This window comes from Vigna angularis, chromosome 1 (assembly GCF_016808095.1).
Source record: "Vigna angularis cultivar LongXiaoDou No.4 chromosome 1, ASM1680809v1, whole genome shotgun sequence".
In the NCBI taxonomy this organism is placed as follows: domain Eukaryota; kingdom Viridiplantae; phylum Streptophyta; class Magnoliopsida; order Fabales; family Fabaceae; genus Vigna; species Vigna angularis.
Genome location: NC_068970.1, coordinates 11,503,270 through 11,574,294, shown reverse-complemented (window position 1 = coordinate 11,574,294; position 71,025 = coordinate 11,503,270). Strand labels below are relative to the sequence as shown.

The window sequence follows — 71,025 nt, the reverse complement described above, 5'->3', positions numbered from 1 at the left end:
AAGTCAAGATATTTTATGTGTTTTGCCAGCCATGTATAAAATTGGATCAATAGACCACAACCTGTCAGAAAAACTATTTCTAATTATCTATAGAGGAGCAATTGTCCTTAAATAGAATACAAAGACTTCATAACCCAAAATCCCAATTTATGATAAATATGATTTATTCCTACAATTCAGGACCAATGATCCTGTACAATAAATATAAAATATATTGTCAGCCTATTAATCATAATTATAGACTGTAATTAAATATCTTAATTATGTAATAAAAATTGTACAAGGAAATATTTGCAGTATAAATTAGAGGATTCTGACACTTTCCCTCAAATTGGTGAGTGAATGTCATTTTATTAATACATTTACAAGTTGATTGCCAGAAGATAAGTGGATTGGGGCCATTATCCAATTTCTCCTTTGCAAAGTGTTTGTCTAATTCAAAATGTTTGGTTTTATCATGTTAATCTTGATTATGCCCAACACAGCTGTCGTTGCAATACAATGGGGAGACCAGACTAAGTGATGGTGAAAAAAATGGCTGGAAAAAACAACTACGAACAATGTCGGAAATAACAAAGTTTTTGGAAAAAAAAAAATAGCACCAGCGGACAGTGGATTCACTGGAGAGGCAAGGATTAACCTTAGATCTAAATACCATGTTGAAATAAAAAGAAGAGTGATGCTCCCTCCACCACCTCATCTTCTCCCTACACCTACCCAATTTTTTTAAATTCCAAATTTACCTTTTTTTACTTTTTACTTTTACCAATTTTATTTTTTATTTTTTAAAACCCTAATCTCTCTCTTTCACTTGGTGTCTTTCCTGTATAACATTTTTCAGAAATAAGCAGTTATCTTTAACCGAAAAAACTTCCCCAAACATCCAAATTATTAATGCTAGCATCAATTTTATATATTCCACACATTTTTGTTTCATTAGGGGGATCTGGAGGGAATGGAAGGTGGTTTATAATTTTTGGATTGCACAAACTAAGTTGTCCAAAGATTTTATTTTATCTTTCATCCAAAAACAATAAATTTTGGCTACTCTACCTAATGAACCAAACAAAGTGACATTTTCCACTCCACCCCTTAAACCATAGAAAACAAGCGGACCTCTCTTCCTCTCCCACCCCTTCCCTCCTTAAAATCATATGCAAAGACCTCAGATTGAAGTCATCACAAGCTGTCCCTCCATAACTAAAGGACAAGTTTCCACAAGGGTAGGCTTTTGTGAGTGTAACTTCCACTCACTTCTAAACAGTTAATTAGTTGTTTCAGTTTGGTTTCTCACTGGCGTGTCTGTTACAAGCCAAGGGATGGGAAGAACCGTGTAGATGAATAAATTTTGTATCAATTTTGAATATCTTAGAAGGAGATAATGAAACCCAGGAGATAATGAAACTCAGGATATCTTATACAATATTAAAGATAACTTCACATTTTAGGGATCTTATCTGTTTAGGAACCTTATCTTATTAACATTTCTAGTAAGTTGTTTGTTTGTTCTTTATTTGATTAGAGGTAGGAGCCTAATGCTCAGTTTAATTTCTGTGCTCTATATTTTGCATCACAGGACACCATAATACATCATATCAATTCAATTTTAAAAATCTATTCTCTATTTTCCTCCTTTTTTACCAAAATCCTGTAATTTAACAATATTGAAAGGTAATTAAGACTAGCAAATATTTGGGCTCTTATTGACACTATTTTTTTAAATTAAAAATTGTCATATTACCTTTTCCGACAACAGGGGATGCGGTCATGCCAAATATACGAGGAACCTTTGAAGAATTACTATTGTAGAAAATCTGACAGATTGTCAAACTAAATATTGTCAAAAGAAATATTACGGAAATGGAGAGATTTTATGGAGAAAATTGTGTAGCTCCATTTTGAATATTGAGTTGTGCATAAGTACAGCATACTTTCATGATTACTGCATAAGCATGGTTGCTTTTGACTTGAGCATGATGACATTCATCAAATATCAAAAGTGCAATCATTTCCATCATGATGAAACAATGAGATAAGTTGTGCACTAATATTTGTGGGGTCATAACAAGAACCTGAAGGGGAAAAAAAAACATGAGGTGCAATTTTAAAAACTAGAAACTCCACTAGATTAAAATTAAACCAGACAGATTTTAAGATTCTAACACAGCAAGAGAAATTTTGAATATTTTGTCTGAAAAAAATTGTAGGATGCACAATAAAATCATTTTGAGAGAAACAGGAGTTGATTTAACTAGCATTGTCACCTCATATTGTCCAATCTCCTGTTCCCAGTCTTGATGCCGTTTCAAGCGCTTGGAACTTCCACAGAAAATTCCAACCTTAAAATCAGTAGAGTCTGCTATAACCTTTGCTTGCTATACATAAACAAAAAATAGACTTCAGAATCCACATGATGTGGAATTGACCAACATAATAAAACTAAAATTTGGTGAAAGATTAACACAAGAACAAATCAATTCGTCCAATAATTATATTTATCTAATAGAATAAGAATAGCAGCTCACCTGATGAACTAAAGCAACAGTAGGGGCAAGAAAGACACATATGTTCTTCTGCGGTTTACGAATCAAATGGCCCATTTCATGCATAAGAAGCACAGCAATATGAGTTTTCCCACACCCTGTCCCTAAATATACAATTATATTTTCCTCCATAGCTTTTTTGCACAACTCCAACTGATACCTTCCAAAAGAAAAAGTATTCATAAGACTCTTGGAGTCTCAGAAGCAAGTGACAAGCACAGTCAAAACCACTCTTCAGACATTGATCATCATGCATTAACTTAATAGTCCAAGAGAACAATTACTTTTCAAAATAAAATGCTCGGATGAAAAGTTCACAGAAACAAGAAGTTACACTGCATAAACAATAAAACTTACTGACTCAATTAAATAGTCACAGAAACAAGAAGTTACACATTTCTTTACTCTACTCTATTTCTCATCATCCAAACAAAAATAACCAACTCACCACAACAGTAAACACCGCCATGCAATAACGATCAACCCCACATAATCTAAAGAACTAAACCCCACTAACCCACTTGAAGAATAAACATGTCCTGGCGAAGAAGATAATCAAAAGAAAAAAGGGGTGGCGAAAGATACTTACTTTCTTGCAATTTTTCGGGGATCTTTCTTGACTGTGTCATCGTCAAGTTCAACTTGGGAAAGACCGAGGAACAGTTGTTGATTGGAGAGACTTAAAGAAGGGTCCATGGAGGGTTGGTCGCCCACCACAGCCGAGGACTCTCCGTCAGGCATTACTCGATTATGATGGGAGGGCTCAAGGGATCAAAAATCTGAAGAGAGAGACTTTTGAGACTTTCAATTCCCAAAACTTTTTTCTTAAGGAGTAAGCAGAGAACTACCTTGGTAAGCACGGTCACTGACTCTTGTGTGACCCAACATTGATTCTCTTTCTTATAAAGTCTCTCTTCTTTCTTTTGTTTCCAAGACGCGCATGAGATGACACACGCATGAGATGACGCATGATTTTTTACATTTATTTAATATTATTTTTTATTTATATTTTTAAAAATATAAAAATTTATTTTTTATAATTATTCTATCTTTATAATACATTTGAAATAAATATAAATTTGTATTATTCTATCATGGATTGAATATTATTCTCATAACTTACACAACTAATTGTTTATAAAATTAAGTTTGATTTCATCTGTTACATTTTGTTTTATCAATTCATCTTTACATTGATTTTCATTTTTAGTTTATTTATTGAACAAATTTGCACCAAACTTATAGTTGATAATTACTTTTTTATTATAAAATAAATATCTCTATGACAAAAATAAATTCATTGAAATTTCGCTTTTATATTTATTGACAGAGAAATATCATCAAGTTATTAAACTAGAGAAATTACATAAACTTCTTGATTGACTCGAGCTACTGTAAAGTCGATCTATAAATTTATAAGAATTTACTTTAAATAAAAAGTTATTAAAATATTTAAATAATATAATGTTGTTGTATAAGATGTTATAAATATTTTTTTAAAATTTTATTAAAATATTATTATTATTATTATTAATTGATCATATTATATATTTTAAAATATTTTTATATTTTCCTAACTATTATTATTTTTTATAATATATCATATTTAATATAACAGACACCAGGTGTCTGAAATTTGAAAGCGAAAGACCTAGACCCAAATGAGAAACCCTTCACTTAAGTTTCACCTTCTATAACTAGAGCATCACGAAGGTCGATAGAGCAAAGAAGGAGAACTACAACTAACGCCACCAAGACCAGGCTGCTAATGCGACCACTCACGAACGCGACCACCTAATACAACCCGACCAGCAACCTGCGAACCCTAACAAGAGTAGAAACGGGGTCGTTTTTGGTCTAAGGAAGAAATCCTCTTGACTCATCAACTCGGTTGCAGACTCGCGAGTTCACCGAGTTCGTCTACCGAGTTCAGAGCAAGTCTACCGAGTTTTCTCAAAAAGAGTTTGTTTCCGAGTCTAACTCGTCCAGGGTGAGTGTAAAAGGTAACTAGGATGAGTTATCTCGCGAGCTAGATAACATGCATGTTACTCTATGACTAGTTTGAAAATTGAACAGCTCCAATATGTCCAACTAGATCTGATTCTTACACTTTTATTTGTGTGTCCGTTCAGATAAGTAGAAAAGTAGATGATGAGTGTAAAAGGTGACTAGGGCTGAGTTAACTCGCGGGCTTGATAACATGCATGTTACTTTTGGACTAGTTTGAAAAATGATCAGCTCCAAATATGTCGAACTAGACCTGATTCTTACACTTTTATTTGTGTCCGTTCAGATAAAGTAGAAAAGTAGATGGTGGGTGAAACGGGAAAGTTGTTTGGTTTGGGATGTGATCCAGTAGTGGGATCACTGACTTCTTCAAAGAAGAAGGAATACAGGGTTACAAATCGTCTCCAGGAGGGAAAGCGTCCTCTATATGCTGTTGTTTTCAACTTCATAGACTCCCGCTATTTCAATGTCTTTGCCACTGTTGGTGGCAATAGGGTACCTCTATTCTCTCTTTTCTTTCATCTCCCTTTTATATTTTCATCCCCAACTATTAACCTTTAACACTTTTTCTTGTTAATTCTTCAGGTTACAATTTATCAATGTCTTGAAGGAGGAGTTATTGCTGTTTTGCAATCTTATGTAGACGAAGATGTAAGTCAACTGACTAACACTACTCTTCTCTCTAGTTAGCTCTTCATTTCTCTAGGTATGCATATATATATATATATACTTCAACTTCTATATGTTTTGATATAGAACAGAAGGATGAGTCTTTTTACACAGTGAGTTGGGCATGCAATGTTGATGGAACTCCATTTGCTGTGGCTGGAGGAATTAACGGGGTTATCCGAGTCATTGATGCTGGCAATGAGAAGATACACAAGGTATTATTATTACAGTAGTGAAGTGATCATTAAATTTTTCTTTTTTTATTTTTCCACTCTTAAAAAGTAATATACAAATAGTTTTGTACATATTTTTGAATGCATTTTATTACCAATATTTCTTTATTTATAAAATGATGAGTACATATAATTTATTGCTATATAAACTAGAAATTGTATGTAATTACCTTCTTTAAATATTACTTTATTTACAAAAAAAAAAAAGTAAAGATTATTTAATGAAATTATATAAAATCACTGTTGTTAATATATTAAAATAAAAAATAAAAAATAAGTAATTACCTTATTTATTAGAGTAGAACATAGGTTTGATTGGATAACAACTGGCTTGTCCCCATTTTGATTATTTCTTACAGTAAGAAAGTTACCCGTTAACACAGTTAAGAAAAACAGTTGTCATACTAAAAAACAAAACAAATTGCCCCTATAAACGGTTTTCGCCCAATCATTCCACTTGTATCCTCAGTCTTACCTAGCTCAATCATTCTTACATCCTCTTTCTTACCTAGCCAATGCATATTCCTTGATATCATCATTGCTTCTTCTCCGGGAAAAGAAGTTCCTGACACCTATACCTTCTACCTTCATGCGACATTGCTTTATCAGGCTTTTATCCATTGCGGGAAATTCTCCACTGTTGCCGTCTATAGGAGTTTGGGCGTGTCTCAATCCCATTATGGCTAATCATTCTCTCGGACCAGCTACTGATCATCACCTTGGTCGGCTTTTATCTCACCAACTAGCTAATCAGACACGAGCCCCTCTTTGGGCGGATTCCTCCTTTTGCTCCTCAGCTTACAGGGTATTAGCAGCCAAATCCAGTTGTTATTCCCCTCCCATGGGTAGGTTCTTACGCGTTAATCACTCGTTTCTAGTTGTTATTCCCCTCCCAAGAGTAGGTTCTTATGCGTTACTCACCCGTCCACCACTGGAAACACCACTTCCCATCCGACTTGCATGTGTAAGGCATGCCGACAACTTTTATCCTGAACCAGGATCGAACTCTCCATGAGAAATTAGCCCTCCATAGGTTATGTAAATGTGAAAGTGCTCTTCAAATAGTTTAGAAAGAAAATAACACACAAATAGATGACATGGTAATTTCATAATGACGGAAGAATATAGGAACACAGTAAGGAATTGAAGAACATGGGAACAATTAGAGTTAATAAGGAAAACTAAATAAATGGAAAGGAAGACTTATTGGAAGATGTAGTTCAGATGCAACCACCCCCACTTTGGAGATCTCAAGATGAGTAATAGAAGTAATAGACTTAGGAGATCTCAAGATAAGACTCAATAACAAATAACTCCTCTCTCGAATTTGATATAGTAATTCAATGTGTCAAATACAAAGGAGGGGTGACCTATTTATAACATAGAGTCCTCTCTAGTTTCCAAGGGGGAGGGAGATTCAAAATTCAAAATGTGGTGCCTGTAGTGGATGTAGCTAATGTCATGGTTTCCACATTTGCACATATGAGAAATATGTGTTGAGCTCTCTTTAGCCAAGCCAAATATGCAGGGTAGACATCTAGGGTTTTTGATTTTGCTTTATGTGAGCCCAATTTATTACAAAAAAAAGAAAAAAGAGATTTATCTACCTCTAGTTTTATTATGCAAGCCCATAGAAGACAACCTGGAAGAGAGACAACATAGTGAGAACAACTGATGTATGTGCAATGCTCCTAGTGGCTACTGATTCTTTTGGAAATGGTTAGACCTGGGTCCTAAGCTGACTGATCCTGAGTCATGCTCGTGATAACAGTCCTGCTGAGGGATCTCTACTACTCATGGCTTCATCAAAATGTGTACACCAAAAAGCAGTTGTGAAAGTGCATTGTTATTATTAATTGTTATATTATATAAAATCATAAATACTATACTGAAAGAAATTGAGAACCTGAAACGAACCTAATTATCTTAATTTTCAATATTCTTTATTACCTTAGCCTTTTGATAATTTTTTTAGGTTTTTATGGCTAAACTAACTATAGTTAATGGTAATAAATAAAAAGTAACACTAAGAACAGGGATCTAAAAATAACAAAAAAATATTGCAAGAACTAAAAACAAATATAATCCTATTTTCAGGAACATAATAAAACACATTTAAGTCAATTTTTTATTCAATAATGTTGATAATATATTGTGTACTAATCCCTACTTCTACCTTACATGATGTCATCTCGTAGCAGAGTTTTGTTGGCCATGGAGACTCTGTAAATGAAATCAGGACTCAAACATTAAGGCCATCGCTTGTGATATCTGCAAGCAAAGTAAATTTCTTCTCGATATTTTCACTATTCAAGGAATCCCTTGTTTTTCAGTCAGTGACATGACATCTATGATTGACCAGGATGAATCTGTCCGCTTGTGGAATGTTCATACTGGCATATGCATTTTGATATTTGCTGGAGCTGGAGGACATCGTAATGAAGTTTTAAGTGTTGTAAGTGTATTCTTCATCTAATATTTCTCTCCCTTTTCTTGCTTAGTTACCTATTCTTGTTGATAATATAAGATTTGGATTTTGGAGATTAGCACAACTAATTTTCTCTTTATTACTATAGGATTTTCATCCATCAGATATATATCGCATTGCTAGTTGTGGCATGGATAACACTGTAAAAATATGGTCTATGAAAGGTAATATATATTAGTTTTATGTTTGCTGCAGTGCTGCTATTAGTTGAGAGAAATAACTTACTACTAAGAAGTACTCTCAAGATCGGTTTTAACTTTTGAGAGAAATATTTTGAATTGAAATGGTTCAGAAATTGATATGTTATAATTCAATTCCACTTTCCAGTCAACTGGACAGATTCTAAAAGTTGTTTATTGGAATGATAATCCAGATAAGGATATTGCATAACCTCTTGGTGTTTGCATTTTTGTGCAACTTTTTCACTTTTTACTGATACTGCAATTTATTGATACTTGTCCATGATACAAATTATTACTGATTATGTATTTCTTTTCTAACTTTATCCAGCTAGAATGATATCCTATCCAGTAACAAAAATAATGGCATTCTAAGTAATGGAGATAATAACAAGAACATAAATGTAACTATGTTGGTACTAGCTTGTTTCATCAGTTATAATCTTAAGTAAAGGATTAGAAGAAAGGTGTTTTCCCATAAATAGGGTCGGCTACATGGATCAAATGACACCATTGTATCATTTGTTTCAGAGAGGCTATTAATCTCCCTTAACCCCTGTTTATCCATCTATCATGTCCTACTTGTAATCAACTCTTGTTAATGGATTTGACAAGTTGTTTTTTTGTATCTTTGATATTTGTTACATGATAACATGGAAGCTGCAAGTAATAATTATTTTTGTTAAATGTTGAAAAAATCTTGTGTGGAAAATGATGCCTCTGTCTGTTTATGCACTGAGTCAACTAAAATAAGTAGTTTGGTTGAAGATTTCATAGTTGGGTCCCACTACCATGCAGCAGTGTCCTGTGCACAAACCAAATTATATTCCATTTATGGTTGTGAAATTTTTAGTAAACCTACCAGTTGTATTGTCTATTTCATTTTAATCTATCATCTTCAATATTTTACTGCAGAGTTCTGGACATACGTAGAAAAATCATTCACTTGGACAGATCTTCCTTCTAAGTTTCCCACAAAATATGTCCAGTTTCCGGTAAACAACAGTTTGCTTCTGGTACATAGCCCATAGTTTCAATTTTTTTCTTATTTCTACTAATACTAGCTGTTCCTAATTTCAGGTTTACAATGCTTCAGTTCATTTAAATTATGTTGACTGTAATAGGTGGCTTGGTGATTTTATCCTCTCAAAGGTGAGTGGTTGCTAAGTATCAGACTATTAACTAGATCTGGTGGAAATTTAATGTTAGATCTGTTGTGTGGGAAAAAAAGGGTTCCTAAATCACTAGTAAGGTATTTTTTAAATTATAAGGGGAAATAAAAGTAAACGGCCCTATAATAATTTGGAGATAAAAAGTTCTAAAGGTGTTTAGGCTAGTTCTCCATTTTTGTTACTACAATTGGTCATAATTATAGTATTTTTTTAATTTAAAACTCCTCTGATTCATGGGGTTACTTACTAATTCCTTAAGTAATGGATTATGTTTCGTTTCCAGAGTGTTGACAATGAAATTGTCTTGTGGGAACCTAAAGTGAAGGAACAAACTCCTGGGGAGGTTAGTTATAATTATCATCTTTTTTCAATTATATTTTAATGTGTAACTTTTAATCAGCTTCACTTTTTCTTTTCTTTTTTCATTTTTTTTGTGGATGTCTAGGGTGTAGTTGACATCCTTCAGAAATACCCTATTCCCGAGTGTGATATCTGGTTCATCAAGTTTTCTTGTGATTTCCATTTCAACATAGCTGCTGTGGGTAAGGATATCTAATTGCATTTTTCTTTTAAATTGATTATTTTCTGTAGTGTGTGCAGGGTAACTACTACAGTGACACGAACTACGTATTACACAACTTGTTCATAACAGATTTGTGACAATTTGGACTAGTTCTTTGCCTGCTAGAGTTTAGTTCTATCCTATATTCACTTTTTCTATTCTCTGATTCTGCCAGGTAACAGGGAAGGGAAGATTTTTATTTGGGAATTGCAGTCAAGTCCTCCTGTACTTCTTGCAAGGTTTAGTTATCTATCAATACTATTTAATGTATTTTCATTTTATGAGATTCTTAAGCTGCTGAGTCAACTTGTTCAGGTTGTCACATCCTCAATCAAAATCTCCAATCAGACAGACTGCTACATCTTTTGATGGAAGGTATTTTTCTTCATACATTGATGTTGCTGCTTATAATTTTGATGCAATGTTGTCTTTTTCTTTTAACCCTAGTCCTTTCTTGTGTTTGTTGTAGTACTATATTGAGTTGCTGTGAGGATGGGACAATATGGCGTTGGGATGAAGTTACAAACTCCTCAACCTAATCTATCTCTGTTTATTCTAGTATGATGTACCAAGATCAACTCATTAAATAATTTACTTTAGCCTGGTGAAACCACGAAAATGTTTGCTCTTAAGTTGTGTGATTTCTCGTTTGAAATTTGACAATGCAGAAGGATTTCTACTACCAATCCTATCATCTCTACTGACCTTCTCAGAAGAGAAAATTTTGTCATTGTCTAAGTTAATGCATATCATCATACCATCAGTAGAAGATTATGAAAGGAATAATTAAGGCTGTTTGTCTAGCTCACTTAGAAAGTATTCCCATAAATCACACTTTCCAACTCAATTTTTCCCAAAGTAAAAAGTTATTTTCCCATAAATCACCGGTTATTTAATAGGTTTTAGGTTTTCAACTTTCCTATTAGCCATTTCATCACTGAATATACTCTTATGGTGATAGTTGTGTTGATTAAAGCATGATCATACTTTTTGTTTTTAAAATGTCGCCCTTACATTCTAGCCTGCATGTATATATATGTTTAGATAAGAGGAAAAATGGAAGAAAAAAAATGAATAATGATGTTATTTTGTTACAATGAAAGTCAGGAAAGGGACAGAACTTCAAGAAAAATAATTGTTATTTCTGCTTTCTTTTTTGTCATATCATGTATGATATCTTTTTCCCTTGCTTTCTCTTCATCATTCTAAAATTCTGAATACACCAATAGATAATAGATATAAGGTGTGTTACACTGACAAATCCATACAAATATTAAGAGAAAATAGGTTTTGCATCTAAATTTAAAATAATTTTATATTATCATGTATTCGTAAATTATTTTATGAACTTTTATATAGAGTCCGTAAAATAAGTTTATCATGAAAACTTCAAAGAACAAATTGAGTAAGAAAATAGAATGTCTGACTGAACCACTTTTTGTTTAGTCTGTTTAACTTGTAACTTAATGTCTAAGCATATAGACAGATATATATTGAAAATAATAATTATATTAAAAAATTAATATGGTTTTATTCAATTCAGCCTAAATCATTCTTAAATTGGATGTAGGGCTTCAAAAAGATCTTTAACCATAAACTCTTATTTTAACATTCTTTAATAAATGAGAGCAGTTAGTTGAGAGACAATTATTTATATATTTTGTTCACGAGTACATTTGAGAGTCTTCAATTAACATATTTTGTTCTTTTATAATTATTTTTAAAGATGTTCTTCTTGGTAAAAATTTCTACAGTTTTAGCTTGCCTTCCAAAAAAAAGAAAAAAAAACTTTTGAAGTTTGCCTTTCCTTTTATGATTTTAAAAATTAAAATATTAATTGACTTATTTGTTATCAATTAAATTATGCTATCATATTACATGTTTTCTATAAATATTTTATCTCAAATAACATCATGAGTATCACTGTCATGAGTATATGAACATTAACATTTTATATTAATATCTCAAAATCCATCAATCATACTATAAATATTTTATTTATTTATATTTTATTTTTATCTTTAATTTTTTATATGCAAAAGTTAAACACGGATAAGAAAATTTATAATAATTAGTTACTCATTAAGAAAGTTAACTACTTAATAAAGATATTTATTTTTCCTTTAAAAATTAATTAAATATAAAATAATGATTATTAAAAAGATAAAAATGAAGATATGATTTTTTAATTTAAAATAAGTTATTTAAAAGATAATCAAAAGAAAAAACGTATACACGAAAAAAATTCCTTATTATTTACGTGATTGCTTATTATTTTAGTCCTTACCCAAACCATTCACTATATTGATTATTAACAATACCATCCTATTTTCTAATTTCAATAAATGTCTATTAACTTTATTAATACTACCTTAAACACAAATGTGATACTGTCTTTTTATACACATTTTTAAATATTTACAAATTATTTAAATTTTAAAAATAGTAATTAAAAGAATAAAATTAGAAAAAAAATATTTATAGATATATAATTGTAAATAAAGTTAAAAGATAAATTTTAATTATTAAAATAAAACATTATAAGTAATATTGTGAATATAATTTTTTTATTATGAGTAATTATTTAAATTTGAAAAAGTGATTACTAAATTGATAAAAAGTAAATAGTTTTTTTATAATGAATAATTATTTAAATTAATTTTTTTAAATAATAAAACTGAAAAATAAATTTTTTTATTATGATTTATTATTTAAACTTAAAAAAATAATAAAGATAAAATTAAAAAATTAAAGGCACCAAAGAGATATATTCCTTTTATATATAGTTATAAATTATTATTATTATTATTATTATTATTATTATTGCAATTGCTATTTTCCTGCAAGAGAAAGGCGTTAGCTTGCTCCTCTTTCCATCTATTGCTTTTCATTCCAACTATAAGAATAATGGCCTATTTTATCATCTACAAATAAACTGGGTGAACTTATCAAGGGAACCAAATTTAGATGAGAGACATAGGAGAAGGGAAAAAAAAAAATAAAAACAGAACCTGAAGTTTTCACAAAAACTCACTCATTTTTTTATTTGAATCCGCTGTGTAAATTAGAGTGACAACAATGGACTATAATCAACTGATACAACATTCCTGGAAGAACATCTTAAGCTTCCAATGGTACAGCGGATTCAGGTTTCAAACGGTTTAATCGGACAGTTCCAAGAATATACTCTGGCAGCTCCGATTCTTCTTTTGCCTGCAAGTATAGCATCAGTTAATACCTGAACTACTCCAAAATTGGAATGCACGTGTGATGAAAATTTTAACTTTCAGAAGTGAATGCACAAACAGTTTATGTAAAAGAATCTGGAGGAGTTATTCCTTTGTCATTCCTAATATAAAGAAACTTGTAGAAATTAAAGATTTTCCTCAATAGCTTATTTCGGTTGAAAGTGATACTAATATAAGCAGCTCACCACCTTCCTCATTAGAAAAATTCAGTTTTACAAACCTCTTCCTCTCAGTTGTCCTTATATGATATTAATGGTTATATGTTATTTGTATACGCCAGCTATAGCACAAAATCAAAAGCAGAATGTCTGAGAGTAGTGACAAGAGGAATATACTATAGAAAGAGAAAAAATCCTCTGCAAAACAACCAACCGAATTTTCCTTTAAACAAACAGGAGTATGACACAAAATAGAATCATACACCAAATCTTATCCCATGATAGAAATAGAAACAGACACCCTTTAAATTAAGAGTATCTATCTATCTGCAAACAATTACACCCGAAAAATTGAAGAAACAGCAGTCATAAATTAAAACTTCAGCACTTTCGCCAAAAAATAATGTCTTCACTAAAAAGGAACAAAAAAAGATGATACCACAAGAAGATTGTCTGTCCGTAAATTTTATTAACAGAAAGGCACAAACCTCTATCAAAATTGCAAGGTCGACAACAAGACTCGTAACATATCCGAGGACAAGGCCTATGACACTTCTGGCTACAGAAGACGATCCAATGTCCACATCAATCTGTATATTACAGAAAAATAGCACAAGAGTGTGATTTACCAGAAAATATGAAAATGACAGAAAAGTTACCGGAAGACTGAAGCTCAATTCTACAACCAACTAGCATATTATTGCATTCACTTTCAACAGTAATAAATGGGAATGTTCAACAACTAGAAAATTTCAAACTAAAATTTCAGAATAAACGTTAAACTCCATAAGCTAGAGCCAAAAGTTCTGGTCACGGGATTTGGAATGTACACAGCATACCTAAAATTAAGCTTTAGATATTCTTTATTTATATTAAGACGCTATTTTGTTTCCAATTTGAATGATTGCATTCAGGGAGCAGCTAGGATACAAAAATCATCTGATCTACAACAAAAACCAAAACTCGTCCTCCCCCAGATGTCCTACCGGAAGTTTGGTCATATAAAGCGAGAGCTACGAATAGTTTGAGTGACAATTTCACCCAGTAGTATGTTCCAATTTATCAGCAAGACTTGTAAAGACAAAAAAATCCCAAGTACAATTTACAAGAGAGAAATTAAGATAAGGCTATTTGGCATGATGCATGAGATAACTCTACTTGAATTTAATATGGTTTGGTTTTCATCACTACACTATATTTTTGTAAGCAAGAATTAAAGATGAGAAAATGTTACGATGAGTGGCTAGAAAGTAGCCATTGATGTGAATCTGTTCACTTGTCTTCTTAATTTAATGGGAGTGGTTTTCTAAGATGGAAACTGGGATAGGGTAAGGAAATGACAGGTGTATGCAGTTTGCATAAACCTCATACAATGTAATGTAAGTATAAAAGTGTACAAGAACTTCATCAACAAACACGAACAAATAATTACCATACCAAAATGCAATATTCTGAAACAATATTTAATACAAGAGTCAATAGAACAGGTAAAAATACCAGTGATATAGTATAAATAGTAATAACGCAGAGATTTTATGTAAAATAGTTTCTCAATTACTTTCGAGAATCAGCATAAACAAGCTTGACTTCTTAACTTGAGATTGTAAGGCCCAGAACTACTTCAAGATATAAGCTTAAGTCAAATGGGAAAAAATACCAAGGTATCATTACCTCCAAAAAATTATCTTGTCTAAAGTATTTACAGGTTACGGCTTTTCCCAAGAGGCAAGCTTTGGTTCCTACAGCTCTCTTGACCATCCAATATCCCTGTGCCAATTGAAAACTATTAGCTGACAAATGCTATCTATCAAGGATCAAACATAGCACATATAAAAATTCATCAAGGATCACAAACCTCAACTATACTAGGAATAAGCTTGAATCTTGAGTCCCGAAATGCATCACTACCACCAACAAACTTAGCTAACAAAGAATTTTTATTTATCGGTCTGTCAGCTGCATAATACAGAACCAGACTGTAGTTTGGTTTGGCAGGAACCTGAGTTTGATTACAAACAAAAGGAAAGTCTTTCAATGAGAAGTAGATCTGTGGCATAAAAAAAATCTCCAATGCACTTTATCTATATAAACTACAGACGAAGTTTCTCTTGAGCCATTGATAGATCTATGATTGTGGATTTCAGAGACAGAAGCACATGTCACAGACTATTCATGATTTCAATCAATTAACTTTCCAGCTTTTAGCATCACATTTATGCTTACTAAGTTAAAAAAAGAAAGGCAGTAAAACCTTCCAATTTACTTGTCGGTCAAAGTTGGCAGCCCTGACACTACTAGTAGTAAAGCTACTCAATTAATTGTTCATTCAATGTCAAAAACAATAATATGCCAGCAGTAGACTTTTCAAACTAGGTATAACCAGAAAGAGAAAGACAGTTGAGACAAACTGAAGAATCACTAGGTCAATAATGTTAAAGAGTAGGAAAGGATCAAACACAATTTATCCTTCTTAATTTCCTTTGAAACTCTTTTATTAAAATCCAAAAATAAAAAAAGTTGCAACATGACCACTTCCATTAAAGCTCAGGGAGCTTGAAACTTGGTAAACAATTACCCCTCAGCACTAAAATAGTTGTTACTGTAAAATGAAGAGTAGTATATCAGGCTTCTAATGTGTGAATTATTAGAAGAGCAGTTATCCAACTGTCTCTTGGGCAGTTAGTTGTTAGAGAAAAGGAGTTAAGTCAGTTAGACAAACTGAGATTAGGTTAAGTCAGTTACACAACTAACTACAGGCTGTTAATATAGGCAGTTACATATCTCTCACTATGATGACAGTACTGATCCTACAAATACCTTAGTTTAACCTATGATAATTTCAACCATTAAGATAGCTATCATGAGGCAAATGTAGAAGATCCACATTTCTTAGTGGAATCGACATGCCAAAAAGAGACATACCAAAGAAAACTGTGAACAGGGTTCTTTCAAAGGAGAGACATACAACTTGAGGTGAAACTGCCCAACAAGGGCAGATCTGTAACTGCCACCTCAGGCCGACTCCAACAAAGCAAGCGGCGGCAAGAACTGTGGTCAAACAAGCCGTTACGTGCCAGAAATGGGTGGCATGTGAAACCCGCGAGAAAAAAATGGTGCTCGTTTTGGTGCGCAGCTGCTTTGACGGTGGCATGACTCCGGGAGCTATCAAATCAGAGGACGAAGAATCTCTTGGTGTGGTCGCCAGTCAAATTCAATGCTCTAAAAGCAGCAGTGGTTACGACAGTGACAGTGATGGTGGTCATGAAACAAACTTGGTGCACTCAAGACAACCCAGATAAACAAAGGAAATAGGTGCATTTCATCAACCCTAAAAAATGGAAACTACAGCTAAGACCATAAGGGAAAAAATACAAAAGCAAAGCTCCCAACATCGGGAGATCTGACACAACATAAAAAGGATAAAGCAGAGAAAAAGATCTTATTGACATTGAATAAGTAAAACAGTACATAAGCCTCTTTACATAAGGAACTCTATCTCTAAAGCAATGATTACCAAAGATCCCTAATAGCTTACAACACCACACTTGTAATGATTACAAAACCTTCTAATAAATTAACAATGTTTTCTCCTAACTCAAGAACTGTGAATCTGATAGACTTCTTTTGTCAAGAAGTCGATCACACGTAGCAACACACACACCAACGCTAGAAAGAACGGAAAGAATGTATATTATTGATGAAAGAATGTACAATGTACACTCTCAACCTCCTAGGAAGTCCTCTCCCTCCACCGGAACAGATGTCCAGTCTATATCTAACAGTATACAAAAGGAATCAATCCCCGCTCTGTACAACCCATTCCCCTATTTATACAACTCCTCTTTCCCTCCTTATTACTAACTACTGACAGAACTGCCTTTCCCTCCTACTCATTTATTCTTTATTCTTTCATATACTCTAAGTATTCTATCAGAATCCTTTTCTAGTGACTTTTGTGGTGCTGATTATGGTGGTCGTGGTGATCCTAGTGGAGGTTGTAGTGGTTACTATTCCAGCATTCAATGTCAGATGTGCCTTAAGTTTGGACATGTTGCATCTTACCATTTCAACGAATCATTGAATAATCAAGGACTTAAAAATGGTTTATAACTATTCACTCTTAAAATTGGGGTTTGGCATAACTCAACTACAAAAACTAGCTCATATGATGAGGGTTGTCTAGCATTTATAGACACTATTCAGTCATATCACAAGTAAGTTCGATATCTCCAACACATCTCTCCTTACACTAAGCACTAAACATTTATGGTGGTCCAATCAAATCTTCGTAATAGGCAACTCAATAGATCCAAAAGGAATTGTTAGGATAAGCATTTATATCACCTTGTAATTTGAATTCAAATCTAATTAAACTTCAAAAGTAAACTAATAAGGCGAAGGTTTCCTTCTATTTATACATAGTTTAGTTATATCACTATTCATTGCGGGATCTGTTAACATTCACACATTTAATAACCTTAATTTTTCCCAATTTGTATGTGTTGATAGCAAAAGCAATAACATCCATACCTGGAGATTAATGACAAGGATAAATGGAAGCTTTTTCCCGGCTTCTGACTGAAATTCAGAAGGAAAAGATATTAGACAATACAATGACATGAAATTGACAATTTCCATATTAAATATATTTTTAGGGAACAAACATGTAATCTTATATATATATATATACATTGCAAAACCTTGTACATTAACAAAAAAATATTAAGAAATTTTCAACTTTTTTTTAAATAACATGTTCAATGAAAACTGACCCTCTTTCCCCAACCTTACTTTACAATAATCAATATGAATATTAAAAGATAGAATGTTAAAAATTTGCATTACCTGAACCAAACTTTTAGGGTGAAGGGAAATTCTATCTACAGATTTATCAACTGTTAACCAATCGACTCCTACAAGCTTGAGAAGAGGATCTCCTCCAACTACCTGCAAGACAAATTCTGTGTTCATGACATTTTGACCGACCCATAAAATCTGATATGAGATCAATCACACTATATGGAAAAGTATATTTTAGAAGGAATCGGTTAACTGATTATAATTTTATTAGGAGTCACTAGATTTTAGGGTAAAGATGTGGATAAAAAAGAAAAGGCTTGTGAATTGTGACTTTAGAGTGGGGGAGTAAGACCTTTTGTCTGGTTGAGGAACACTGTTACAGGAGTAAGGCTCTCATGACATGCAACAATAAGTGGATTGGGTGTCGTTTCTTTTCATTACAGAAAAAATAAAGTAACAAGTACTTTATAATTATGTAAAAGTAGATTGAGATCTTTGCTGAAAACAGCAGTTCTAGAATTTAGAAATATTGACTTCCAAAATTTACAAAAAAATAAGAATAAAGTCACAGTTCAAACCCCCAACATGCCCCAGTTTCAGGAACAGAAATAATTGTTAATTCGAAGGACACTAAAGTGCCTGCACACTACTACTGCACAATATCTAATCATCCAAGTTAAAGAAAAGATTTGGTGTACTTTTACTCTGTAATTGAATGACTCAAATAGTTTACTAACCTTAGAACTATCTTTAAGATAGTTCTTTCCTCTAATCATAAATCCTTTTCCAGTAGGAGAAGCCCAACAGTTTGTGTCATTGTCATCCTTTCCTTTCCATAAAGAACAATGCAAGTCACTTGGAATTGTGATAGGAGTTACATGAGGATCCAATTCTTCGCTGAGATCAGGAGCTGCATCCAATAATCAAATATATTATATTATAATTCCAAATGAAATTAAGTCATATGTAACTATAACCAGTTACTCACAAGAGAGAAGGCTTTATTCATTTTAACCTTACCCTTTTCTTTTACTCTTGTAGACTAGATATATAGACTGAGTACATGTATTATCGCGAGTTAAAACTCCTAAAGCTTATGCCAACATGTGAAAGCACGTGAATAATTTTATATCAAACAAATTGACATGAATGTTGAAGAAGCAACTTAATTGGCCTAAAAGGAGTATTTAGTGCAACAATGGAATATATTATTTTCTTGTAGTGGTGACTCAGACATTCCAGAAGGAGTTTGTTACATTTTTAGAATATATGGGGTGTGGGAATATTTCTGTTAGAGGGTCTTGGCACGTAGTGCTTATATGCTTCTAATTAGAGAGGTTTGAATGAATGAATGAATGGAAAACATTGAATTGTGCCTCATCAACCTTGTCCTCAAGGTTGTAGTCATGGAACTGTTATTTGTTGTAACGTTCCTCTTCCTCCAATTTAGTCTGGAGGCTTGGGTGGTGGCAAATCTTCTTCCAGTGTCTTCCATTCTACCAGGATTCTATTAACTTCCAGCATTCTGCTCACCTCTTTTCCAAAATCATAAGCCAGGAAAAAATAATCTTCGATGTCTTTTGTTTGCCATGTACCAACCCAATCATAAATTAAACCCAAAATAGAGGTTGAAGTGAATGATTTATCTCTTTCCATGTAGTACGGAAACATCTCTGCTTTTAAATCATCTGGAACTTGTACCTGTTTCCCTCCCTTCTTAGGAGCATCTAATGCCTCGTAGTATATATCGATCAACTTAAGTATATTTTCTTTCAGATTTTCCTTCCCCTTCTCATTCTCTTTCTTGCAGTAATTTTTTAATGTCAAAAGACGAGCCATCCAGCTGTCAGCTGCCACACCCATTGCATTACTTGGTTGGAAACGAATTTTGAGGAATAGTCTAAAAAGTTCATCCTCAAATTCCTTGGTTGAAAATGTACTAGGATTTTTAACACCGGAGTCCAATTGGACAGATTGGCAAGGGCCAGAATTTTCCATCCAAGAGTCACTCTTTCTGAAATACTGTCAAATTTGAGGATGTTTGGGAACCCAGTATAAATCTCCATCAAAATCACCTCCAGCAATTTCATCTGCCATTGAGCGAGTCCCAACACACGGGAAAAAAATTGCATACTTGCTATGTCCAACAAAAGATTCTAACTTATCCCCATATGTGGTATGCATTATGTGAATGTCGCCAACATGTAAACCTGGATTTCTGTAGACCAACACATCCCCGGTAATTTGGTCACTCTCACGTATTATACAATCTTGATCCTTCTCTAGCATCCAGTGGTATCTACAGTCCCCATTAAATAGAAACAATCAGGCATATATAGCTTCCCTCCTCTAAGCTGCTTGAGTTCCTCCCTTGCAAGTATAGACAGATGATACTGCAACAATGGCTCATCCAGAAGAATTCCACATAAAATCATTTCTGCCGCAATGTATTCATCCATGGTGCCATTATTAATGGATGCTCTGAGTGCGACACGCTCATTGGAGAAAACCTGATTTGCATCTTCCAAATTAGTCTCTAGTAGAGAGTTGAAGAATTCATTTGGCACTCCTCCATAGCTCAAAAGTGTAATCAGATTTTTAGATAAACAAGTTCTATTTGACTTGATGCTTGTGTTCACTACCTCCAAAGAATTTATGCTTTGCATATTCAGACTAATGTCTTTCTCAACTTCAATCATTGAATGCCTAACTTGTATTGTTCTAGGAAGAAGCTTTATGTTAACCAAAAGAGTGCCCTAAATTGTGCAATCCATGTGAAAGAGACGGCACTGAATCAGCAAAGGTGGTTGATGTGTGCTCAGCTTCAACTCCGTTTCTCCCATTCCCTTACCCACATGCTCCAGATCCAAGAGATTGTCAATTTCCTCATCTTCTTCGTCTTCATGCCCTCCGTCGGCGTTGAGAGATCCCTCCTGTCGCACCTCTGCCATCTTCTTGCAAACGGTGCCCCGATTTAGTTCGCCAAACCTACGCGTCAGAGCGTCGGGGAACATCTTCCAAGTCGGATGCCTGGTTTTCTCCCGCCAGAAGCGGAACCAATAACGCGCCAAACCTCCCTCCATGCATCTATAGACGATCTTCATCTTCTCCTTCTCCGTCATGCTCTGGAGATCGAAATATGTCTCTACCTGTGCGATCCAGCCCATGGGATCCACACCTTCAAATGTAGGTAGTTCAACGCGCTTCCTCCAACTGCGTCGAACTTCTCCTTGTCATCTTCCGACTCTTCCTCTGATTTTTCCGACGGTCGTCGTTTGCGTCCAACATTGACGGAATCGCGTCTTCCTTCAGAGCTCCTATCTCGGTTCCTGGAGCGTCGTCCGAAAGTTTGTCGGAACTCGAGAGTCATTGCTCGCATCTCTGCCGTCAATTCCTCCATTGTCGACTCTATCGCCACTATTCGTCCCTCTGTTCTTCCTTCTAGTGCGTTTAATTTTCCCTCCATCTTCTTCGCTATCGTTCCTCCTCGCTAGCTCTTCTTTCCTCCGAAAGAGATCCGGCAGTCGGACCAATCTATTAGGTTACTTTATGCGAGTAACCTAAATACTCTTGCTTCAACCATTGAATAACAAAAAAAAGAAAGTATGTATGTATTATTGATTCTATAAGGTATAGAAAATTACAAGTGTAATCTCCCCCAAGGAAGCCTATCTTCCTCCACTGGCAAATATGCCCAGTCTATTATCGAAAGAAAGTGTAATCTCCCCCAGGAAGACTATTTATAGTGTCGCCTTCCCAAGCCCTAACTTTTCTGCTAACCCAAATTGCTTCTACTAAATACCGTTCGGTCTACCCTTCCATCTTCCCTCCTGGCTACCGTTCGGCCCTTAACTCCCTCTTCCCTTGAAACCACCGTTCGGCTTTTAACTTCCCCCTGCCTTATTGTGATACCGTTCGGTATACTTTTCCTCTATTACACCATTCGGCCTAGCTTCCCCCTAACCTTACTGTTCAGACCGTTCGGCCTCGCTTCCCCCTTTCTTTTTGTTCGGCCTCACTTCCCCTTTGCCTTACCGTTCGGCTTATCCTCTGATGCACCGTTCGGCCTCACTTCCAACGCGCCTTACCGTTCGGTATCATGTTACTTCCCTCTTTTATTCCTAACACAATTTCAATTAAATGTTTATTTTTTTCTCTTATAGCATTTTGTTGAGGTGTATGAGGATCGATGGGTTGGAAGTTGCACAACAAGACATGCTAGATCAAGTGGTCGTTGGCAAAAAGGTAGTGGCAGACAGTGGTGACGGCAGCAAATCACAACATTCATTGTATCTCTAAGACGAACCAAACTAGGTCTTCGTAAAAAAATAAATAAAATGACCATGGAGAGATGGCAACAAGGATGATAGTGGGCGATAGTGGACAATTGCAAAACAAGCAAAAACACAATTGACTCGCTTGGATACCAACTTAAGACCAAAAGGATGATGAAAAAGGCTTAAGAGATTGATTATACCTTAGCTGATCCATGTTATTTATAGAAGAAAATTACATCAGGAATCCCAAAGCGTACAAGGAAAAGGCTATATTTGGGTAATTAATGCTAATAAGCAAAAAACAGCCTTTTAGGACAAACTTCTTAACCTGTCTAAACAAGTTACATAATCAAGATAACTTATTCTAGAAAAAAGTAATGACAAAAGGTGTGCTGACATAGCCTTTCACTTGCTTGAGTTTGGTCCATGTATTTTTCAAATTTGTGATATTGATCATTGTATTAGCATAACATTTAACATTTAAAAAATTAAAACAAAATGTTTATTCTCAGAGTTTAACCCATGACCGAGAGTGAAAACAAGGAATAAAATCAATACAACACCTAGTGCATTTGATACAAGTATGACAACTACTACATGTAGAGTTTTATTAGAGGGAAAATACCAACAAGCCTTGCATTGTTGTCTTGTTTATTAAAATATTTCTACCAATAACAAACTATTTAAATTACCTATAAATGTTTTTTACTTATTATTTGCAAAAAAAAATAAATCAAGGGTTGGTTGATTCTCCTCTTTTATTGGTCCATTGGGCCTTACATGTCGAAGCTATGGGGTTATCCTACTCATGGAAATGGCTATCTACAAGAGATGGACTATATGAACTATGGATTGGATGTGACTGCTGATCATTCAAGCTTTTCATAATAGTAATTTGATTCCAAGGCAAATTAGATAGATAGTTTAATTGTATGGAGAACAATATACATATGCTTCTACATTTTACTCATATCTGTATGGGGAGGACAACCAGTGTGTTGATAAGCTTGCTGATTATGGTACTTTATCTCGGGGTTTCATTTGGTGGGATAATATTCTTGGATTTCTAAATCTAGAGAATTTTAGAGATAGGTTTTCTCTACCTTGCTTAGGTTTTGGTTTGGTCCCCAAGCTTTTTTTGTATTGCTTTTCTTTTTCTTCAATGATAGTCTAGGGTGCTGCAAATATTGATGTTATTTGTGGTGCCAAGATAGTTGGGATGACAAACAACAAAGTGATGCTACCTTTTTTATTTCGATAAATTGAAAAAATATTTTTTTTTTAAAGTTAATGGGTGCTGATAGATTTTTCTCAACCCGTCAAAAGGGGAAAATTTTGCACTCCAAGAGGGTGTACTCCTTCCATTAAAAAACTGACATGGCTGGCATGTTTTTACTATTTTTAAGTTGTTTGAGATAAAAAGAGAAATGTGTTGAGTTAAGAATAATTACCGCCATAGGAGTGAGTACTGTAGGAATACATAAAATTTAATCTACTAAAGGTATTTTTGAGTACATTCTCAGTGTTTTGAGGAGTGATCAAAGTTCATGTTGTATAAGGAAATGTTCATTGGAATGATTGGATAGTCTAAATAACTAGAGCATTGTACGTAGAGAATTTTATTATAGTTTCTCTTCCTTTTCCCCTACCAAATAACAAATAACAAGGTAAAACGTACCAGCAGTTCGCTTTAAAGCTAATGTTGTGATTGCCCATGAAATATTCTTTAGCTTGACTCTTGGCTCCTGATAATTTGGAAAATGTCATTAAACAATAGAACTTAACAAAACTCAAATGACACATATTTCTACTGTAGACTACTTTTATAGCTGATAGGTGTAGAATCAGGAAAACCTGCGGAACAAGTTTTTGATCATCATCACTTTCTTCATCTGATGTTGACGAATCGGCAGTAATTGCATCATAAAACTCATCCTGCATTTCATCCTCACATTCAGCACTAGAAATAGAAGCATCAGAGATTTTGGAATGAACAACTGTGGTGGCATTTTCATGGTGGAGTGCAGGATTGGCAGCAATGTATTCCTTCAGACCTGACCCATTGTTTAGAAACATATATATTAAATGCCTCCAGAATGGTATTCATGGGCAAAATGCATGAGAGAAAAAAGGCAGACCAACATTGAATCGTGAGAAACTTCCTTTTTCTTGTTTTGAAATAGAATATATTACTTTATAAAAGCAACGGTTACTTTTGTAAAGATAGGTATTGGGTTTAGAGCAAATAATAATGCTAATTCCATAGTTTGTTGTTTCTACGATGTTTGAAGGAGGAAAACTTGTTATAGCCGGAAACTTTGCTGTTCAGCACAGTACAAGAATAATTAGTTGAAATTAAGCGTTATGTCAGTATTCAAACTCATGAAGCCAACAGTATCTTCCTGTTAGTTAATGATTTAGTTTACAATCATGTGATAATTAATAAATTTGTGGAGCTCAATCTAATCTTAATAGCTTTGTCACATGACAAATAATTTATGGACTCCAGCCTGAATGGTTTCAAGGGTCATAGGTTCTGTGTTGAACAGTACACTTGCATGCTGAAATTTAGATAAAATTGAGCTTTCACTTTCTTCCCCTCTGGTGTGATTCCAAATTCTTAAGGTCTTACCAAAATGGGATCAGATCTCAACTACTCAGATTCATTCCTAAACCAAGAAGTTAATATCCCAACCCGGTATTCTCTTCTCGCTGAATCTCATCATACACTATCAAAAAGAAAGTTTTTCCTCCGTCCCTCTCATGCTTTTCCTTTTCCTGATTCTTCCAAATACCCCCAATCAAAAGAAAGAAATAAAGACGGAAACTGGTCATTTATGTCAGAATAATGTCTTCGGTATTATGTTACAATTAACAGGCCAGCTTTTCTCACTGCTCGAGAAAGAATTCAGAACTACATCAAAAGAAGCCTATTTATTAAACTACGAAGACGAAGAGTTTAGATAACCAAATTTTGAAAATCTCAACTCAAGTGTCAATCATTCTAGAAATTCAGAGAAATATATAAGATAAAAACAATGGTGCAAATACTTAACCTGCCACTTGGAACAATAATGCATGTGGAATGCTCCTCTGAAATTTTGAGTTCTGGTTATTCTTCCATCGACACCAAGACGAAGAGTTTATCTCCAAAGTGTGGGTCACTAAACATCTTGGGCTATTTGATGCCCCAGATGTGCTCAAATTTCTAATCTCCCATGAAGTTGCTGCAGCCAAAATGCAACCCATAAGGTGATAAAACAAGTCAATGCTGAAAAATACGTCAGTGGTCATATTTTCTTTCTTTTAATCAGTCCCTAGAGTCTAAAGTTAAAGTAAGAGAAATGATTTCCATCATATAGAAATCAATACACCCTCCACAAATGTGTGAAATTAATGTGGATCCCACTAAATACCACCAAGCACCACTTATCAATTCCAAGGATTTAATGCAAAAGGTTATATCTTACGATTAACTTTTGCACGTCGATATCCGTGTATTGGGGGCTTCTTCTTGTGTATAGCTGGACATTGCAAGATAGCTGCAAGAATTAAATATATAAGATATTTCAGCATATATTTGTCAGAGTATGTTTAAAAAATACAACATGGTGATCATCTAAATCAAGGTCAGAGAAACTGCCATAACAGTACCAAAATTATTAATTAAAAAATATATGTTATGTAAAAAAGATATGGATACAACGCCCAAAATAAAAGAAATTTCCAGTGGATTAGTAATATGTATACGCTTTGTATTCAGCAATTAAATGAAATGCACAATACTACTGTTACAAAAGGTCCAAGCAAGCAATCACTACAATCATATTCTTACTATATGTTCCATCTTGTCCACGAAACCATTGTCTAGAGAAGACAAAATCCTGCTTTGAGTGCCACCTGAGTTAAAAGTTAATTCAGTGAACATTATAAAAAGTAAATAATGATTAAGTGAGAATAATTATAATAAAACTTGCTTTTCTATTCATTGATGAAAAACAAAAATTATAAGGCCATTGGGGAGAAGAGAGAGATGTCATGAAACTGTAGATAATTGGCAACTAAAATTTCGTCACTAACAACTATATAATGGACTGACACACACCCAAATAAGTAAGCTCGTCCTATAGAATAATTTAGCAGAATGAAAACCTAAGACAATAGGAAACCAAATTAGTCAGGCTCACAAATCTTTACCGTTGAAAAAATCAACACAAATGATAAATTTCTATCATTGAAAAATTCACACAAATTAGATAGCACATGTATATGAAGAATTTAGCAGAAGGAAAACCAAAGTCAACAGGGAAATCATTTTAGCTAAGCAAAGAAATCTTCACCATTGAAAAAAGTCCACAAAAATGAGAAATCTCTGTTACTGAAAAAATTCACACAATAATGAAATTTACAGCACATATATTACAGCAATCCAATCTCTACAATGCTATAACTTTTCAAATTTGAAAATATTAACATCAATAGATTACCGAGATAGATACTTAGAATCATATGTCCCATAAACAACATCGTAGTGTCCATCATAAGAATCTACAAGTTCCAAGTCGCATATCAATGTATCCCACCTGCAAAAGTAATCATACAAGAGAATAATTTCCTTAATATGTCATCAAGACACTTAAGCACCTTCTATAGGAAACTTACTCATATCTTTTCTGTTGGTCAGTGTTCAAAATAACTTCAAAAACAGTATCTGCAGTTGCATCAACCACACCAACAGACTTTGCAAGGACAGTCTTACCATTCTACAAAGCACCAAAAATGGCAAATCAGAAATCAGACTTATTTACCTGCCCTGTCATAGGGAACCAAATCACCAATCTCAGATGTTGTAAATATAACATAAAATAGGAACGAAGCTACACAAGGAGCATATGATAACCTTTTACATATTAACAAAACTAGTGAATCAGTCAACGAGATGATTCATTAGCATAAAAAGAAAAAGCTCTGGGATATAAAGATGTATAAGGTATTTATTGAGAGAACTTTCTTATTAATGATAGCCATTTAGGTTATCATATAAAGGACAGCATTGCACATAAAGGTGTCTTTTAAACTTTTATCAATAGAACAAAAATATAAAACCAACCTTCTGAAAATATAATGGCATTACTCATACAGATCCGAGCAGATACTAATATACCACTACCCAGAACCTCTCAATGTAAGACACAAATTCATAATAGGAAGAACACAGGCAAGCTATTCCAAAAGCAAAGAAAATGGAGTCTCAAAATAAATAAATAACACTTTTTGCCATAAGCAATATCCATATATTCCTTTTATTTATTTATGAGGTCTATTTGATTTTGTAAAATGAGTTAATAAAGTTGTTCCTCATAACTAGAAATCAATGTTGAACCTATAAGCAACGGATGCAGGTAGACACACACCCATGCACTAATTGTATTAAACAAGGCTAGTATACAGTAGCTTCAATTTATCCCAAGCCTTTTTTGCTGTGCTGCTAGCTCTGAATTGTTGATATTTTCAGTTAGTCATTAGTTTCTATTAGAGATTGTCAAGTATCTCATAACACAACAGTAACAAATAGTAATTGATTCTGTTTTATCAGTTACCCTTTCTTTCCTATATATATATATATATATATGTGTGTGTGTGTGTGTGTGTGTGTATGCTTTCCTTTGCATAGGTTAAGTGAGTATTCTTTGTATTGACAATAATTAGATATATAGTTTTCTTTCTATCTTCTATCTCTCTCGATCCTCTCTATCTTACATGGTAATAAGAGTTGAAACCATGGCCTCTGAAAATTCTTCTTTTGCCCACAACTCTAACACCTCCCCTGTTACTTCCTCCTACCACCCTCACACTTTCAACATACCGATCTCTCTCAAGCTTACAACTGAAAATTCTTCAGCTGACAACAGAAGTGCTTGCCACAATCAAAGGACTGCAACTTTTCAAGTTCTTGGAAGGTCAAGAAACTCCACCAAAATACCTCAATCACGATGACACCCTTCACAACATTATTAATCCCACATATCTCCAATATGAGCAACAAGATCAACTCTTGATTATTTGGCTTCTTACATCTATGGACACATTTGTTCTCACCACTGCTTCTCAAATCTAGAATAAGCTGCATGTTTATCACGCATCCTAATCAAGAGCGAAAGATAAAATCCTGAAAGATTCAACTTTGTACACCTAAAAATGAGAGAACTGATGCCACCTATCTTCTTGATATCAAGAAGATTGTTGATACCCTGGCTGTCATCGAATCTCCTCTAACCACAGAAGACCACATTGAAGCCATTCTTTATGGCCTCTCAGAAGACTATGAAAGCTTTGTCACTTCCATCCTCACATGCACTGATCCTTATACCATTGAAGAAATAGAGGCTTTACTTTTGCCCCAAGAAGAACGTTTGGAGAAATACAAAATTGTTAACTACCTGTCATCAACATAACAGTTATTTCTGGTCCTAATAACTCCTATAGAAACAAAAGTTCTCAATACTTCCAGAGGAATAACAGATCCACCAACCACAATAATTCTTCTTTCAAGAATCAACAATCAACAACACAAAGAACTTTACAAGAAACTCTTGGCAACAGCAAAAACCAGTGTCAAATTTTGGGAATGCCTTCTACTCTAAGTGATCCTTTGTGGTGTCCGAATAGTGGTGCCACACATCACATAACACCTGACTCAAATAATATTACGACCAAGAATTCCTACACTGGAAATGAAAAGATCAAACTACGTAATGGAATGGGTATGCCTATCTCTCACATTGGCTCTACTGTTTTTCACAGCCCCCACACATAAATAGTTATTTTTTAGAAAATCTTTTGCATTTTCCTCATAATTCCAAGAATTTAATTAGTATTTCTAAATTTGCCTAAGATAATTATGTATATTTTGAATTTCACTCTAATATCTGTCTAGTTAAAACTCAGGAAACAAACAAGATCATCCTTAAAGGCTTCCTTAAAGACAGCTTATACGTTTTTTACCCCTTTCGCTCTTCTCCCATTGTCAATGTTAATCATACTTATGTAAATTTTGTAGTTTCTTTTTAAAGCATAACAATATTCATGCTCAACAATATTCATGCTCAACAATACAGCTTTTTCTGCTGTTTCCTGTGATATGTGTTCCAGCCAAAATGCATCAAATTCCTTTTTCTAAATCTGATAGTCATATAATACTCCTTTAGAATTGGTTTACATTGACATATGGGGAACTGCTCCTATGCCTACCTCTAATGGTGCCAAATATCACATAACCTTTTTAGATGCTTATTCTAAATTTACTTGGATTTATCTTCTTCATTCCAAATCTCAAGTTTCTGCTATTTTCAATCTCTTTAAAACATTTGCAGAAAATCAAACAAATCACCAATTAAAGGTCATTCAAACTGATAATGCTAAGGAGTTTTAATATAACAGTATCACTCTATCTTATAGTCTCAATTATATGTGTATGTGTATCATTCACTCTTTTTCTTTCTCAGCTAAACTCCATCAAGTGACTTATGCTGCTAAGCTTTAAAGGAAAATATCAACAAATAAACAAGTGTTGGATGATAAATTACTCACGGATGAGACAAGTGTTATACTATTACAACTCATGTTAGACTAACAGAGTGAATGGAAAGCTAACTAATTTTCAAGAAATAAATTAATAGTCAATATTGCCCAAGTCCTCCCCTGCCCAAAGAAGTGAATTGTATAAGGATAGATTCAGAAACCTTGTGATCAGAAACATCCTCAAAAATTCTAATACCTGAAATCACAAACAAAAGAAACATCTAAATATATAAGGATAAATTTAAATATAACTTTTTCTAATGAAAATAATGTAAACAAGTATTACAAGTGGAAAAAGCTAGTAAAAGCATATTTGTTTGTATCAAGAGTTTGACAATCAAATCATTCAAAGAAAAACAAGGTTATTGGTTACTGAGCATGAGCTTATTGGTTATTAGGCTACTGGAGAAAAACAAGACAGAATTGCAATAGACTACAAAATAATGCAAAACAGAAGAAAATTACCAGCCAAAGTAAAAACGCATTTCCATTGATGTGCTTCAACTGCATCGCCTCCATCCCCTTCAAACCCATCTGTTCTGGACAACTTTGATGATTGTCGTAACAATTTTTCCGGGCCTTTCAAAAAGAACGCAAGAGTAAATTAGCTAGTAATATAAAGAGAGAAGCATACAAGATATAGAATGCTAATGTAGCAACTCCTCCATAATTATCGAATTTAGAAAAGAAACATGGAATTCCTTGCAAAACTAATATATCACTGATTTAGAATCATACTTACTGCCACCCCCACAATATTCAATGTAAATTGCTAATGTCAAATTTTACTCCTTTTGAAATAGGAATAAAATAGAGGGTTTTATGTCACCGGGATTAACTAAATCCGTGATTTATTTCTTCTTTATTAATTCCTCTATAGTTTCTCTACAATATTTACTTGAACAAAAATTTCTACTCAAAAGTTTCTTTTTATTTTAAAATGGTTTACAGAATATTTGTCATTTTCTTATGCTCTTCAAGCCGCTATTCAGTTAGAAAAAGTGAATTTGAGGTAGGATCTCTCTAATCTATCTTCTCAGATTTCAGCTCCATGGTCCTTTATTGGTGATTTTAACATTGTGCCAGGGAGTCATGAGTATAGAGGTAAAAGTTATCCTTCTCCTTTGGCTTGCAGGGAGTTCCAGGACTACTTTGATCAGAATTCTCTAATTAACTTGTCTTCATCTGGCAGTCAGTTTACTTGGACCAATGGCCACTTTGGGAATTCTAGAACTGATAAGAGGCTGGATACAGATGTTTGTAATACTGATTGAATAAATTTCTGATCTACAGCTCATGAAGAAAGTAAATCACAAATTTAAATAGATGTCCTGTTGTACTCCTCAAGAAACATAACAGGTAGAATATGTCATCCAATAAAATCAATTAAGCATGTTAATTGCTCAAAAGTATTCCACGATGAATATCATGATTGGGTTCTTTTTGTACCTTGGCCAATTCTTATAAGCTTCCTCAAACCATGGGCATATCGCCTCACTCTAGGTCGATGTCCTTCAAGATTGATCCTTCCATAACATAAAGAGCAATTATATTAAATTTGTGTAAAATTATCTAATAGAAGAAGAGTGTCTAAGACAGAACATAACACCTAACTATGCTCACATAAACTGTGCAGGTCTTTCATTAATCGTAACTCTCATATATATATATATATATATATATATATATATATATATATATATATATATATATATATATATATATATATATATATATATATATATATATATATATATATAACACAAACACTAATAGTTAACTCTAAGCAGTATTTCTTGAAAGTATTTAGAAGTAAACTATTTTCTTAAATTTTATTATAAAAATAATGAAAATAAAAGAAGAACACATGTGATTTCAAGAACCAAAAGCATTGAATCCCCTGCCATTGTGTATGATACAACACTATTAGTCAGTGTGGCCAACAAGACAATTAAAATAATGTTATTCTTTGAGACTTGAATGCGCAAATGCATTTCAAAAGAGGGAGCATACTCGTTCTCCATGTTTAGTTTGTCTCTGGCACTAATTCCTTTTGACAACTCAAGCTCGGCCTACAAAGTGCATATATCCAATAAATTAAAATTGTTCATAAATTATGCAAAATGTCATATAGTTTTATGACATCCCAATTCTTTCAGATAGCAAACAACTACTTCCGCCTTCTTTACATTAAAGGGAAACATTTCGAAATTTAAAAAAAAAAACCCTTCATATCCAAGCCCCCTGCCCCAGAAATAAATTTGAATCTCAATCAGACTTGGGTTTTAATAATACTTACTCAAAACAATAACAAAGGCAATGCTCAAGTTATAAACACAAACCTCGCGTTATTGTTTCATACCTGTTGCTTAGCCTGATCAAATGCTTCCATCCATCCCCTGGCCTCCCCAGCTGTAGCGCAAGCAATCTTGAAGAAAATAAACACGCAAAAGAAACTTATATTATACTACAAAAGGACAGAAAAAAGTATAACACCATGCCATGAGGGAGCTCATTAGATTTTAAATTGATAAGCTCTGCAATACAGACATAAATTTGCATTCCAGTGCAATTGTTGAATCAAGAAACTCTTACAAAGTGGACTTAAATTTAACTTAATCCTATAAAATCGATTTATAAAGTAGAATTTTCAACGAATTGTAAAATGGATTTTGCAACTACTTATATACTATAATTTAATCCTATCTCTATAAGATGTTATATACTATAATTTAATCCTATCTCTATAAGATGTGGGATCTCTAATACGCCTCACATTAACATCTTCCATGTGAGACTAAATATTTATTAGTGACCTCCCTATCACTAGGTGGATCCTTGTGGGTTTCTTGCAATTATTGCTTGTTCAGGTATTAATAAATTCCTACTCTAACACGATACCTGAAAAGTGTAACTAGAGGAAAGAAATTTACATCAATCTTGGTTAGAAAAAATGAAAAAAGAATTACACACATTGCGCTACCGCTTAGAAAGGTGTGTTCTGTTTTACTGTTTTTCTTTTCAAAAAAGAAAAACTTGAAAGCAACAAAAATTATATTTTCTTATAGAAACAAATGATATGCAGCTTTTACAATCTACAGAAGATGGAAGTTTGTCCTTCTGTTTTATACTTAGCAGAGTATTATAATAAGTTACAAGATCAATCATGAATTCTTCTAAGCTGTTGTGCATGTTAAAAAACTTGTATCGCATGCAGACCGATGTAGTTATCAATCACTACCAATCATCACCAATTATTTGAATAAGCAATTCAAAAACATAACTTACATCTCCTTTTTTGGTCTCATCTAATCGATTGTAAAACCGTAAAACATAAAGATCCTGGGGAAGAAAACAAAAAGCATTTAGCTCCCATCAAATTTAGAACGTAACAGGACATGCATGTACACAAAATCTTGAGATTTTTATCCGTCAAATGGAGAATATTCCATTAAAACTAATGCATAATCAGTTTAATTTCATAACTACAAGTAGTATTTTACCCCATTGTTGACCTTTCGACGACCTAGCTCCTCCACCATTAGCGTGGGTCCAACAACTCCCCGCCTAATTGGTTTCTGCAACGAGGAAACTTTTATCATTAACAAATTTATTGTTGAAGAAACAGAGATAAAAGTTCCTCATCAGAAAGAGAGAGAGAGAAAGAGATAAAAGCCAAGGTGAAAGATGATTGAAACGGCGTTATTATCCAGATTTAAAAAAAATAGTAAATAAAATTATTAAAAAATTATTGAAACAAACTAGTATGTACGCTCAATGAAATATGACTATTAATGTACCAAAACAAATATTTTCTTTTATACACAAAAATGCAAGGAATGGCAACGACCCTGCTTAGCCCTTTAGTATTTCATCTTGCCAGTTGAGTCTTCCTTCTCTCTATAACAGAGCCTTCTTAAAATTGTCATTTATCTGTTTTACTTGTAAATTTGAAGAGTAGTTGTTCAAATCATGATTTCGGTTTAGGCTATATCTAGATTAGTGGTAGACATTGGAATGAAATAGATCAGAGATTGCTTTCCATGGTTTGAGAAAATGAAAATGGACTACAACTTTTTAATAGTATCTTTATTTTAAACATATATTTTTAAAAAAACTGATGATTAGGTGAAAATTTGAAAGATAAAACAGTCATTTTATAATCTAAAAAAATTTGAGAACGAAAATAGTGGAACGTCTTCCGCATCCACTCCATCCCTCTCCATTCCACAGATATAAGATAGAGCAATGCTACAAAATCCCTCCAGCACAAACGAAACTAAAATCGAACAAATTCGACATGAAATTATCTCTGGTGGTAATCAGCTAAACACAGCATCATTAGCCTACGATCCTTTACTATCAAGTTTTAGGAAACCGAACGTAGCATAGCGCAATCCACAATCGCATATCACGGCGGTAAATACAATATGTATTTCAATCAACATTCGTACTTAATTAATATCACCATTCCACCATCGAAACTATAATTAATCCATCAAACTATAAAACTCTTGGTTCTTCATCCTAAAACGATTCTCAATTTCAAATCAGCAGCAGCAACATTAATCGTATCAAGCTTCAATAAACTGATTCCAATTTCCATTATACTCTAAAGCAAAAAGAGTGCAATTATACTACTTCGTTTTGATCGAAACAGTAAAAGAAGGTTTGAAGAAAAGGAGAGGAATCATACGATGCCAGGGTTCTCGTGAGGATCACGCTTGTACATGGCAACATACTTTCCCCTGATGAAGAGGAAACGGAGATGACAATACTCGTGGCCAATGGAATTGACTCCCAAGTGATAAACCCAACCAGAGTACTCAAATATCCCTCCTCCTCCGCTGTCATCGCTCCGCTCCGAACCTCCGCTCCCGGACTTGTTCAGCTCCGAACCTGTTGCTACAGCGTCCATTTCACGCTGCCGCTGCTGCTGCTGCTGCTGCACCACACACGTGATCTCCCTCGGTATCTCGGATTCTTCTCACTTGTTTCGTTATCGTTATTACGTGCCTTAATGTCTCCAGTTAAGAGATTAATCACACAGTTGGTTTTCGTTGTGACACGCGCCCAATGTTGGGTAGGCTGGTGGAGCCCAGTTTACGTTGGGGATGGTGAGGTACGAGCTGGTATAAGTTGAGCTGACCGTCAAAGTTTTGTCATTATGCCACGCCAGGCCAAACGCGCTTAACCACGCGCCATTGCCAGTTGGAGGATGCCTCTTGCCACTCCCAATCTGCCACCTGTAAGTTTTCGCTTTTTAGATTTTTCTAACTTTTTTTTTATTGGTTAAGGGCGTAGTTGTCTGTTACTACTTTATTACGTCTGAGTGATTTCAAAAAGTAAAATAAATATACCTATCATAAACTTATTCATTAAGGAATGCTTACTTTGCCAAGGATGGTTTTCAAAAAATACATCCCGACCAAGTATGGAGTTAAAGTTAGGTTGTTTAGTTCAGAAAATTATTCTAAAAATAGTCAAACTTATTATTTTTTATCTAACTCTTTTTTCCTTTCCAAACAGAGAATTGAATTGTATTTTATACTCTTAAATTAATTATAAAATCATTAAGGTTTTAAAATTACACAAATTCTTCTTGTTTTTATAGCCTTATACTGATCCCTTTAATTGTAAAAAAATTACCAACACTTAATATATATATATATATATATATATATATATATATATATATATATATATATATTTATATAGATGACACATAGATCTGTATTATAATAAGCATTTATACTTAACACCTCATGCTAACATATAAATTCACCTATCATCAAAAGTCTACATCTTCAACTGTTTTCATTCCAAGCATGTGCTTCGTTATAGAAATAAATAATCGTTTTCAATTCACTATGCATCATAGTATGACAATATCTGAGTATAAAAAGTGGTTAAATACAACAATTCAATTAAATATAATTAATTGCAAGATTTTAAATTATTTAAAAAAAATATTATTTGAACAATTTAAAACACCGTATTCATCCCACAAATAGTTATACTAGTTTAGTTATGGTTAAGTTCCTTCAACAAATTAAACACGTGTATAAATTCTCTGAGTCATTACTTGTTCAATGACTCTTTAACCACTTTACGATTAAAACTCTCTAATTATTCACTTAATTAATTTTAGCTTAATAATGAATGATGATCCTTGTTAACTAAACCTCTTAAATTTTATTTTAAATTTTCAAATAATGAAAACAAAGTGTTCATCTAATTTTGTAAAGAACAAATATTCATAACTTACATAAAAAAATCATAAAATATACCAAAACTTATAACTCTAGAGAAATTCAAATACTTAACTTAATATTCAAATTCAACTATCTAAAAAAGTATATCCAAACTCAATTTAGCATTCACTTCAAACTCTAAAATCAAAAATACAAAACTAATCATTTTAAATTTACAAACAAATTTCAATAGAGTTATCACTTCTTATAATTAACTCAACGATCATTTCCAATTCACTAACAAAATGAAAAAAAAAAACATATAATTTCTTTTACCAAAAAAATCGTTCAAACTACAATAAACACCACCACTTATTAAAAAATTTAAAAATTTTAGATCTAAACTACACAGTTAAGCACTACCAAATTTCAATACAAGACTTTGAAATATTCATTTACTCAACTAACCAAACCAAGACAGATAGCAAACACGAGCAAGAAAAGAAAATAAATCTTTAAAATAAAATAATTTACTCTGATTTAGAAACTAATGAGATAAAAAAAATCACCATTCAATTAGCATAAGGTATAGTTCAATCATAAAAAGAAAAAGAGTTAAAGAGAGGGAGAAAAAGATGTTGGAAAGGTAGAACTGATCTTAAAATAAAGAGTTAAAGTTAAGAAGAAGAAAAAAGGTGTTGGAAGAAAGAAGAAAAAAGTAAGAGAGGAGAAAAAAATAATTGTGTGTACTAAAGAGTAAAAAGATAAGAAAGGTATTGGAGGAAAGAAGAAAAAACAAGAGAAGGAGAAAAGGAAATCCCTGAACTAAAGAAAGAGAAAGCACACAATTTTACGCTTATGAATTTAAAAATAATTAAATTTTTTATATGATTCTAAAAAATTAGTATAATAGATTCTCAATAATATTGAAATTTTCATAAATGTTTAGCTATAACTATTTACTATTATTTAAGAAAGTATTTATAAATTGGGAGAAACATAGATGTTGTATTAATATTTTAAAATTTTTAAAAAATATAATAAATCAAAGAAAATAGTACACTTTTATTATTGACATGAGTATTTATTTATATTAAATATGAAGAAAAAAGTAAAGAGTTGTGTCAAATCTCATTAAAACGCATCCAAAATTTATTTGAGCGGACGCTAGGTGTCAAGTAAAAGAAATTTAGAAATCAGAAAGTGGAAGACAGGTGTGAGCAGCTGAGTGGTCGTTCGTCCTTGACGGTTGTAGTAAAACTTAATTTTTCAAAACTCACGCCACTCTCTGCATGCAACCAAGAATCCTCCAATTCTGAAACTCCATTTTCTCCTCCTTCTCTCTAAATTTCTTCATCTTCTCTATAAAGAAACACTCACTTTCTCTTCTCTGATCACCACTCAGGCACCGCTGAAGCACTCTCGGCGTCAAGAGCTTCCGTTTAAACCGATTGGTTTATGATTCTGAGCTGTTGAGTCTCTTTTTCTCTAGTACGTTCGGTTACGTCTTGCATGCAACTCTTTGGTTCTGGTCTTTTGAGTGGGTGGTAGTAGTCTGAGTGTTTCTGGTTTTCTCTGTAGTTCAGTATTCCTAACAACGTGATCGTCGAACGTTAGTTCTGTGGTAGAGGGAAGTTTTATTCTGCTTCGTTTGAGCGTTCGTCTGCGTGTCGAGGTAAGGGAAGCTTATATAATTTGATTTATATTATTGTTTGAATGTTGGTATGTTTGCATGATATGTTGTTTGGATTATTGGTTGAATATCAAATATGTACGTGCTACTTGTTTGGAAGTATGGATGGATGACTGATGCATATTGTAAATTGAGCTGAGATAGAATTGATATTCAATATGTGATAGTATGGTCGAACGTCCTAAGTAAGCATTCGGTTCTTCTTGGGAGTACCTGGTCTAACCTAAGTCTCATGTTTTGGGGAGGGAAGCTGAGAGTTTTTCCTGTAATACTATATAGGAGTTGTTAAACCTTGACCGAGAGTAGTATTAACCATTCATTTCCGTTGAGCGTCCATCAATATTAGGTTTCCTCATACGGAGAATTTCTTTAATAACGATAGTGTTAGAATAATAGATAGGTATATACGAGTGTTCGGTTTAATTGTAATTCTTCTTCAGACTTCCTAAATAGTTTAGTCAAATGGGTTATATACTACTTAAAGTCTTAGGCATTGTTGTTCTTTTCATTCAGAATAAGTGGTGGATCAATTGTATAGATTTATATTCATTCGTTTTAGGTAAGTTTATTAGCGATCAGTCTTGGACCAAGAGTTCAGTCTCAGTAGAGCTCGTTCCTGATAATCACTTGGTCTTGGACCAACGCTCGTTCAATAGTATTGTTTTCTGCAGGGCTCGGTCTTAAACCAAGCACTGGGTCTCATTTTCTGAAATATATCATTCAATCCGTTATTCCATCATTTCTCATTAGTATTGGTATTTAGTGTAAACCGTGTTAGTCTTTAAAAGGTGTTTGGCCTAGAGTCTTAGTACTCGACCTAGGATTTGTGGCGTCCGTTCTGAGCTCTTAGTGGTTAAATTATTGAAGTGTTATTCTAGTGAACTTATGGGATGATGAGAGAGCGATCGTAGTTCAGTTGAATGTATTGATGACCAAGTATGAGATAAATTGAAATGTGTTGTGAATGAAATAGTGTGATTATGAACGAGTATTCCAGGGAGGAATATCTCTGAAAGTGGTTATTGATGTGGTAAAGTATGAATGTGGGCAAAGCTTAGCTGGCGTTCATCCTGATATTCCATGATTACTCATTCTCATGTAGAGAAGAGTAAGTCATGTGTGGGAATGGTAGGAGGTCCTAGTCCTTATGGTTAATTTGGATGGAACGGACTAACCTTGGGTGGCAGCTGTTGAGGGTATCCCAGTTACTACATCACCCAGGTGCATGAACGTCGTAGCTACACAAGATTCATACAGTCCGGACAGTCAGAGTCAAGTGGTTGTTATTTGCATGCATGGATGTATGATTTATGATGTGGTCTTTGTTGGTTTTGTTATGAATGTTGTATGTGGTGATTGAATAAATTTAATTACATAAGCTTACCCTTTGTTTCTTCATTTTTGTCTGTGACGTTCGTCCTGTCGTTGTCCTGTTGCAATGATCATCCATGTGGATGTGAGCAGAGGTGGAAGAGCTGCTGGAAGAGGTGTTGGGAAACGTGAAGGAAGTGAAGCCGAACCTTAGGGACAATCGGTCTGTTATTTGTTTTATATTTTGTAAGACCGCTCGACGTGTTTCCTTTTGTAGAACGTTCGGTCTAGTAACAATTAGAATAGTGTTTTGAATTCTATAATGTTATGTAAGGTCGTTCGGATGTCATCTTTATTAACAGAATACGACATGTTAGATTAATTTCTTTAATTTTTTTGAAAGATATTATGTTATTGTGAATTTAAAAATAATTAGAAATTCTATATAATTGTACAAAATGTTTTAATATAGTTTAGTATAAATAATTTGAAACTTGCAGTGTAATTATAATTATTCAAGACAATATTTTTGAATCTGAAAAATTTTGGGTGTTGTAGAAATATTTTAAAGTTTAAAAAAATGTAGTAAAACAAAGAGAACAGTGATGTTAAATATTTATTATATTAAATATGAATAAGTTAAAGAGTTGATTTGGGATTCAATGAAGAAATCAGAAAAATAAATGAATAAAAATTTAAAACTGCTGTTAAAAATTTAAATTTAAGTAATTCTAACGGTATGAAGTTAATGGTCATAACAAGGTCACATCCCAAAATGTCACTTCTGAAGCGCTTTTAAATTCCATGTGCAGCTTCTGACTTTTCTTGGCTTGTGGTGCAGAAATTCCTCACCACAAAATCCATTCCAAGAGAGAGATTGTTAGAAAAAATAGACTAAAGTTTAAGCAATGACTATTATCACCATGATTGACTATTCTTTGAAATTATTTATCATTTCGAACATTTTTTTATTATATGGATATAGATACAAATAATATATGAGATATAAGAGTATGGATATATTTATCTTGTTTTGTTTTCTTTTTTTATATTTAATTTAATATTTATTTTTTAAATTAAATATATATATATATATATATATTAAATTTCAATATTATGTGCAATATATTGTTCTTTTTATTTATTCAAATAGAGTTTATTTTTATTTTTATTTTTTTTAGTTATGATTTCTGTTTTATAATTGTTTTAAATTGCTATATTTCAGTTATATGTATTTAATTATAATTTATTTTAGATTTCTAATATTCCTTTGTTTGCATGCACATGTGTAATTCGCGTTATGTTCATACTTAGATTATAGTAATGAATGCAGTAATTAAATTTTTTCCTTGAATTATGAAAAAAAAACTAAATAAATTGATTAATTAATTTATTCTAACTTATATACTAGTTTGCTTAGTAATAAAGATTTTATATTGTTATGATTGTTCATGTAAAGTCTAAATAAGAATTTTACTTATACGAATTAATCAATGCATTGTTTGATTGGTTTGAACAAATTTAATAAATTAATTAATGAATTATTTAATTAACTTAAAATCTATTTGAAAAATTGAGTGACCGTTTGATAGTTAATGAATAATTCAATTATAGAACAGTTGGATAATCAATCAATGTGTCTTTTATATTTGCTTTTGTTTTATTTTAATTTTTTTATTATTTTAAACCTTATATTGTATATATATTTAACCCCTTTTATAGATTTTTATAAGTATTATTTTAAGTGATGTTATTGTACTAGATTCCTTATAATATGACTTGTGTTAGTCTAACACTTTCTACTTTTATTCACTATGTCTATATTACAGAAGTGACATTTTTTTATGGCATTAATGATACATTATTAATTATAATATAATTACTTAATGATATTATAATGAATCTTATTTAATATTGTCTAATAGGTTAAAGTTTAAAAAACAAAAAAAAATATATTTAAATTTGAATTATTATTAATTTAATATTTTTCTCTTTACGAAATTTTGTTGAAGTTACATAAAATTTCAAGAAGAAAAAGAAAAAAAAATTAAATATTTTAAAATTTGAATATTTATTTTCCTTTTATAATTTTAAAAAATATTTTTAACTTTATCATCTTTGTTTCACTTTGCAAAATTAATAGATGTTTTAATTGTCATAATTTTTTCAGTTTTATTAAATTCTTATTTAGTATTCTGATTTGAAATTTATATCATTATAATTTTTCTATAAATATATGACATAAAAAAATAAAATATTTTATATTGATATTCAATATTTAATAATATTATGTTATCTTTGTTGTAATTTTTATTTTTTTATACAAATTATTAATTAGTATTAAAACAGTAAAAAAAAACATGTATAAACACATGAACATATATGTCCGTTGTCTGGTGAAGAAGGAGAAGAAAGAATAAAAAAATTATACTCAATGAAAATGAAAATGAATATATATATATATATATATATATATATATATATATGTATATATATATATATATATATTGAAATTTTAAAGGTGAAATAAATAATGAAATTTGTTCTAGTCCTCCAATTATCACTCCTAACAAACCGTGAAAGAAAAAGAAAATAAAAATTAAATTAATGGATTCGATATATCAATACTACCTAATATTTAATAGATGAAAATCAAAATTAAAAAAAAATCTAATTAAAACACCCTAAAAAAACTATTATAGAATATTTGACATAATATCTTATTAACACACTACATACATATATTAACAATAAAAATTCATAGGTTGTAAATATGATATATAGTATACATATGTACATAGTTACAAACATTTGTTTAAGAAAAAACACTTATAATATTATATTAATCCAATCGAATAAATGTTAGTTATTCAGTATGAATACATTTAGATTGATTCAAACCAACTTAAATCTTGCATGACCAAAATTGAATTAAAATTAAATTTATTTCAACTTAATATAAATTTTGTTGACTTAATTTAATTTAGTTTGTCATTATAAATCTAACTCAACTTAAAATGAATCTTTTAAATTCAGAATTAGTTAAGTTATGTTTGACATAGGCTTAAGTTTACTCGATCCAATGTGTACTCTGGTGACTCAAAGATCTTAGTTTGACCTGATCCAATTGAAGTTAGATCGAGATCCACACAACCCAACATGGATAACTTTAATTTGGCTTAACTTGGTTTGTATCTCAACTTGACTTGAGTTTTGTCAACTCAATTTAACATAAATATTCTTAACCTAATATAATGTGAATTACCTCCATTTGACTTGACGTGAGCTTAATTCAACTTGACATCACCTAAGAACCATGTAACTCATCCTAAATAGTTATAGTCTAACCATTCTTATAAGCTTATGACTCATTATAACTCAAGTTAGTCTAAACTTAATTAAAACAGATTTAGTATAATTTGTCTTAAACTTGACTTAATTCGAGATTAGGTTTAGCCTAACATAACTTAACCTTTGGATTTGACTTGGTTCAACCTAACATAAGTTTAACCCAATTTAATTTGACTTTGACATAATTATATATAATTTAATTTGTGCTTGACTTGACTTAAACTCAATAATATTCAAACATTATTTGAATCAACTTAATCCTACCTTGTTGGAACTCATTTTAACTTAACTAAATATTTTATAACTTGACTCATCTTAATTTTTAATTTCAAAACTCAAAAAGTTAGTTTATATCTAATGTGAATCTAATTATACATAAAATCCAATTTGAATTTAATATAAACCCATTAAAATGAACTTTAAAAAAATTAAAGGCTTAATAGTCTCTTTTGTCCTTAGTTGTGTTCGATTTTGTCAATTTGGTCATTGGTTTTAAAAAGGTGTCTACTTGGTCCTGACTTAGAAAATTGTGTCAACTTTGTCAATTCCGTTAAAAAGAAACAAACGGAGTTAATAGTCTGGCAGTTTCTTTTCAATTTTTTTTTGTAATCTTTAGGCCACCTATTCCCTTCTGCCACGTCAGTGCAGAAACCCTAATTCCTCCACTGTCAACCAAACCTTATCCGCCACCACCACCTTGCCGCGCCACAACAGTGAAGTTCAAACCCTATCAAACTGTGTCGCCACCACCCACACCATCAATGTCGCAAAGAATCTGCAACCACCACATCGTCTTTCACCATCAATGTCGCAACCACCCACACCATGAAATCCATCCACCACCATGAACCATGTCGCGTCGTCACCACTATGTCGGAAATCACACAACCAGGTTCGAACCTACCCTCCATCATCAATCTCGCGCAACCCAAATCACCAACAACAACATCATCTTCTTCCTCACGATTAAGACCCAGAAAAACCCAGAAAAATTCCCAATTTTCGAACTCCCAATTTGCGTAGAACAGAAATGAAGGCTTACCATGTGGCAGCCCTTCCCCACCCAAAAATTGGGTTTCAACCTTCCCATCTGCGGTGGCTACTGGTAATGTGATGGTGTTTGGCGAATTGGAGGTCTTTTCATTTTTGCAGGTGGTGAATTCAAGTAGATGGAGGTGCGAAGATGCAAACTCAGATCTCGTAGGATAAGGCTTTTTTTTTCTGATTTTGTGGTTTGTAGGTTTGGGCTTGGAAAAGGTGATGGAGGTGTGGTGGTTGAGGTTCTCACGTTGAGTGGCACGATTCTTACGGCGACGACGGCCTGAAGTGGGCTTTGCAGCGCGGTAGCGATGGTGATGGCACGAGGCAATGGCGGTGGTGAGGTCGCACTTGGGTTCGCGATCCTGCAGGGAGATGTTTGCTCTGCAACAGCGACGACATGACGATTTAGGGTTTTGCTTGGTGTGGTGATTTCTGATATGCTGGTTTGATGATGGTAAAAATCGATGGCATTTGATAGAGGTGCGAGATGGTGATCGCGACAACTTGCGTGAGCTCGTGTGGATGGTTTGCTAAGAATAGGATATCCATCTACAAAGTATAATTTTTGTTGGAGTTTAAGTTTTGATTGCCAAATTCTTATCTAAAACTCCTTTGTGTTGAATTATCAATCAGAATTAATATATTAATAAGATAATTTAAGTTTTTTGTTTAGATTCAGTTAGTCTTTTCAGTCTCTCATGTTAAATGTAAAAGCATGGAGAGATATGAGTTGAATATCTCCAATCAAAGAAAATGAGAACATGGTCATTGTTCAAAGTTCAGTTGCGCCACCTAACAATTGAGCAACTACCATATTTTCCATTGCATGAATGTCAATGTCATTATTTAATAGGATGACCTACTCTTGACTTATTAAAATAATCCATTAAGATTACATTAGTATTTTATTATCACCTTATTAATTTTATTAAAAACAAATGTGTGTGGACCTCATTTATATAACAAAATAAATACAATATATATTTTTTAAAATATACTAAATAATTTTTCTAATAAACTTATTTTATTTACATTTTATCAAATATGACACTTTACCGTTTACACATTATTAATAATTTTTTTATTATAAAAAATATAAAATATTAATACGAAAAAATGTATCATTACTCTGTCCAAAATTAATACGTATTTTCTTATAAGCTGAACAAAATAATAACAAAAGACACAAGCAATATCTCATCCTCACTTCTAACTACATTATCTTTCATATTATCAATAAAATATATCTCAATTATTTTTTAATTTTATATTCATCTTTTCATTTTAATATTGTCATAAATATACATCTGGTGTGCAATTTTCATTTTTCATGTTACATTTATCTACACATTTTTTTTAGTATTTATGTACAAGAACAATAAGATCTTTATTGATTTAAAAAAATTGTGACTCAAGAAAAAGTTTCAAGTTGTATAATCGGAAAACAATTCGATATCAACCAATTTAAAATTATATGGACAAACTATAGCACAAAGAGAGGAGAGGGATCATTTAGAAATTTTCTTGTGATTTTCTGGTTGTTAATCCTTTTGAAATTGTTTTTTGGTACTTCCATAATTTTTCCGTTTTATAGGTAAAATAAAAAAAATGGGTTTTCAAAATTCTTATTTTATCTAAAAAATATTGTCGAAATGTGTTTCCAGACTACACATTATAATTTTAGAAAAAGTATATTCTAAAGCCTATTATAAAACTTATAATTTAAAATTAAGTTTTAATATTTTTATTCTTGAGCATTTATGATTGATGAATATTTCTTAAAAAGTGGTCACTGCCATGTTTCTCTCTATCTTGTTCAGCTGCTGTCCTTTGCTTCATTAGACTCGCCATGTCCAAAAACACTTCAGATGTGTTTGTATCTGGAAAAGGAAAAAGTCTGAAAAAAAAGAAACAAGGATTATTATTATTTTTTTGTAGAAAAACTATTTATATATAATTACTGAAAAACATGAAAAATGAAACTTTCAACTTTCTTGACAAATAATAAAAGTTCTGTACAGAAAATCATGTTAAATGATATCATAAATATTAATTATAAAATTAATTATTTTAAAAATAGAATCAATTATGTTTATATTTGCCTTTTATACAAAATATGATTAATTATGATGTTAATATTTTATTAATAATTCTATATTTCTTTATTATATATAATAAAAACAATATTACTAAAATAAAAATAACTGTATTAACAATAAATAAATATATTCAATTTTTCCTTAGTTTAATTATTCTTCTCTAAATAATTTTATTTAATTTTTTTTCTTGTTTATTAATGCTTTCCCAGAAGCTAAGCTTAAAAGTAAAAAGTTTTAATTTTAGAAAGAAACTTTTGGGATAGATTTATTCAGATGTAACACAATTCCAAAATAATAAATCTCATCCGAAATAGTACAAATTAATTTAGAAACGGATATTCTTTAATACATTTATCTAGGATGAGTCTAAAATGGATAGTCCAAAATTTTTAAATAAATTAATATAAAAATACAATAATTTTGAAAGTCATATTTTACTCTTACAGTGTAATGGGGAGACTCAGAAAACAATTATGGAATTGCTTCTTGCACCCCACATTTAACCCTCCAACCTGTTCTTGTGTTTTACGTTGGTGGAGACAGTGTGGTGTTCCGCAACACTTCCTTAGGCACCCAATCATACTATTGCAGAGGAAGTGGGAGTGCGGTGAAGTTAAGGAGATAGTCTGTTGGGGGTCCATGAAAATGAGCAGGTGCATAAAATGTATATCACAGAAGAAATTTTCGTATCTATGAGTGTAAGTAAGAACAAAATATGGGATGCAAAAAAGAAATCCCCGTGATTTGATAGTTGGAAAGATATGAAACCATGTATATGATAAATTGTTACCACCACCATCTTACAAATTTTTCATTTTATATGGTCACGAATTAGGGAAATAGATGGGATGATTTTTTTTTTTTCAGATTGTCAAGCTTCTGATTGCTTATGTTAATTTAATCAAAGATAGGAACGAAAATTTGCAAGAAAATGAGAGAAGAATTGGCTTACATTCATCTTTAACAGTTTTTCAGATCTAGAAATAACTACATCTGTATGAACACACAACTATCAGCGTCGAGTAAAGTTCTGCTTGGAATTTTGGAGACAACAATAGCATCATCATCATGATCAGAGTAATAAGACTACTCAGCTAAAAGGTATATTTCCAATGTAGCAATTACCCTTCAGACAGCGCAAGTTAACAAATGAACAACATATAAACAATGAACTGTAAATTCTTAAAACAATACAGTGAATTAGTCACTGTAAATAAATCGCAAAAAATATGCAACATGAAATTGACCGAGAGAAGTGATTTTAGCCTAATAAAATATAGTCAACTGTGGTGCACAAGGAAATAGAAAACTTCATTTGATTCAACACTTCAATTCTCGAATAACTTGGTTTAGAAGATTATTTGAACATTTACATAGGTTGTGGGCTAAGTTTTTTAAAGCCGTCCTAACCCCCTAATTAGCTTCATTAACTGAGTTGTGCGGGTTGAAGACTTTCAAGTCTCCCTATGTTAAGTGGGGAACAATGGAACTTCAATTATAATTTGTGACATGTAATTGTGCAGAAGCTCAAAATCAAACTGACAATTCTACCTTAAGACACCTACAAATGAAAGTAAACAAATTTTCTCTACACGGACAAAATGGGGGAAAACAATCCAAGGGTTTTCGGCACTGTGTTCAAACATTTTGTTAGGTTTTCCTCGAGATCTAACAACAAAAACAACAGAAAAAAGTAAAGTAATTTCCCCTTCACCCTTCAGGTTACTAAATTGAAAATGCGTGTTTGTGAAATAAAATCAACATATAAAACAGATCTTACTGTAATCCCAAAAAGACATCACCCCAGTTAGACTCACTAAACTCCCCATGAAATCAAAACATGTAATATAACATTTAATCAGAGACAGAGCACTTCACCCCGAGTTTCCTTGACGCCACTTCACAGCACTGATCTGCACCGAAACCATCAAATCAAGTAAAAAACGGGCACAAATGTTTTCAATCAAATGTCCAATTCCACTAGCCACAAGAGAAAAAGACACACTAATACTAGGAACTTCGTTTCATTACTAACATAAGTTTCACAGCTACTGTATCAGTATCATAATAAGAGCATCACACAAACACCCCCTAAAAACACAAACAAACACAGAACAAACATCAAACTTGCTTCTATCAAACGAAACCCCCATTAACTACATATTCAGGATTCCCATATATGAGACCAACATTCTCATTTCTTCTACCCAACCCCTTTTACCTTTAACAGAGTTAAAACTAACGGCGACACTACCTAACTAACTAACCCCTTTCAGAAACTGTAGCACAAATATCCTTCCTACCACCTTCACGCGTTGCTTTCTCCGCTTCTTCTTCAGGTGCCCGAACCCTGCGGCTATCCTCTTGAAAAAATAAAGGAAGCGCATCAGAGACCATACGGGCACTCATCATACACCAACAACTAATCATTCCAAAGTAGAAGACAAATATTAAGCAAACACCGAAATCATCGAACTAATCATTCCAAATCGAGTCGCAGCAACCGCCGCAAATCACTGGTGGCCGCGCCGTTACGTCCTAAAAATCCCGGCACCGGAACGGAACTCGGATGCGGCGACGAAACGAACGCCGATCCCGCGTACACGCCGTTGTTCGGATCCGAAACCCTAATCTGCTTCTTCACGGTTAAAGGATCGGGCCCCAATCGGACCGTGGAGCCCAGTAACAAATCCAGGCCCATCTCCCTCTTCGATCTAACCTCGGTATGATTGTTCAGCAGGCTCAAATTCTCGCCCCGCTTCAGGATCTTAACTTGTCCCATGACGAGGTTCGCCGAGGACGGAGAATCCTCCGTCGATCGGTCGGAGGATCGATGGCGATCTCGATCAATGACCGGACTCCGCTTCCGGCGGCGTATTTGATTGGCGGAGGAGGCGAAGGCATGTTTGTTATTAGGGTTAGAGTTTCTTCGCGACGCTACGCGTGACGTAGCTATGGCGAAGGCTTCATTACGGAGAAAGCGACCTTGGAGGCAATCGTGGGAACGGAGGATAGCTGTTCCCATTTCTAGAGAGAGAAAACGAAACACGTTATAGCGTCAGAGAAAGAAAACGAGAAGTTTTCTTTTTCTTTTTTACAGTTGAAGGTAGAGATAGAAGGGGCAGAAATGGTTATTTATAGAGCTGTAGGGGTTGGGATTTTGAATTATTTTATGAATGGCGTGTGCCGGATTGAACCGCCCTTTACCGGCTGGTTGGGTTACAGGTTACCCAGTGGGGTTTGCGTATGCTTGATCACCCTTCTTTTAGACACGTGTCGGAAATTTTTTGAATGATGGATTGGTAGGCGGTTCAGGTAGGAAACCGCCTTCCAACCTTTCACGTGATCCCACCTTCACGCACATAAATATCTGCAGTGTTTACAGGTGTCAGTTTCTAACTTCTGCTCTAACTTAATTTTTACTTCTTTATTTGTGAAATCATGTCTTAAATAACATTTTTTAAAAAATTTAAAGAGATTATGTGAGACGTGTTTTTTTTTAATCTTTTAACATGATTCTAAAAATATCTGCATAATTTCTTAAGAGGACAATAGTTAACAACATTGATTTTTTTTTTCAGATAGATCACCTTTATATAAAAATTTAGTACAAATTATTTAATCATGTTAACAATTAAATGAAATGACATCTATACCTTTAACAAATTTAATATTCCAAATGAAATGACTAAAAAGTAAATATTCCAACATAAACAAATTTAATAAATTATCTATACCTTTAAAAATAGTTTAATATCCTATGAATTTTAAGATTTGTGATACAACTTATTTAAAACTTACAGAAAGTAAAGATTCTAATATAAATTAATTTTGCTCTCCTCAATTAGTCATCCTTTAACAACACAATCGATGACGTGTTTTTTAACGTCTAAGCAAAAGTTAACGGATGTCTAGATATAATCGGTTACTACTTTTGTATTTCTTTGCATTAAATGTTTTCTCTCCATTATAATAATTATAATTATTATTAACGTAGTTTGATCGATTTAGTTAAAATTGTGATTTCAGTCGTGAAAAAATACCTTCAAATGTTTTTGTTCTTACATACGAGAGGTTGCATAGTACACATTTTATAAAGGAGACGATTCCATTAAAATATGTTAATTTTCAAGCTAATAGTTATTAAATTCTTACTTCAAATATCAGCATAAAAATATTATAAAAAAATTGTTAATACAATCTAATAAGTCTTTTGTCTGTATAGAGAATTTGGGTAATTGTCCCTGTACATCTTATTACGGAATAAAGAAAAATTCCTACAAAAGATAATCTGAAACTTAAATTAATAAGAGTTCATAAAATATAAAAAAGTAAAAGTGAGTATATGAGATCCACTAGAAACTCTATGGAAGGATGCATTCTGTTTATAAGTAGAGGTTGATAAAAAATGTAAAAATGATAACTCATTGACAAATAAAGCTAATTGAAAAAATATGTGATATTTAATTTATTATTTGTGTATATGTATGCTAATTATCAAATTTAATGAGATTTGTGTGATGTTATGCTAATAATTATATTTATTATGGTGTAATATTTTTTTAATAAGCTCATGCTGAACATAATTATCATTACATCAAATTTTTATTAAATGATAAAAAAAGAAAAAAGAAAAAAATGGAGGAACCACAAAAAAAAATTCATTATTTCCATCGTGAAAATCATTCCATACTTTAAACTCCATATACTAAAAAAACAAATTCCTCAACATAATAAAAAAAATTCACTAGTTAATCATCTCACATCTAAAAAAAATAACTTAATATTTAATTTTTGTTTTATTTGGAGATTTGGTATTTACCTTTTTTTTGCCTATCTCCATCAAATTTTAAATTATAAAATCAAATAAAAATTGAATAAAAGTAAAAAAATTATATAAAATATTTCACAATTACAAATAAATAAAATATCATAAGAGCCAAAATGTCAGGGCCATTAAAATCAATAATTAGTGGAAGCCATGTAGGGACAAGGGTTTAAAAATTCAGAAAGTGGAAGACAAGTGTGCAGAGCTGAGTGGCCGATCGGTTTTTTGACGGTAGTATATAAGAAAATTTTTCAAAACTTTGAGTCACTTCTGCATGCATCTTCTCTCTCTCTGAACTTTCTTAAATTCTCATTCTTCTCTCCACAAATTTTCATCTTTTTCTTCTTTTGATCAACAATCAAGCCACGCCTGGTTCTCCTGGTGTCAAGAGCTTTCAATTACGCCGATCAAGTGTTAGTTTGAACTGGTAAGTTCATTCTCTCTTTAGAACGACTGTTTTGTACCACATGCAAGCCAAGTTTTTGGTTGCATGAGTTTATCATCTTCTTCTATGAAATTCTGATAGCAATTATGGTCTTTTATTTGGTATAGCTTCGTAAATCGGGAAACTCTAAGTGTATAAGATTTGGTAGTGGTGAGCCATATACTGCAATCGTGAGCGTTCGACTGAGTTTAGAGGTAAGGGAAGCTTGTAATTTAATTATGATTATCTATTTTGAATGTTGGCATGTTTGTATGATGTTTTGTTTAGTTATTTGGTTGATATGAAGTATCAATGTTGTTGTATGATTGTATGTATGTGAGTGATGGTTTATACATGGTGCGAAATGGGTATGAATAGGGCCTGAGCTTAAATCTGCGGTATTCTATAATTGTCTCAGAAAGTCAATCTTGACTGTTCGGTTTTCTATTGGGTATTCGATTTGGACTGGATTCTCCTTTTGTAGAGAGAATTTCAGTCAATGACTGATCGGTGATCTATTGAGTATAATTGAAATTTAAGAGTTTGATCAATTAATAGTTTTCTATTTTCATTTAATAGTCAGTCTAGTTAGGTTACTCTACAGATAATGTAAGTCTTTGATCCTATAATTATTTTTCCCAGTTCATAAATAAACATTTTCGTATGTTAGTGTTTTTAACCAACTTATACCTGTTGTGTAATATTAGAGTGCTTAAACCAAGCGCTCGGTCTCAGTAATGCTCGGTTTCGAACTAAGCGATTGGTCTTATAATATATTCCGTGATATATCTGCATTAGGTATTAAGAGTGTTCGGCCAAGCTCAATAGTGTTCGACCCTAGATTGTAATGTTCGGTTTAAACTCTTAGGTCTCTGATAAAAGCTTTCATGATTTTCGGTTAGGTCTAATTATATGTATTCTATAATATTCCGTACATTCTTGGAGTTCTGTCTAGTAAAGACCGTTCGGTCATAACTGTTGAGTAGCGAGTAGACGTTCAGTATTACCATAAGTGTTCGGCTTCTGATGAGTCTTACCTAGTATGGACCGTTCGGTCCTGTTCTGTGGATAAGGGAAAGACCACTCGGTCTTACACTAAGTATTCGATTATGTTAACCTAAAAAGTATTCTCTCGTTCGGTCTTGCTTCTAAGATTGATGTTATCTCTTTCAGTTATGTTCTAAGATGAGATCTTGTTTTCTTGGTTCGATTTGACTGTATTGATGATTAAGTATGATGGTATTTAAAGTGTGATATGAATGGAATAATATGGATATGAAGGAGTATTCCAGGGAGGAATATCTCAGGATTGGTTATTGAATGGTAGAGTATGAATGTGGTTATGCTTAACTGGCGTTTATCCTGATATTCTATGATTACTCATTCTCAAGTAGAGAGGAGTAAATCATGTGTGAGAATGGCAGGAGGTCCTAGTCCATAAGGTGAACTTGGGCGAGATATAACGGACTAATCTCGGGTGGCAACTGTTGAGGGCATCCCAGCTATTACATCATCCCGGTGCACAAACGTCGTAGCTATACATAATTCATACAGTCCGGACAGTCAGAATAAAGTGGTCGGTCATTGCATGTTTTACTGTTCGGTTATTGTTGGAAATGTATGATTGGTTGTTGCATGATTGACCTATTGATTTTATTAAATATGAGATTTTGTGTGAATTATATGTTTTATTAGATTAATTAAATTACATAAGCTTACCCTACTTTCTTATCTTGTCATGTTGTCCGTTCGGTTATTCTTCTTGTTGCAATGATCATCCTGTGGATGTGAGTAGAATGGGACGAGTGTTTGCTGTAAGAGGCTTTGGAAGAAGTGAACGTTAAAGCTGAACCATAGGACCGTTCGGTTGTTAGAATTAGTTTTATTTTGTATAACCGTTCGGTGTAAGCATAGTTTTGGAACCGTTCGATTTAGTCTTTCATTTTGTAAAGTTTAAATTCTGGAGTATTGTTGTAAGGATGTTCGGCCATAAGCGTACCCTTTTTTCTTTCAGAATTAAACTGTAATATTGTTAATTGTGAGTATTCTATCATATGATTTTATACTATATTTTTGGAATTTACACAAAACATTTTTTAATTTTATAAAATGAAACAAAGTTAATAAAATTAAAAAATATTTTTAAAAAATTATAAGAAGAAATATTCAAGTTTAAAATATTTTAAATGTCTCTTTAATTCATTTATCTATATTATAATAAAATATTTTCTCATACATAAATAAAGATCATGAAATGACAGAGAGAACAAATATATTAAACTATTACTTAAGCATTGAACACTTAAAACTTAAAGTCAAACCATTTATGCGAAAAAATAAATAATAAACAAAAATATTAAAAGTTAATAAAAAAAATTAAATGCAAGACCTAAAATCAATTTCATTCACCAAAACTAATAGTATACTATTATACTATTTGAATATACACAAAAAAATGTGTGTAATGTAAATAAAGAAAATAATTTAAATTAGATAGAATGATGACCGACTATATATATATATATATATATATATATATATATATATATATATATATATATATATATATATATATATATATATATATTTCCAATTGAATGTTATTCATATTAATACTCATGTTTAATCAAAAAGAGTCGGATAATACCTTATTTGCCATGAAAATTTTAATTAAAAATTTGGACACACATCTTTCAATTTTTTTGGTATCAACCCACTATTTTTCATTTTTGTTTTTGTGTTATTAATGGATTTTCTTTTTGTGTTTTTCAATTTTTGTCTTGAATATGCTTTTTGATTAGTTCCATGTTTTTGTCTTTTATTTTTTTTAATAAATTTTTTATATTAAGTCATATGATTGTTAAACTCTCGAATGTCAATTTTGTTTAAATAGTATATAATTCAAAGTTATATCTGACATAAATTTAACAAAAAAATTACATAAAAATTTACCATTAACCTATATATGAGTTAATTTATAAACACACTATTATACTAATTTGTTTTTTTTTATTGGATTTTTTTAAAATAATCTGAATGTTTACAAATTAAAAAATATTCGTGTTCCTTGTGGCTTCTCCAAAACACTTTCCATTTACAAATAAATTTTGATTGAAATTGTTCAACATCTCTTCTTCTAATGGTTCTAACAGTCACCACTTGATCACACAGGTTCAAATTCGGAAATAATCTTTGTACACAAAAGAATAAGAAGGTTAAGTTAAATAAATCTCCTCTAAGAACGGATTAGAAGTTAGTTTATTTTGCCTCTTTCATACTTTCGACATCATTATTATGTGCTGTCTGTGCTGTAAAAATAACAGGATCAAGGTCCTTTTCAGAAGTATAATTCTCATTTACGTGCAGAGTAATGGGAGTTTTACCTGAATATGATTTTAAAAGTGCTTTCTCTCTAATCAGTTATTGCAGAAAAGGGAAATTGTGGTGGGAAAACAAACATGGGATTATGAGGAACGCATAAAACACTTCTCAAGAGTATCAAAAAAAGAAAATTAATTAACGTGTACTTGATTAAATGCAGACTATTAAAAAGATCAGTAAAATGAAAAGTAATCGTATGAATGAATGAATGAATGAAAATATAATTTTTGCATGATGGTCAAGATGATCCGTATCAGAATTAAATTCCTCAACTGCAAGGCCAAGTACAGTGTATAAACTTCAGAATTCCAATTTATCATACAATGATATTATATCTAACAACGAATAAAGCAAAACTGGGTAAAATTATTGTTATGAAATTTGCTATGTTCCCTAGTAAAACAAACAGAAATAAAGTAACATAAAACTGAACATTTGAGAAGGTCCTTCCTGTTTAAAACTGTTGTTTGGTAGAGCTCATTTTTTTACTGTGAAGAGTCTTCAATCCAACTTGACTGAAGAGAACAAGTAATAGACGAACCAGAACGAGGAAAGGAATCCAACTGTGCCTGTAGCCAACATGATTGCAAGAACCATGAATAAGGAATATCCCAAGTAAAGAGTTGCAGAAACAGGCCCATTGAGATTCTTGAGGTCAAATACAAGGTAGTTTATGGAGTACAAAAAGATGTATATGGCAACAGAACCAGAGGCAAAGAATGATTTCCACCACCATCTCCAGTCCTCCACACACAGGTGCATGTAAGTTAGAACTAGAGATACCTCGGCACACACCACCACAAGAAGAATCAAAACAATTAAGAGAAATCCAAACACATAGTAAACACGACCCATCCAAATACTGGACATGATGAAGAAGAGCTCGATGAACAAGGTACCGAATGGAAGGGTGCCGGCGCCGAGAACCATGAGCCATGATGGGTATTTCTGCTTGGGAATTTCTCGAGGGATTTGATTGGTTCGAACTGGATACTCAGCGTGAGGTGCCCTTGCTCCAAAGAGGCCACCGATAAGAGTAAGGGGAACAGAAATGCAGAACCAGAGCAAAATCAGAATAACAAACAGTGAAAATGGAATGGCTCCTGTGCTGTGGCTTCCCCATAATAGGAAGTTTAAGGTTGTCAGGATAAAAAAGGCAATACCGGGGAAGAAACAAGCAGCCTTCCATGCCACTGAAATCCATCCCTTTTTATCACCATAGCCAATCGTCCTCCATAGCCGAACTGCAACATAACCAGCAGCTACACCAAGTATCATGTAGAAAAACAGCATACCTGTGATGAGTGTTCCGCGAGATGCTGGTGACATGAATCCAAGTGCAGCAAAAAGAATTGTCACAACAGCCATCCCCAGAATCTGAACTCCATCCCCAACCATTATACACAACAAAGCAGAATTTGTTGGTGCGCGGAAAACATCTCCCACAACAAGCTTCCAGCCAGATAACTCCTCGTTCATCTGTGCCTGTGCCTCCTTATCAAGCTCCTCATATCGGGTCAGATCCCTCCTAACAGTCCTCAGGAAGATAACAAGAACAATACCAGCAAGAAAAGTGATCACCATAAGTGAATTCAGGATCGAGAACCAGTGAACTTTGGCACCCTCCATTTTCAAGTAGGCATCCCATCTAGAAGGCCACTTGATATCACTCTCCTCAAAGGTGACCTCATATGTAAATGTAACCGGCTGCCCCTCCCTGATTGGCATGGCCACTGTGGAGGGATCACATTTGATCGGTGAGGGGTATTTGTTATACATTTTCATCCCTTTAACCGAATCAGCATTGTGCAGAATACTACAAGGTATGACCTCAAACCCAACAACCATGTAACCAGGCTTGTCAGATCCCTCCTTACCAATGGTGGGGATCAATTCAGCCGCATCACCGGTCCCCATAACACGTGCCACATTGGTCTCCTCGTACTTATGGACAAGAACATTAAACCTCAGATGGTTGAACAGATAATACACATCCTGAATCTTGATACCAACAGGGTACCCAGTCCACCTCAACAAGTAGTCCTCCTTCTTGGTAAACCTAATGGCAGGCAAATTATCAAGTAACAAATTAACCTGATACATCTCATCAATCCTCTTCTTCAAAATCTTGAACTGATCACCAGAGAGCTTTTCCAGTTGACACAAAAATATCTCAGACTCATTGGTGTACATCTTAAACCTGTAGGGCGAGTTCTCGATTCGATCCCCCACAAGGAGTTCACCCAGATTCTCAGCACTGTCCTTAACACCACCTTCAGGCTTACAGAAAGGTAGACTGTAATAACTGAACGGCATTTCTGTGTCAATTGAAGTGAGAGAATTCACCTTCACCCACAACTCATCCCCAATGCCATACTTGTGAGGGTAACTACCCGGGAGGTAAAACCCATTTCCCGATTGAAACATTAAACACATAAAAACGAATGCCCACATTCTAAATCCACGACAAGACTCCATTTTTGGACGGTTCTTCGTCAGATCTGAAAGATCCATATAGGTAGATGTTAACAACACAAAATGAAAAGTAAAAAAAGGAAAAAAAAAAAAAGAGCTCTAACAAGGCACTCAGTTCTGGGAGAATGCAGATAGCAAGAGATGGCACTTTACAACATGGCAGGACTTAAAAGACGAAATGCAGGTATATATAAAGGAAAAAGCCATTGAAATGCACGTGGATTTCACTCACCAGAGGGCAGAGGGAAGAATATCGGCGTGGAAATTGAGTTTGAGGAATCTACAATTTATGGAAAGAAAGAAAAAAATAACACGCGAAACGGTGAAATGAGGGCGTTGAACCCGGGAACTGCAAATTTATATGCTTCCTTTCCCTTCTTCTCCCTCGCACTGCTTCTCTTTCACTGTTCTCAATCTCATTTTCATTAGAACTCATGCCTTCAATTACTATATTACCCTTTTGTATATTTATTTATATTTTTTTTTCGTACAAATAATAATAAACATCCGTAATTAAAGAATACAAAAGATATATCCTTTATTAAATTACAAATTTTTTGCGTATTAATTACTTGTTCTATTATTGTCATAACGTATGGTTTATTCTAGCGGAATAAAAGCTTGAGTTATATACATTCCAAAAGTCAGAATTAAAAATAGTGTTATTGGTATTATTTATTACGAGGAACACTATTAATATATTACTTTTATAGTTAAGTTATAAATTTATAAGTTCGGTACACTAAATGAAGAATAGGGTTTATTAAATATAATATGTTAGCATTTCTGACGTCCCAGTATTCAGAAATAACCTCATCTCTCATGCACTTAATACAGACAGAAAAAGAATTTTCCAACATTTAAATAATTTAACAGGGTCAACTACCTTATTAAAATATCGATTTAACATCGTAACGAATATATTCTTACCAAAAATAACATGTTTTTTAAAACTATATATATATATTATAAAAGTATATACTTCAGCAGTTAAATAATATTTATTTATTTATCTGTGTAAGTGATCGTATAAATTTTAAACGTGAATTAAGTATTCCTTTTAACCTGATCTATTTTATTATTATTAATAGGAATCTTTAAAAATATAATTTGTTGTTAACAAATACTGTACTTTAAATGTGTTGCACATGTAATTAATTAACAGAAAATAAACACAGAATACCGATTGTAATTTCTATGAGTATCCACTAATATTATTTATGATTATTTACCTAAAAATTTCAACTTAAAAAATGTACTTATTCTCATTCATTGTTTAGTCAACTTAAAAAAAATTCAACTTACATTTGAATTCTTATGTAAGAAATTAAAGTTATTTTTACTCGTATTAATAGCACTGTAACAGTAATAATTATAACAGTTGCAAGTAAATAGATAAAACTGACTGAAAGATTAAAACTAATTATTTTATTAAGAATAACATAATGATACAGAAAAAATAATAGGAAATACAATTTTATACATCTCATGTAATTTGCAGGTTCACTAGTCTTCTAATATATAGGCTATACAGAGTCTCATGTTCCCCAGGTTCAATAATCTGTCCAAAAAACCAAAATTAAGGGAATAGAAAAACAAAAAATAGTTATTATAAATTATTTTTTAATATAAAAAATAAATAAAAAAGACTATGTATATAATTAACTATACACACACATAATTTGTTACTGTAAAAATATACATTAAATAACTTATTAATGAGTAAAATCTTTTCATCAAGAGGCTGGTAATAAGTCAGAGCAAGTATATTAAAAAAACAAACTTATACCAATAGATATCTATTATAACTTGGATACTTAAAAAAGAATAAAAATACATTTAATTAAATTTAATATTAAAGTATAATCTAAACAAAATTATATAATAACATATTAATATAAATAAATTAAGTTTTTCTAAAAATACAAATTCAAATAAGTTACATTATAAAATATAAATTTTAAAAAGAATAGTTTCTCTAAAAATATCTTTAATGTTTTAAATTTAAATAAAACCATTAATTAGTAAAATTAGTTTCTAAATAAATGTTTAATTAATGTTTCTGGTAATAATAACTTTATTTTTTTAAACATGTACAAAAATATTATTATAAACAGGTAATTAAAATATTTGTTACTTAGTTACATCTTGAAAATTATGTTTGTTATGTTTGCATTAGGTAATATTTTGTACTTTTTTCTCATGTTTTTATCTAGTTCTTGAAATACATTCCAATTCGTTTAACCTTTGAAATATTTATGTGAAATCTTTTATTTTTCGATAATTAGATTTTTCTTTCAAAACCTGATTATTTTACTTAGTATAGTAGGACATATATGATGATGCATATTCAGAATTATCTATACTTCAACTTTCTGTAGTTGAAACTCACTGCTATACAACATTCTGTAGTATCTATACTTCAACCTTCTTTGTGTTTGTATATAATTGTACTGTGTGTTGCCTTAAACCTTATGATTCTGCCTTGTAATTTAGATTTAATATGGGATGACCATTTTTCCCCAGTCCTCCTCCCTCCATGTACCCCATTTTAGCCATTATTTTTGAACCAAAACCAGTAGTATGTTCTTCAAATGATCCTATATTAGCAGAGTTAGTGACACCCTTCCTATAAGTCTCTTCAGCCTCAACAACTGTAACAGGTACACTCTCGGAATGGATCATGCCACTTGATACAAATGAGACAGGCTGATTAGCGTATGAACCCTTTTGTCCACTCCCTCTCTTGTCCTTCACTTTATGGCTGCCTGAGAACTTGTTCTGGGATGATTGAAGTTCTTGCAATCTATAATTGTTCTGTTTAGTATGTTTCTTTCCCACTCTTCTGTCTTCCCTTACAGTTTTTTTTTATTACATAGTCAGCAGCAGAATAATCGGCATCCTCACCATCAACTCCCAACAGGTGAAGTTTGTATAATAGTCAGTCTCAACTATAGCATGTATATGGAATTTAAACATTTATGAAACCAGTTGTACCATGCCTTTTTTTGGAAGCTTTACTCTTCTGAGCATGTGAAGGGCAAGAATGAGTGAACCGAGGCACATGCTTCTTTCTTGAAGAATTGGTTCTTGTATCGTTCTTCATCATTAGGTTTTCCAAAGCTAAAGATCCAGAATTTACAGAGCGTTTCTTCCTTGGTTTATCTTTCTTCATGCCATATTCCCTGGACGCTTCTTGAAGGGCAAATCCACCCATCTTTTTCAATTCCTCATCATAGAACTATCATCATCTGACTCGTTCATATCAGGTTTTTGGTATCATCATTCTGCATCCAAGATGTTGTCACTACCATCAAGCAATGTACAAGGAGAGTGAAGGCAGAACAGGTAAAAACATAATGAAGAAAGCAGATATGCAATGTTCCAGTTTACAAGGAAAATGCATGCAAGATAATGCATCCCGATCCCAAAGAGCACCCAGATTCAAGAATCATAACGTTAAACAAAATACAATTATCATATTTTAACAGTAAACGGATTCTTGATATAAAAAACACTAACTTAAGAATTTCTTCCTGCAACCCATTTACAAAAGAAAAGTATGGAAGAACCAAGAAAAGATTTTAACGATAAAGAAGTCTTGATGACCAAAAACTGAGAGTTTCTTCCAGCAACTCACCCGAATTCAAGAATCGTAGACACGAATTCAAGAGGAATTCTCCCGCACCTCACTAATTTCGTCCTAATTTCGTCCTGCACCTCCAATGGAGACATTTACCCTTCAATTTAAAGAAAATAAAGTAAATGCACCGGTGAGAAATAATGAAAAGCATAATAAATTTTGACCAACCATTTTTTAACTATATGATCTGCACCCCTGTTTTTTCACTTAATTTATTATGTTTTTGTTTTTTAATTATATTTTAATTTTTATTATGTTTTGTTGTTTTTTATTTAATTTTTAATTTATGTCTTAATGTTTTTAATTTTTTATTTAATTTATAATATGTCTATATTTTTTATTTAATATTTAATATTTAACATGTTTTTGTTGTTTTTATTTGTTAGTTAATTTTTAATACGTGTTAATGTTTTTAATTTTTTATTTAATTTATAATATGTTTATGTTTTTTAATTATTATTTAATTTTAATATCTTGTGTTGTTTTTTATTTAATAATTTGTAATATGTGATGTTGCTTTTATCTATTATTTAATTTTGAATTTGTGTTGTTATTATTATTAAATTGAGAATTATTATTAAATTGAGAAATATTTAGTGATAATTATGTTTATTGTAGGTTGTGATTAATATTATAAGATGGATAATTATGTTTTGTGTCTCAATTTTTTTTTTTTGTAAATAAAGTGGCTGAGGGTGATTATACAAATAAATTTACTAATGATAAAATATTTTCCTCACATGATGATTTAATTGAATGAGTTTGAAAGATTGCATTCAATCTTGGATTTATTGTGGTCATTATAAGATCTAACACAACAACTGGTGAAACTGAAAGAAATACATTCATTTTATTAAGTTGTGAAAGGAGTGAGAAGTATAGGTAGTATAAACTAGATTTTCAATCCAGTGTATCTAGAACAAAACAAATGTGGGTGTCCATTTAGGTCGAGGCGAAAACCCTATTCTAATGGAGAGGGTTGGGTTTTTAGAGTTATTTGCGGCTATCACAACCATGAATGAATTGAGAATTTGGTTGGTCATCCTTTTGTTGAAAGGTTAAATGTGGCTGAACAATCAATATTTGTTGACATGACTAAGAGTTAAGTAAAGTCCTCGAATATTCTATTGACTCTCAAAGAACATAACGATGTTAATGTGACAACTATGAAACAAATAGATAACACAAAGTACACATACAAATGATTTTTGAGAGGGTCAAGAACTGAAATGCAACAGTTGATGATGTTGTTAGATTGAGATAAATACATCTAGTGGAGCAGATTTTTAGACAATTCTAACGTGATAAGTGACCTATTCTGCACACATCTCAATGCAGTCCACTTGTTAAATTCGTTCAATATAGATTTCTTGATGGATATCACGTACAAGACAAACAAATATCGTCTTCCCTTACTTGAGATAGTCGACGCCACATCAACAAGGTTGATATTCATAGCTACCTTTGCATTGTTATCAAGTGAACACCAAAATAATTTCACTGGGTATTAGAAAGGTTCAGAGGAATATTTATGACATATGAGGGTCGTCCACACATTATTGTTACTGACAGAGAGACCTTGTTTTGATGAATCATTGACAATATATTTTCTGAAGCTTATCAGATGCTTTGTAGGTTCTACATTATGAAAAATGTCAAAGTCAAATGCAAGATGTTAGTGAATTTTCAGTTGAGGCATGAGATGTGTTAATGGAAGCATGTTAAAATGTGATAGACTGTGAGAAACAATCCATGTTTGGTGCTTATGTTGATATTGCCTTGAGTATACATACCTCTAGGGCATGACCTCTATTTTTTTTTAATATGTAATTATACTTGGATCATTTAGTCTAAGACATACTTCATTAAAGTGTGGACCAACAACACAAACAACAAACAAGTAATTTTAATTTTTTTCCTTATTTATGTTGGTGCTCTCAAAATGGGTTAGAACATGTGTGCCAACCCAGCCCACCACGCATTCGGATTGAGTTGGATTTGAAAAAAATAAATTTTTTTATACAGGCTAATTTTCAACCCAGCTCACTTAGAACTTTACCTAAGTTGAATCCGTGGTAAACCGAGTTAGCTCACAAACACACCTAGTTTAATTTAATTATTTATTATTTTGTGATTTAATATTATTAGTTAATATTTTTTTATTGTATTGTAAATGAGAATAATGAAAAAATGTCTCAAATATTATAAATATATTCAAGAGTTTAACCTTATAAATAAACAAGTGACACAAAAATTATTAATATTATAAATTTATTTATTCGCTTATTGAATTTGCTTTTAAATTACATTTGATTTGTAAGTTAATTTTTTTGTTTTGACTAGTCTTTAAAATTTAACATCATTTTAAAATGAAATTATTTAAATTTAAATTACAAAAAATTATAATTTTTTTAATTTAAAAAATTGTAATTAAATAAATTAATGAGTCAAATTATTTAATCCACCAACTCATGATAAACTAGACCGAAGACAAATTTTTTGGACTCACTTTCACTGACTTTTAAAAGTTAGTTAAAACCTCGGCTTATTCCAAATTACGACTAGAGGTCATAAAAAGGTGTTCTAATTAGGCTGGAAATCAGCACAAAAAATATAACTCCGCCATATGGCACATAAATTGATCCTCATAAAGCTGTTGGGTTTGGCTATTATTTATTACAGCTATAACCGTGTTAGCACAGAAAATTAATTATAAACGTCCATTTATTTTATACAGGTATTGAAGTGACACTAACGTAAAGGGTTGGTATTCTTGATTATGAAGCTTCAACATGTCTCAATTATAAAGGTTTAAGCAACGCACAATACAATTACATACAAAGACTGAAAATAAATAATGTCTAAATCAACTTTTGGCACCTAGTCCTCGTGACTTTGGTAACCTAAGAGCAGTCAATGGAGTGGTGATGCCTTGTGATTCTCTACCTAATCCCTTACCTTCAACAAAACCCATCTTCGCCATCATCTTAGACCCAAAGCCTTTGGTATGTTTTTCAAAAGCACCAACTCTTGAAGATCTGTTCCTAGCTATTTCACCTTGGTTTTTGGACAATTCTACATCCAAACCAAATGATTCAGCACCTGGGTTGTTGGAGAATTCTACACCCAAACCAAGTGATTTAGGCCTTTGAATAACCTCAATAGGTTGTGCCATACCTTGACCATTTTTCCCCAGTCCTCCTCCCTCCATGTACCCCATTTTAGCCATCATTTTTGAACCAAAACCAGTAGTATGTTCTTCAAATGATCCTATATTGGCAGAGTTAGTGACACCCTTCCTATAAGTCTCTTCAGCCTCAACAACTGTAACAGGATCAGTTTCAGAACGGATCATGCCACTTGATACAAATGAGACAGGCTGATTAGCATATGAAACTTTTTGCCCACTCCCTCTCTTGTCCTTCACTTTATGACTGCCTGAGAACTTGTTTTGGGGAGATTGTAGTTCTTGCAATCTAAAATTGTTCTGTTTAGTATGTCCCTTTCCAACTCTTCTGCCTCCGCTCACAGGTTTCTTATTTACATTATCAGCAACAGAAAAATCGGCATCCTCATCATCAACTCCCACCAGCTGAAGTTTGTATAATAGTCAGTCTCAACTATAGCAAATACATGTATTGAGTAAAAAATACTCAGGTTTTGAAAGAAATGTCCAGTTATTGAATTAGGATGCAACACTGAAAAAAAACGAGATGGGGATGGGTCAAACTATCTCAAGGACAGGGACGAAAAACAGGAGGAAAAAGTATAAATGTTATAACAATATAAAACCTTTTCCAAGCGTTGTCTACCACTTGAAGATGGCATGGATGTAGACTGTGTCCGCGTCACTGTCACGAATCTAAAACCAAAATACAAAGTTTATTAAATTTACAGGTATTGACATTTAATTTTATGAATAAATAAGGCAACATCACTATAACCTTTTTTTGCCAGAACCTTGGCAGCTACTCCGCAATTGATAAATCCCTGCTAATCTTTGTATCTATATTCATTGAGAACCCACATCAGTGGGAGGCATAAGGTATTTTAACATTTATGAAACCAGCTGCTATGCAAAAACAAATAGCATACAACTGTGTTTTTGGACAAAATCTATGGTTTGGGCTTTTGGACATGCACGGAATTCTTGAAAGATAGTAATGCAAAAAAGAGCCACGATAAATTACATATGGCTTTACCATCCCAAACTGTTTGACTGTTCCAAACTTGACATGTACCTTACTCAAACACACAATCCCTTTATGATTACTTTTCTTACAAAACCCTTTTTTTGTGCAAAATCTATTTGACAAGAACAGGGCACTGATGAGAAACTTCTGGTGGTGCTTATGCATTTTAAAAAGAAAAATAACTATTATTAGGACCATGAGATAGAACTATTACAGCCAGGATACACACCTGTGAACAATCCCGAGAATCCATAGGTTGAAAAGAGAATATATCCACTTCCTCCAAAACAATTTGTTGTAATTTCTAGAATTCCAAAAAATGAAAAAGTTATGTTGAGATGTGAGGGCGAAAACAATTCCAATTTTGAACATACATAAACTGCCTCATCTAAGTTCAATATGTTTAACTTTGAAAAGATGTATTTATACTCAGCAAAGAATGTTATGATTTGGAATGTAGAAATAGAAGAATCAGATAATGTGCAGTGCAATGTGTTCCTAAACAATGGAGCAATGCGATCTCTCTTTTTGTGGTTCTTCCTTTTGATCTGGTTTCAAAGTCATATGTGCTTCATACAGCTGTTATATAGGTAAGGCCACACACAATCCCTAACCAGACACAAAAGCATGTTCCTGGTCCAAATTTCCTAGAGCCATCCAAGTCTCTAAGATGTAAAATAATACCTAAATACGAAGAGAAACTTGATCTTACACTACTTTTTTAGCAATTGTTAAGATAAGCATGAGACCTTCAATATAGAACTTCTACATGATTAGAAAGAACAATTGCATGTAAAAGGCATAAGGAATCACCAAATGCAAGTGAGAAAGCTTGTAGAATCAAGCACAGAATGTTAGTTAGTAAGAGGGAACCTATTCTGTTATAGGCAATCATAAGTAAATCTTGTTAATATATACATGTATCAAATATGTTGAAAACTGACAAGTGTTTTTTAAAGATAAAAGGTTGAAGCAAAAAAGAAAAAAAAAACTTTAGAAAGTATTGTTTCCATACCAAATTAATCTTCTCTAGATCAACCCCACGATGCAGCATTCTTTCTCTGCGCTTCACAGCAATCCTCTCCTTACGAAGTTTCTTTTTTTCACCTGTATAGAATCAGTTTTAGCAAAATGAAGTGGTTGAAAGTCTATACTATTACATTCTCATCAAACTTAAAGAATGAACAGATGAGCACACACAAGCACACATTTCCAGTTTCAAACTCCATGGATATCAAAACCCAATAACCTTGAACCAGACTTCCACAACTTGGATATCTTTATAAAAGAGAATCCAATATAATACAGTCATGGAATTCAAAGCTCAAGCAACAAACTGAAGGTATACATAAATTTGGAGTTTTAAAAACACACTCTACTCTATTGATTGAAATTTATGTGAATTCCATTAGTCTGGGAATGGGAACAACATATGTAGTGAAAACCACATGAGATTCACCCAACAACAGAGGGTGCTTTGAAAAGAGCGTTTGATAAATGTTACTAAACCCCCTCTACACAAATTGAGAATGCCTTGTTTCTGAACAAGTTATTACCAGGACTTTGACTGGAAAGTTCAATGCTTTATCAGTTAAAAAGTATAATTTAAATTCAATGAGACAGATTAACATCATGTAAAAGCTTAGAACTAAAAGAAAAACGCTTATGTGGATGTGTAACGCTGGTACCATGCATTTTTTTGGAAGCTTTACTCTTTTGCGCATGTGAAGGCCAAGAGTGAGGGAACCGAGGCACATGCTTCTTTCTAGAAGAAATGGTTCTCGGATCCTTTTCCATCATTAGGTTTTCCAAGACTAATGGTCCAGAATTTAAACAGTGTTTCTTCCTTGGTTTATTTTTCTTCATGCCATATTCCCTGGAGGCTTCTTGAAGGGCAAAGCCACCCAGCTTTTTCAATGCCTCATCATAGCAACTACTAGAAGAACTATCATCATCTGACTCGTTCATATCAGGTTTTAGCAACCATTTTGCATCCAAGATGTTCTCACTACCACCAACTCCCTCTAGATAATCTTCTGCCACATCTTCATCAATGTCTGAATCACTATCAGATGTGTATTCTGAATCATTATTTTCAGATGACTCAAGTAATTCTTCTGGCACAGAAGATGTGGAGCCCTCCTCATCCGATGAGTCTTCATTATATTCTTCATTTTCATCGTCTGAAATGTCCTCAGTATATAATTTAAGACCTCCAATTGACAGAAACCCTGAATTTCTCTCAGCAGAAACGTTTGGTGAAAAGTCTTCCACCATCTCATTGCTTAACTCACAATCCATACCCTCATCAGAACCACCATCCTTCTCAAATGATGATGAATCTAAAACTGGAGTTGATTGGGGCATCTGTTCCTGTGAAATGCCAAAGCTACTGGTGTTTTTGTCTTGTTCAGAAGAGAAACCTAAACCTTTATGGGAGCTGTCACCCAAAACAAAATCTACATCATAACTGTATGTATATTTCACAGTGTTCGGTTTTGAAGGAGGTGTTCCGTCTGCATGAACAGTAACTTGGCACTGTTTGATGTCCTGCTTGGTGTCCGCCAAAACAAAAGGTTGCAGCTGATTTACATTACTATCTTTAGTGCTGTTCCCAGTCCCAACGGAAGTTACCTCCTGGTAATGTAACATCAATCGCCAGTTACTCAGCAGAAACTACAAACATAGCTCATCGTATCTATACATAACGAAATGCATACTAAACCAGAGACACAAAAACATGCTGAACACAAGTTAAAAGATGAAAAATATAATTTTCAACTATTCATGAGGATGTTGACAATACCTTCCACCAGGATACATAGTAGTAACGCACTAACAAACTTCAGAATACACATTGTAAAAGTTTAAATACATATTTGATTAAGTAACACAATTCATTTTGGTTGCTTACACGCACAAGAAAAAACAGATTCACAGCTGACATCGAATTAAAGTATCACCGATAACAATATATACTGCAGACAAGCAAGGTACAATGATAATGAAGACAGAACAGGTAAAAACATAATGAACAAAGCAGATATGCAACGTTCCAGTTTACAAGGAAAAATCATGAAAACTAACATCCCTATCGGTTACAACAAACCTGATAATCTAGTGAAGGATAACTGTATCCAATAGTAGCTCCGGAAGATTTTGCCAACACTCTTTTAGATGCAGAGCCTTCTGCTCTACGTTGGCTCCCGGACTTGTTATTGGACTTGTTATTGGAGCCGGAACTTCTCCCTGCTGCATCCCGGTTCAAAAAGAAGCACCCAAATTAAACAATGATGATAACGATAAACAAAATCCAATTATCAGATTTTAACAGTAACGGATTCTTGATAAAAAAAAAAAAAACAATAGCTTCTTAAGAATTTCTCCCTGCAACCCAGTTACAAAACAAAGCATGGAAGCACCAGATTTTAACAATACAGAAATCTTCATAACAAAAAAAGTGAGACTTTCTCTACGCAACCCACCCGAATTCAAGAAAAATAGCCAAGAATAAAAGATTCAATGACCAGATTTCAACAATAAAGGAATCTTGATTAAAAAAACTTTCGCAGAATTTCTCCCTGCAACCCAAGAAAGCATGCAAGCATCCAAGTTCAAGAATAATAGCAAAAACCAAAAGTTCAATGATAAGATTTCAACAATAAATTAAAGAGTTTCTGAAACCTGGAGTGTGGGTGGGAGAGGGAAGGTGCCAATCGGACAAGAAACCACCTTCGACAAACAATGCTGTTTTGACATCTGAACCTCTTTTCTTTCGAGATTTAGGGTTGTTTGGAGTGCCGTTGCCACTGCTGTTGTTGCTCGGTTTTCCTCTTCCTTTCGATCTTCTGTTTCCACCACCCATGTTTGCTTCGAGTGATCAACGTTCGATCCCTGTGTGAGAAAGAGTTCAAGAACAAGAAATGAACTATATCACCGGGTTTGACCCGACCCAATAGGATATTCCCAAACAAATATACTTATTATGTTACTCAGCAGAACGTGTCGCCCAAGTAAATAATTGATTAAAAAAAAATAAAGCAGATGGGAAAATAATATTTAAAATATTTATGGTTTAAACAAGATATATAATTCCAATGTTTTAGATATTTATGGTTTAAACAAGATATATAATTCCAATGTTTTAGAAAAAACATGTTAAATATTTTTAGATACACTGAAAGATTAAAAAGCACATCAGTAGCTTAAATATGTTTTTAGTCTCTTAACTATCAAGCGTTTTTGGATTTCGTCCCTCTTTCAAACTTTACTACATTTTCATCTTTCTCCTTAATGAAACTGTAATTTTAGTCCTCGAAAACCAACAGCGTTAACTTTTGAGTGAACTGGCTAACGGTGTGTCAATGTTTCATGCCACGTTGTCAATTGAAAATCTCTAGCTCTGAAACTTCACTCTCCGACCAAACCCCTCAACTCTCCGGGTTGCATCCCTCAACCACCCCTTGCTTCTGCAAAATCCACATCAACACGTTCCCCACCCATATAGCCATCCTCCCTCTCTCTGCCTCGGCCTCCACCCACGACACCACCACCTGCGTCCCGACCTTCCACCTTGATCTTGCCGTCCTTTTCTGCCTTCCGCCGCCTTTCCGGAAAGCCTTTCATCCTCGTTCTCTCCGTCTACAACAACCCAATGGGTCGTTCTTGCTGAGTGTGCGACGCCAAAATATTGGGTCGGGTTCATCTCACCGTTAACCTCTCCCTTGCCCTCTCTCACTCTAATACCTTCCACAACGGATGTCTCAACCTAGCTGGGCCCCACAGTACAACCAAACCATCGGTCCAACTTATGGAATTCATATCAGTGAATCTAACAAATGTCATAATCCAAAATAGTAAAATTGGAACAGGATCTGAACTCTGTGTTCTTCTTCATCTTAAAGTTCACTTTTGCTGAACAATAGAAACAGTAGTGTGGTTTACTCTTAATAGACTTTGAAACAAAAAAACACAGTGGCTAACTTGGAAAAGGAATTTTAAAGAAAAATGAAAAGTGAACTTTACTCTTATGCTTAGATTTCTGCCATTTATATAGAAATTAAAAATGAAAAGTTGACACATTTCTTTCGAAACTTTGCCTCTGTTAAAAGTTACATCTTGGTCTTTCACGGTTGTTGCCACCACCATGGATAAGGATTTCCTCAACATCATTTCTCTTGGCAAGAAAAAACACCTTCAGGTATCATCTTTTTATCCTATCCTCAACATCTTTTTATCCCATTATATCGTCTGTCAAAGCAAAACTTTGTAATGCTTCCGTTAATGATGCGTAAGCTTTATTTTTATTTTTACTTTTACTTCCCATGATTATTTCAAACACTAATACATCTGTATGTTGGTGTAGGCATGTTTGCAAAGTTTTGAAATAATTATTACTTTAAGATTGTCCCAGTATTCATTTTAGTTTGTAATCTAAATTGTGGTTCTCTACTTTATAAAATTATTGTCTTGTGAATTTGGTTTAACTAGACTCTATTAAAGGTTTTCTTAACAAAATTATAATTGTATAATTAGCCAAATTCAATTAGATATGCCTTTCAGTTTGTTTTTTATGGTAGCAAAAGAGAGGATAGGTGAGAGGTTAACAATGAGATGGAGAGAACGAGGATGAGAGGCTTTTCGGGGAAGCGACGGAGGGTAGCGGGGTCGAGGTGGAAGGTCAAGGCGGAGGTGGCAGTGTCGGGGGTTAAGGCCAAGGAGGAGAAAGGGAGGAGGGTCGTATGGGTGGGGAAGGTGTTGATGCGGATTTTGCAGAAGCAAGAGGTGGTGGAGGGATGCACCCCGGAGGATGGAGGGGGTTTGGTTGGAGAGTGAAGTTTCAGAACCAGAGATTTGCAGGAAGGGAGAAAGATCCATGATAAGGAGAAAGAGAAAGTGACGAAAGCATTTTTACTTGAATTTCATATTTTCAATTTCCAACGTGGCATGAAACATTCACATACCGTTAGCCAGCTCGCTGAAAAGTTAACGTCGTTGATTTTCGAGGACTAAAATTACAGTTTCATTAAGGAGAAGGATGAAAGTGTAGCAAAGTTTGAAAGAGAGACGAAATCCAAAAATGTTTGATAGTTAAAGAACTAAAAACATATTTAACCAAAAAATATATCATACATGTCACATGAGTAACACTTTCATCTTTATCGTATTTTAAAAAGGAAATGTCTGCATATTGCTTCGTTATGTTTTTTTTATTGACATTAACAACGTATTAAAAAATAAAATATATACTTAAAATAAATTAAATTATGTATAAATTTTTTATTTATGATTTAAATGTTTCTTTAGTGTAAATTTTGATTCAAAGACAAGAAAATAATGATAAATATTTGTCTTAAGTTTTAATGTAAAATGTATTGTTTTAATATTTTAAACAAATGTATTATATATATTTTTACTTAAATGAAATTATGGTTGTCTAAACAAAAATATTGTATAAGTCATTTAATAATCTTCT

At 32.8% G+C, this 71,025-nt stretch overlaps 7 protein-coding genes across 32 annotated transcripts in view; 1 reads left to right on the top strand and 6 right to left on the bottom strand.

The window, feature by feature from the left end:
• The window catches only part of LOC108345389 (dicer-like protein 4), a 17,975-nt gene extending 14,531 nt beyond the window's left edge, over nt 1-3,444 (bottom strand). For 2 of the 5 annotated variants that reach the window (XM_052878061.1, XM_052878054.1), the window contains exons 1-5: nt 3,133-3,428; nt 2,526-2,703; nt 2,265-2,375; nt 1,932-2,072; nt 1,742-1,814 (exon numbers count right to left, since the gene is read on the bottom strand). In XM_052878061.1, coding sequence (XP_052734021.1) covers nt 1,742-1,814; nt 1,932-2,072; nt 2,265-2,375; nt 2,526-2,703; nt 3,133-3,284 — 655 coding nt within the window. In that variant the 5' untranslated portion in view covers nt 3,285-3,428. Of the gene's footprint in view, nt 1-1,741; nt 1,815-1,931; nt 2,073-2,264; nt 2,376-2,525; nt 2,704-3,132 lie in introns of those variants that run through there. The other 3 variants (XM_017583997.2, XM_052878057.1, XM_052878065.1) reach the window with 3 other exon arrangements.
• Nucleotides 3,445-4,180: 736 nt separating this feature from the next.
• Nucleotides 4,181-10,539, top strand: LOC108320466 (polycomb group protein FIE1). 5 transcript variants are annotated; one of them, XM_017553009.2, is made up of 14 exons: nt 4,182-4,546; nt 4,837-5,045; nt 5,136-5,201; nt 5,312-5,434; nt 7,651-7,734; nt 7,815-7,907; nt 8,029-8,104; nt 9,035-9,114; nt 9,200-9,271; nt 9,575-9,634; nt 9,737-9,833; nt 10,029-10,092; nt 10,169-10,228; nt 10,323-10,539. In XM_017553009.2, exons 2-14 carry the CDS (start codon nt 4,854-4,856, stop codon nt 10,390-10,392), a joined length of 1,137 nt encoding a protein of 378 aa, XP_017408498.1. In that variant the 5' UTR covers nt 4,182-4,546; nt 4,837-4,853; the 3' UTR covers nt 10,393-10,539. The 5 variants fall into 5 exon arrangements, with proteins under 5 accessions (XP_052736734.1, XP_017408498.1, XP_017409201.1 ...); XM_017553712.2 differs by having other exon boundaries at nt 4,183-4,533; nt 7,654-7,734; XM_017552270.2 differs by having other exon boundaries at nt 4,183-4,533.
• Nucleotides 10,540-12,870: 2,331 nt separating this feature from the next.
• Nucleotides 12,871-34,994, bottom strand: LOC108343745 (protein ENHANCED DISEASE RESISTANCE 2). 4 transcript variants are annotated; one of them, XM_017582112.2, is made up of 22 exons: nt 34,614-34,989; nt 33,421-33,495; nt 33,206-33,259; nt 32,280-32,345; nt 31,931-31,989; nt 31,367-31,443; nt 30,383-30,496; nt 30,079-30,113; nt 26,999-27,099; nt 26,836-26,919; nt 26,172-26,236; nt 25,807-25,878; nt 25,393-25,563; nt 24,191-24,390; nt 24,015-24,081; nt 18,797-18,969; nt 18,105-18,206; nt 17,790-17,837; nt 15,115-15,258; nt 14,931-15,026; nt 13,748-13,849; nt 12,871-13,066 (listed from the first exon to the last, which is right to left on the bottom strand). In XM_017582112.2, the coding sequence occupies exons 1-22, from the start codon at nt 34,833-34,835 to the stop codon at nt 12,974-12,976; spliced, it is 2,220 nt and encodes a 739-aa protein (XP_017437601.1). In that variant the 5' UTR covers nt 34,836-34,989; the 3' UTR covers nt 12,871-12,973. The 4 variants fall into 4 exon arrangements, with proteins under 4 accessions (XP_017437601.1, XP_017437592.1, XP_052730841.1 ...); XM_017582103.2 differs by having other exon boundaries at nt 26,824-26,919; nt 34,614-34,987; XM_052874881.1 differs by lacking the exon at nt 31,931-31,989 and having other exon boundaries at nt 26,824-26,919; nt 34,614-34,678.
• A 9,535-nt stretch (nt 34,995-44,529) lies between these two features.
• On the bottom strand, nt 44,530-48,729 carry LOC128193643 (uncharacterized). 13 transcript variants are annotated; one of them, XR_008245050.1, is made up of 4 exons: nt 47,874-48,728; nt 47,485-47,519; nt 46,559-46,599; nt 44,530-45,404 (listed from the first exon to the last, which is right to left on the bottom strand). XR_008245050.1 is itself a non-coding variant. In XM_052867667.1 (4 exons), the coding sequence occupies exons 1-4, from the start codon at nt 48,034-48,036 to the stop codon at nt 45,266-45,268; spliced, it is 480 nt and encodes a 159-aa protein (XP_052723627.1). In that variant the 5' UTR covers nt 48,037-48,090; the 3' UTR covers nt 44,530-45,265. The 13 variants fall into 13 exon arrangements, 2 of the variants coding, with proteins under 2 accessions (XP_052723627.1, XP_052723618.1); XR_008245049.1 differs by lacking the exon at nt 46,559-46,599 and adding an exon at nt 46,051-46,232; XM_052867667.1 differs by lacking the exon at nt 46,559-46,599 and adding an exon at nt 46,051-46,232 and having other exon boundaries at nt 47,913-48,090.
• A 5,754-nt stretch (nt 48,730-54,483) lies between these two features.
• Nucleotides 54,484-57,113, bottom strand: LOC108330734 (transmembrane 9 superfamily member 11). The gene is made up of 2 exons (XM_017565257.2): nt 56,947-57,113; nt 54,484-56,740 (listed from the first exon to the last, which is right to left on the bottom strand). Exon 2 carries the CDS (start codon nt 56,715-56,717, stop codon nt 54,741-54,743), a length of 1,977 nt encoding a protein of 658 aa, XP_017420746.1. The 5' UTR covers nt 56,718-56,740; nt 56,947-57,113; the 3' UTR covers nt 54,484-54,740.
• A 2,034-nt stretch (nt 57,114-59,147) lies between these two features.
• Nucleotides 59,148-59,931, bottom strand: LOC128196158 (zinc finger CCCH domain-containing protein 22-like). The gene is made up of 2 exons (XM_052876159.1): nt 59,712-59,931; nt 59,148-59,581 (listed from the first exon to the last, which is right to left on the bottom strand). Exons 1-2 carry the CDS (start codon nt 59,929-59,931, stop codon nt 59,187-59,189), a joined length of 615 nt encoding a protein of 204 aa, XP_052732119.1. The 3' UTR covers nt 59,148-59,186.
• A 3,172-nt stretch (nt 59,932-63,103) lies between these two features.
• LOC108319766 (uncharacterized) lies at nt 63,104-68,504 on the bottom strand. Of its 3 annotated transcripts, none has more exons than XM_017551010.2 (8): nt 68,235-68,504; nt 67,660-67,802; nt 66,239-67,187; nt 65,566-65,657; nt 64,780-64,854; nt 64,302-64,363; nt 64,150-64,219; nt 63,104-63,949 (listed from the first exon to the last, which is right to left on the bottom strand). In XM_017551010.2, exons 1-8 carry the CDS (start codon nt 68,413-68,415, stop codon nt 63,224-63,226), a joined length of 2,298 nt encoding a protein of 765 aa, XP_017406499.1. In that variant the 5' UTR covers nt 68,416-68,504; the 3' UTR covers nt 63,104-63,223. The 3 variants fall into 3 exon arrangements, with proteins under 3 accessions (XP_017406499.1, XP_017406506.1, XP_017406514.1); XM_017551017.2 differs by having other exon boundaries at nt 67,660-67,799; nt 68,235-68,498; XM_017551025.2 differs by lacking the exon at nt 64,780-64,854 and having other exon boundaries at nt 68,235-68,498.
• Between the last annotated feature and the right edge of the window lie 2,521 nt (nt 68,505-71,025).

Excerpts from the sequence above, each read along its gene's own strand:
- LOC108320466 (XM_052880774.1), top strand. The coding sequence starts at position 4,854 with ATGGTGGGTGAAACGGGAAAGTTGTTTGGTTTGGGATGTGATCCAGTA. Across the intron at positions 5,202-5,311 it reads AATCTTATGTAGACGAAGAT|AAGGATGAGTCTTTTTACAC; the intron begins GTAAGTCAACTG and ends GATATAGAACAG. Across the intron at positions 9,272-9,574 it reads GTGATTTTATCCTCTCAAAG|AGTGTTGACAATGAAATTGT; the intron begins GTGAGTGGTTGC and ends TTTCGTTTCCAG.
- LOC108343745 (XM_017582103.2), bottom strand. The coding sequence starts at position 34,835 with ATGGACGCTGTAGCAACAGGTTCGGAGCTGAACAAGTCCGGGAGCGGA. Across the intron at positions 18,207-18,796 it reads ATCTTAAAGATAGTTCTAAG|GTAGTTGGAGGAGATCCTCT; the intron begins GTTAGTAAACTA and ends TTTGTCTTGCAG. Across the intron at positions 13,850-14,930 it reads GACAAGATAATTTTTTGGAG|ATTGATGTGGACATTGGATC; the intron begins GTAATGATACCT and ends TGTAATATACAG.
- LOC128193643 (XM_052867658.1), bottom strand. The coding sequence starts at position 48,631 with ATGGGAACAGCTATCCTCCGTTCCCACGATTGCCTCCAAGGTCGCTTT.
- LOC108330734 (XM_017565257.2), bottom strand. The coding sequence starts at position 56,717 with ATGGAGTCTTGTCGTGGATTTAGAATGTGGGCATTCGTTTTTATGTGT.
- LOC128196158 (XM_052876159.1), bottom strand. The coding sequence starts at position 59,931 with ATGGGTGGATTTGCCCTTCAAGAAGCGTCCAGGGAATATGGCATGAAG. Across the intron at positions 59,582-59,711 it reads AGCTTCCAAAAAAAGGCATG|AAAAAACTGTAAGGGAAGAC; the intron begins GTACAACTGGTT and ends CTATGTAATAAA.
- LOC108319766 (XM_017551010.2), bottom strand. The coding sequence starts at position 68,415 with ATGGGTGGTGGAAACAGAAGATCGAAAGGAAGAGGAAAACCGAGCAAC. Across the intron at positions 67,803-68,234 it reads CTCTCCCACCCACACTCCAG|CAGGGAGAAGTTCCGGCTCC; the intron begins GTTTCAGAAACT and ends ACCGGGATGCAG. Across the intron at positions 64,855-65,565 it reads ATCTAGAGAAGATTAATTTG|AAATTACAACAAATTGTTTT; the intron begins GTATGGAAACAA and ends TTGGAATTCTAG.